General features: G+C 38.1%; 1 protein-coding gene, 1 long non-coding RNA gene and 1 pseudogene across 24 annotated transcripts; 1 reads left to right on the forward strand and 2 right to left on the reverse strand.

Annotated features, from left to right (window-relative positions):
• The first annotated feature begins 33,022 nt into the window (after nt 1-33,022).
• Nucleotides 33,023-40,594, forward strand: LOC114278881 (uncharacterized). The gene is made up of 6 exons (XR_014342402.1): nt 33,023-33,280; nt 36,307-36,471; nt 36,551-36,599; nt 36,673-36,762; nt 39,488-39,746; nt 40,179-40,594. It is a non-coding gene; the product is annotated as an uncharacterized LOC114278881 (long non-coding RNA).
• Nucleotides 36,796-38,666, reverse strand: LOC145801232 (uncharacterized; annotated as a pseudogene).
• A 14,667-nt stretch (nt 40,595-55,261) lies between the features above and the next one.
• On the reverse strand, nt 55,262-70,175 carry LOC114259290 (pentatricopeptide repeat-containing protein At3g42630). Of its 23 annotated transcripts, none has more exons than XM_082891924.1 (10): nt 69,882-70,175; nt 69,192-69,284; nt 67,470-67,616; nt 67,185-67,315; nt 62,451-63,745; nt 62,145-62,245; nt 58,544-58,598; nt 57,254-57,583; nt 56,346-56,401; nt 55,262-55,730 (listed from the first exon to the last, which is right to left on the reverse strand). In XM_082891924.1, the coding sequence occupies exons 2-5, from the start codon at nt 69,274-69,276 to the stop codon at nt 62,600-62,602; spliced, it is 1,509 nt and encodes a 502-aa protein (XP_082748050.1). In that variant the 5' UTR covers nt 69,277-69,284; nt 69,882-70,175; the 3' UTR covers nt 55,262-55,730; nt 56,346-56,401; nt 57,254-57,583; nt 58,544-58,598; nt 62,145-62,245; nt 62,451-62,599. The 23 variants fall into 23 exon arrangements, with proteins under 23 accessions (XP_082748050.1, XP_082748047.1, XP_082748053.1 ...); XM_082891921.1 differs by having other exon boundaries at nt 69,423-70,155; XM_082891927.1 differs by having other exon boundaries at nt 58,541-58,598; nt 62,145-62,250; nt 69,423-70,155.
• Nucleotides 70,176-72,089: the final 1,914 nt, after the last annotated feature.

Consider the following 72,089-nt stretch of genomic DNA (forward strand, 5'->3'; position numbering starts at 1 on the left):
ATGTATTCACCGTGAATGCAGGTGTCGTCCCGTGTTACACGGGGATACGGCTCCATCGTTGCAAGAGAGTGGTACGCGGAGCTCCCAGAGGCCGTCCGCGATTGGGTTGACCTAGCAGGATTCAGCCCCTTTTGTGCCGGGATATCTCGTCATCCAGCTAGCAGGACGTTAATGGGCGCCCTGGTGGAAAGGTGGTGGGACACCACCAACTCTTTTTATTTCTCATCCACCGGGGATATGACCATGACCCCGTTTGACTTTGCCGTATTGACTGGCCTTGACGTGGGAGGTTGGGCGATCCCATATGACGAGGACATGGGCCAGTGGGAGGCTGCTTGGATCTTCTTACTGGGAGCTCGTCCACTGGTCGACCGATCCTCGGGCCGAGTCCGGTACACTTGGTTTTCTTCCCATTCTAGGCATACTGAGCCCGAGACTCTGGAGGAGATTACACAGTACGCCCGCGAGTTTCTGATGTTCCTCTTCGGGACCACTCTGTTCTCCGACAGGGGGAACACCGTTGGGCTATATCTGCTGGGTGCCCTGGCAGACCTCACACAGGTTAGTCGGTATGATTGCGGTGGCACCAGCTTGGCTACCCTTTATTGTTATATGAGCGCGACCTCCCGCGGACGGGGGAACACCGTCGGCGGCTACTGGAGAGCCTGGGAGGTACCTTCTACCCTCTTGATTTAAATTTTTGCTTTTCAATGTATGTATATTGTACACATGGCACACTTTATACTCTGTCCTGACATCCTGCACTCAGCATTCTGTATTCTGATGGCTTCTGCGCCGTTTTCCGCAGTTATGGGTTTTTGCATATTTTCCCGTACTAGCGCCAGAGCTGGAGGTGGAGGCGCCCCTTGTGACCCTCTACTCTCTTGTTTTCGAGGGCCAGTACCGGTCGCGGCCTCGGGAGACCCTTCTCTACCTACGGCAGTACTTTGACACGATGCGGCCGTCAGAGGTAATCCAAAACTCCCAATTCCCAAGGCTCTCATCTTTCGTTTATTCCGTACATCTACAATTTCTTATCAGCCTATGCATTGGTTGTCCGCAGATTGCCTGGCAGCCCTGGTTACCTTTGGGTGGGGACCTTCGATTTCAGTTTGCCGGAGGATGGGGCTCTTCCCGGTATAGGATTTTGTTCGAGGGGCCAGTTAGTAGGGCCTGGTTCCTGGGGGAACGCTTCCTTCGTCAGACTATGGGCTTTCCTGAGTTAATTGTCTGTAATATTTAATTAACTTGATAGTTAGTTAAATTGTATTATTCTTTCGGTCCCCCCGAGCGAGGGCAAATTTGTAATAAGTGTGGGTGCGTATGTGCATGTCTTCCAACCCCCATTTCTTTCTCCCTTTTACTTACCTGGTTTGATGGTTAGTACTAGGGCATATTTAATTTAGCATCCTTATGCTATGCATGCGTGCATCATTCATCAGTATTACATGTACCGGGCTCAGCGCATCATACTAACTGCATAGTATTTGTAGACATCCCATTTTTGACCGTCCTCAAGACTTGGACGTCACCGCTTGAACACTCAGTGATCATCCATGTTTGTGTTCATCTTGAGTTCCCGAAGGTCTCGGCTACGCGCCTTGCCTCAGGATCTCTCGACTCGGCTGTTTTGTGTCTGGTTTTGTACCAAACACTTGTGCTTTGCCTTGGAGGGGCAGGGAATGGCTTGTGGGCCATCCCCACACTCCACCGGCCATGGCTTGAGGCCACCGGCTGTGTTTTGTTGCCACTGGCCAAATTGGCCGGCCGGCACTATAGACAGCCGGCCGGCTATTTTTTTTTGGTCAATTGCAATTTTGGCCGGCCGACTACTGTGCATCTGCTTTTGCAGATATTTTTGTGCAGCTGGCATACACTGTCACACCCTCCATACACGTGTATGGAGGAATTGCCTTCTTGTTAGCTTCCTTTGGAAGCTTTACAAGACTAATTGTCTATAAAGGAGAACCTCTTCTCTCTTGTTCAAGGGTTAGACAACTTAGACAATATTTTCAGAGCTTGTGCTTTAGGGTTAGGGTTTACATATATCCTCTATCTCTATATATCTCTCTCTCTCTCTCTCTCTCTCTTGTGTTTAGTGTGTGTTTAGTCTTATTTTTGTGCACAAACACCCATCATCACACCTTTTCTTAGTTGCTGAGGTACCAGACGTCTTTCCTTGAAGCTTTTGGACTGGTTTGGAACCAAAAGAACTGCTGGAACATTGTTTGTGAAGAGGGTCTACAAGGGTAAGACTTTTGTCCCTTTTTACCCCATTTTTGCAAAGCTTTTTAGCCTATCTTGAATCTATTTTTGAGCTTAGCATATAACATATAAAAGTCTTGTTTTTGTCTGCTCTAAATAGTTTGTTAAGGGCGTTTTAATCTTTGGGGTTGTTTGACCCCTCTTAAGGCTTGTTTGGCCTTTGTTTTGTGCCATTTTGGTTGAGCTCCGAGACCATTGTGTTTGGGCCTCCTCACCACTGAAATCTTGAGGGATTTCAGAGGTGAGGATGGTGCCTTGAGGTCCTAGGAAAGAGAGGGCCACCCCCCTCTCCTTGTCCTTGAAAAGGGCTATTTTTGCCTCTTGAGGGAGCATCTAGTTTAAGTGTGTGTTGACCATGCCTTGACTGATATTTATGCTTATTTTTCCATGAAATAGCATTGTGTTGAGTTGGTTTTGGTACACCATGCTTGCTTAGCATACATGCATAGCATTTAGACTACCATGCTCATGTGTTTTGGCTAAGCTTTGTGAAGCTTATATGCATATTTTGATGTGCTAAGGGACTGTTTTAGGTCATTTGAGTCATTCATGTCTTGCTTTGTATAGCTACCATGCAATCCCTCTTGAATGCCTTAAGCTTTGGCCTCTCTAGCATGCCATCCTTACTTTATTTCAGTGGTTTGACACCACTTATAGCATCATTTCAGTCCTCATGACATGCTTGCATGCTTGCCTTTGATGCCTCTTTGATGCCTTATGAGGTTGTGCCTTATGCTCCATGTTTGGTCATTGTGCATGCCCTAAGTCATTTAGATGCCATCTAAGTGGTCTTTAGGCTTTGTTTTAATATGCTAAAACTCTGTTTTTGGTCATTTAATTCATGCCATGTTTGGTTTTGCTAAGGGTAGCTCAATACCTCCCTAGCTTGCCTTGAGTTTTGGACCTCTAATTGCATGCTTATGCTTGTCTTGTTGGCTTGGTTTGGCACCATTTTAACATGATTTTCAGAGCTTATGTTGCATGTCATTAGTCCATGTTTTTGTGCTTACAAGTTGTCTTCATATGCTTAAGTGTTGGACCATATTTGCATGTATGCGTGTGTGTGTGTGTTGGACCTCACTTCCATAGTATTGGCCACTGATTTTGGCAAGCTTGCAAGCTACCCATGTTAGTTTAAGCCCACCCATTTGCATGTTGTTGCATGCCCACCTTATATGTTGTTGCATATTTGTGTGTTGTTGCATGATTGAATGAAGTCACATGCTTGCTTGCATGCTCGAACACCCACATTGCGCCTTGCATACTTGTTAGTTGCATTGTCTCATGCCCTATGTCTTGCATGACCATTGTATACCTTGTATGCTTCTTAGCATTGTCCATGTTGCATACGAGTCGACATGCTTAGGATTGCATTGCATTGGCATGCATGCTTCGCCTCTTGAATTGCTAGTGATAAAGGTTGAGTTCAATTTGCTTGATTATGTGCATTGCATTCCATATCAACATGCACACTTGATTCTTTGGGCCATCATGCATGGAAATGCGTGATTGGTGGCCTGAGAATCGAGGCCCATCCTCCTTTGAGTCATAAATATGATAAGGAGTGTGGTCGGTGCATACATTGTTTGAAATGCATTGCCATGCCAAGTTCTGTCCTCTACTACTGTCAAACCAGTTTTTGCAGGAAGATTTGGCCGGCCGGCCATCTTAAGTGCCGACCGGCCATCCATTTTTGGCTGATGGATTATTTTGTGGCCGGTGACCATCATACATGACCGGTGACCAATCCCTTCAGCCGGTGGTGTTCTACAGTACTCAGAGAAGCAACATTGGGACTTGTGCAGTCTTCAGAGGAGGATAACAGCCAAAGCAGAGGCATTTTGTGCATGGTGGTGACTTTCCGAGCGGAACCGAGCGCGCATGCATTGGACCCTCTTCCTGAGGCTGTTGTTTACTGCTTAATTAGATTAGTTAATTTGCTTAGCTAATTTAATTGGTTTGTAATATTTAATTAGCTTGTAGGTTAATTAAATTGAATTATTCTTTCGGTCCCTCCGAGCGAGGGCAAATTTGTAACAAGTGTGGATGCGTTTGTACATGTCTTCCAACCCCCACTTCTTTCTCCCTTTTACTTACCTGCTTTGGTGATTAGCATTAGGGCATATTTACTTTAGCATACCTTATGCTATGCATGCGTGCATCATTCATCAGTATTGCATGTACCAGGCTCGGCGCATCATACTAACTGCATAAGTATTTCAAATCTAACTTGAATACATGCTACTTGTGCATTTTTACATGTCATTTATAGACTAGCCGAGCCTATTCTAGTGACATACCATATGCGTTGCATTAGGCATTTAAACATGGACTTGGATCATGCGTGATTGCTAACATGTTCTTTTTTTGGCACGGAGTACTAGGTGAGCTCTTTATGCTTTAGCATACCGCATGCATGTGAGTGTTGCCATAATAGCATGATTACCATGAGGTTAGCTGCTTATGTGATATAACTACTTGAATGCCTGTGGATGGAGGTTGAATTGACTAAATTGTGATAACGCATTAAAACAGTGAGTTTTGAGCCCACTAGATAGTGGCAAAACCATCTTTTCTAAAGCCCACTTGAGGGTGGCAAAACCTGCATTTTAGCCTACTTACGAGTAGCAAACCATTTTCGAAACAAGCATGAAATGTTTTGTTCCAATTTAGGCGATTTGATCTATACTTGTTTGCTGTGCGCATAACATAGTAATTTTAGGCTAATAACCGGAATAAGAACATATAACGTTTTCAAAAACGGATATCACGGTTAGTAGAGGCCGATCTTCGGATCGGGCGAGAGGGGGTGCTCATAGCTAACCTTCCCCAATCGTACCCAAGCTCCCGAGCCGAGGCAACTTTGGTGATGACGGACACGTGGCCTTTGGCACCGAGTCAGGGTTTCCTAAATTCCCCATAAAAAATATTTAGGTGGCGACTCTGTATCTGGCAAAGCAGTCCATGTTTGGCACTTCTTTTCTACAAATCTGTTTTCCAAAACGATTTGCCAGATCTGAACTCTTTGATGATTCATCGGTCTTGCATTGCACTCTGCGAGATTAGATACAAGACCGTGACACCAATTGAGTCCGAACTGTAGCATGAGGCCCAAGGGCGCGTCTACAGTATTTCAAATCGAACTTGAATACCTGTTATCTGTCGCATCTCACATGCCATTCGTAAATTAGCCGAGCCTATTCTAGTGACATTTTGTATGAGATACATTAGCCACCTTAACATGAATTAGGATCATGCATATGATTACTAACTAGTTCACTGTTCTGGCACGGAGTACGATGTAAGTATTTATGCTTTAGCATCTCACATGAGTGTGAATGTTAACATGATAGCATGCTTACCATGTGGCTATATGCTTATGTGATATAACTTCATGAATGCCTGTGGGTAAAGGTTGGATTGTTTGAATTGGGATAATTCATCGAAATTCGTATTTTAGTCTACTCGCGAGTAGCAAAATTCAAACCAATTTCCAAACAAACGGAAATGCGATGCTTTGTTCCGACTTAGGCAATTCAGTCTATACTTGTTTTGATGTACGCATCACGTAGTAAATCTAGGCTAATAACCGGAATAAGAACGCATAATGTTTTCAAAACAAGATATCATGGTTAGTAGAGGCTGATCTTCGGATCAGGCGAGAGGGTGTGCTCATAGATGACCTTCCCCAATCGTACCCAAGTTCCCGAGCTGAGGCAACTCTGGTGATGACAGACACGTGGCCTTAGGCAAACGAGTCGGGATTTTCTAAATTTCTCCAAAATAAAATATTTAGGTGGCGACTCTGTATCTGGCAAAGCAGTCCATGTTTGGCACTTCTTTCTAAAAATCTATTTTTCTAAACGATTTACTGGATTTGGACTCTTTGGTTCAGATTAAGAACCGTGACAATTTGAGAGTCCGAACTGTAGTGAGCCCAATATAAACAGAACGGCGGGGGGAGGGGATCTCCCTCCTGGGGCGTTCGGGGACGTCTACAGTTTCTGGTGACTCTGCTGGGGATTTAGAGAACTTGACTCGAACTCATGATATCTTGTTTTGACTACACTTGGGTGTTTCTTTGCATTGCATGTGCATTGGTGCGCCTAGGACACCGTGTTGGCCATCTGCTATTCCTGAACGGTTTGCCGGAGGCTTGCCTTGTCAAGGCATGACCATAAGGCTGACCGGTTGCGGGCTCTGCCAGTATGGGAACACAAACCCCGATTGTTACCGAGGCACCCTTTTGAGCATTCGACCTAGTGCATATTCGGAATCCATAGTGACCATTCCAAAGCTAGGACAGGTTACATACCTGATTTTAGGTTGTTTAAAACTGCTATGTGCGTAGTGAAACCCTAGCTCCTGACAAAATAGGACAGGGAAACCCTACCTCAACATAGGGGTGTTTTGGCTCTTACTTACGTGTTATGTGCTATGTGCTTTTTGAGTTGACCCCCCACAGGGAACGCACATATTCATTTACAAGTTTGGGTATCAGGCCTGAGGGCAATAGTATCCGTAGTTTGGGGAATCAGTTATATCTGCGGGTATCAGACTCAGTTTTGGGACAGCAATTTTGGAGAACAGTGATCAGTAGTAGAGTACAGTTATTCAGTCATGTCTGTGTCTGTTCCGTCTGGGCTGAACTACTGCTTGTTTTCCCTTTCAGTTCAGAGATTTAGGTTCAGAGATTTAGTACAGAATAGCCAGTGTTCTCCTTCGCTGAGGCGAGATAGATATTTGATCTGTCAGTCACCGTTCAGTTTAGCGGACTTATGATAGCCCAAAGTTCAGAGGAAATTGTGGTTATGGCAGCCGCGTTAGACCAAGGGATCATCTTGCAGGATGAGATCAATGTTGATATATCGCATCCGCCCAGGTCGCCTGCTGCACACTCGATCAAGACCCTCTAGTTGTATCAGGCTCGTGAGCCCACCACATTCGAGTTAATGGGAATGATTGGTGACCTCCAAAGGTCTGTGGTTGATCTCGCCTACGGAATGTCGGCTTCGCCACCGGCCACATCATATGCTGGGAATTTTGTACCACAGGAGCCCTTGCTACTGGGGCGGATTGTGATCGAGCTCAGCCAACCAGAGGTTGCCTCCAGTCAACAACAATCGGGTTTCACTCTGATGTAGTAACCCAAACCCTCGATCAGGCTGAGGCTAGAGGTAAGAATAAAGTGGGAACAGATGCTGATCCCATTGAACAACTACTGTGGGCAGTCGAGGCTTTGAAAGCCGGGGGAATGAATAAGCGGCAAGTATTCGCAGTCATGACTAAAGCTATGGATGATGCTTTCCCCACTCCAACCGAAGGCAGTTCAAGCCAGGCAGAAAATCGGGATAGGCCCCGTCATGCCAAGACAGTTCCTTCCATTCCCAACCCTGCACCAGGAAAAGACGACCCTTTCGCTAGTGCATCTAGCAAGAACCCTCAAACTTCGAAGTACCTGCCTCGAGGGCGCAGAGTCTTTCACGCCCTCTACATGCCTTTGTCTAGGGCATTTCAAATTTTGGCTAAAAAGGGACATCTTAAACCCCTCGAACCTCGACCTCTCCTGAAGAATCTCCCTCTTACACATGATGCTGCCTTGTACTGCACGTACCACCAGCAAACCGGTCACAGCATCGACGGTTGTTTCTGCCTTCGCCACGAAGTGCAAGATTTGATCGACAATGAGGTCATCCTCCCACCCACCTCAGCAAAGTCTGTCACCATTGAATTGTTGGATTTCGAGGATACTGCAAGCATGTGATCGGGGGTTGGACCACCTGCAGGCGGCGCTCGGTGTATTTCGATATGGCATTTGGCACGCACTCTTAGGAGCATTTGCGAATGCAGTTTTGTAATTTCTGGCTTGGGTGTCGAGTCAGTTCTTTGTTTTGTTTCGGGTCTATCTCATTGTCTTAAGTTAGTCTTTTTGCTTAAAGGGTCTGTCTTGTTGTGTAGAGTCAATCCCATTGTATAGAATGTCAGGTGATTCCGGGATTGTTTGCCTCGAACACCGTTTTGTTTTGTAATTATCCTTTTGCTTTCTTTTGAGTCTGTCTCTGCTGTGGAGCCAGTTGCAACCAGGAAATCTGAATGAAACAGCTGCGGCTATCATGTTTTCTGTGCCTATTGCTACTTCGAGCTAGCTGTGCCAGAAAATTTGAATGAAGCGACGGAGCATCTCACTCACTCTTCTGCACCCCAAACTCATTGCATTGACCTAAGTTTTTAACTTTTTGAACATTGTGGTGTTGAAAACGAAGAGGAAGAAATTCCTCGGGATTTGCAAAACTTTGATCAAATTGAGAGAAAGAGAGGCATGCTAAGCCCTTAATGATTGAAATCTTGTTTGTCAACATGAGTACTGAGAAGGACCCTGGCTTGATCCAGATTGGTTCCGCACTATCTTCAGCGCGAGCGATTTGTCGCTTTCTTAAAAAAAAAAATCAAAAACAAAATGTTTTGCGCAGTCCTGCGAAGACCTGTGTGGAATCGCTCTTGAGATTGTGCAGCTTAGGATCGCTCTCAGCCTCAAGACTTGAGCTCTTGCTTTCAAACCTTGGACCTTAGTTCAGAATGCTCAACAGTCAACTACAACATAAGGCCTGCGTGGCCAAATTTGAAGCAACCCTCGAACAAGAGGCCAAGAAAGTCAGATCAAGAAGATCAGATCAGAAGAAGCTTGCAAAGCTAAATCAGAAGCGCCCCTCGAACTAGGGGCAAAAAATGTCCAATGTGCTCGAAGAGTCGAAGATGGATCTTTCTGTAAATCAATACAACAGCCACTCTCCTGAATACGGATGGCTTCAAAACCCTAAAACCATTTGGCATGGACTTGTTACACTTTTACCCTTTGAGAGGCTCGCTGGGCCGAAAACCCGGAAGGGCGACCCAGGCAAAAGTTAGAGCAAGAGAAAAATACAAAAAAGAACAAAAAGAACAAAAAAAAAAGAAAAATGCAAAGAATGAAGAAAAGAAAAAAAAAGAACAAGAAAAGAAAAAAAAAGAAATGAAAAGAAAAGAAAAGAAAAACCTAGCTCGCAAGGTTGAAAACCCAGAAAGGGCGGCATTGGCAAAAGTTAGAGCGCAAAAAGTGAGGGTTAATACATGAGTGTACCTTAACCGGAACTACGTAAGGCTTGATTCCCATATTTGGGATACGTAGGCAACTTCATCCTGAAGTCCAGCCCCCAACGCTTTCATAGCGACTAAGTCTATATAATGGTTTTAATCATCCTTGATTCCCATGTTTGGGATACGTAGGCAACTTCATCCTGAAGTCCAGCCACCAACACTTTCAAAGTGACTGTGTCCATATATTGGTTTTGACCATCTTCGTCTTCTCTGTATCCGAGAGTTCGGTTGTAATCGTCACTAAGGAGGACTGTTTACAATATGCTGCGGCGTCATCCAGACAAGGGGCAACTTTCCGTTGCCATTCAAAGCGCTGCAGTGCCATTCAAATAAGGGGCAACTTTCCGTTGCCGTGCAGTGTCCTTCAGAAAATGGGTAGTTTTCCTTCCGATCTGAGGTTGTACGTCTCGAGAGTAAGTTTTGCGCTCGTTGAGCAGTGACCATTTGCAAAAACAGTTTTTGAGAATTTTTACTGAGGTTGACCATCCTCTCAAAAATTGTTTCATTTTCCAAAACTGGACCATTTTCTTGGACCCAAAAAAGGAAAATTTTCAGTGCTCATAGCCTGACTTGCATGATTTTCAAATCAAAAATTGCACAAGTATGTTAATCTAACTCTCATATTGGTCAAAATTGTTTTCGTAGAAACCAAAACAAAAAATGGTCAAAATGATGAACTATGGGTACAGTTGAGTCAAGCTTCCTGTCTTTCCCCCATCACCAGCAAACTTGCCAAGAAGGGCATAACTGAAGCTGTCATTAAAGGGCTGAAAGCTCTCTCAACCTCTGAGCAACGAGGTATCGAACCAAGTGCGAAGCATGAATCAGAACGGATCAAGATACTTTATTCCCTTGTCTGGGGCGTCGACCAAACGCCACCAGAAGAAATAGCCGCGAGCTAACCGTATCGGGTGTGAACCCACAACTTCTTATTAATCCATCAAACACCCCGGGGAGGGATAAAAAATGAGAGAATAAAGAATAGAGAGGTGTAAGTTGAGAGAAAAAGCGAGCCAAAGGGTTTTGAGAGAAAAACCGAGCCTAAGAGCCGAGTGATGTGAGAATCACACAAATGAGAAAGGGTGGGAAACAATACCCAGAGAAACTGGCTCCTCGTGATCTGAGGTCCCCCGTCTTCGATAACACGTCTGTATGTCGTGTCTTTTGTTCTGTTTACCTCAACCTTTGTTTTGAGTCTTTTCCGAGTGTGTCTCGCTGTGTTTAGGCTGTTTACCTTTTTTGTTTCTACTGTTGAGTCGTTCTCGCTGTGTCTAGTTGTAGGCTCACTACCCCAGTTTGAAAAACCTTTAAAAAATTAATCGTTTTGTGCTCAGAGTGCTGTGCCATTCTCCACATTTGTGTAAAAACATGACTTGGTTCTTTCATACAATTGCAGGGTCCACCCCCGATAAGTGTGAACAGAAAAACATGGGCCTCTCTGAAGCTTTTGGGTTTCGGATTACATCTGAGTGTGCTTCAACTTCAGCCGATCCCACCTTTGTATTCCGTCTTTTCTGATTGGACTGTTTGTTCAGGATTCGCTGTATGCAGATTAATCCCCAGCAGAGTATGAGCCGAGTGTTCGGACTGAGCAGTGGGTTGTTTAAGTTGTTTTGTCGTTCGCTGGTTCATTACCTGGTTATTACAATACAAGTGTTTGATTTTTCAGACAGGAGATCAATCTCATTTACATTAAGGTGTAATATGATGCAATGCGATGCAGTGTATGAAATGTATCAATGTAACACTTTTTCAGATAAAAAGTTTGTGTTATTTCATCATCTTTTCAAGTACAAAGTTTTGGAGAAAACAAAAGCCTGCCTGCGGCAGTATAAGGTACTCTAGCTACCAGCAAAAAGAAAAGCAAAATAAGAAGAAGAAAAAAATAGCAAAAATCTGGATCAATGTCAAATGGTCTCAGGCCTAGAGGTCCGTCCTCATCCTCTTCCTGGACAAAGGTCCAGGAGCATCATCATCAGCGCCGTCATCTGAGCCCGAGTCAGTGCCATCTCCGGTCTCCTCCTCAGATGACTCTGCCTCCGCCTCCGCCTTGGACTCGTCGTCATCTGGAACTGGCGCCCGAGAGCTACTCCCAACATGAGTGCGCCCCGCCTTGGTGCGAGGGTATACTCTGCCATCTCCTCCTCCTCGGGTAGGAACCGAAGGTCCGGCTGGAGCACCTCCTGCAGCGGGAATCAAAAATGGAGGCTAAAAAGTACAAATTGCAGACGCATCAGTATGCTATGCAAAACAGAGTATTAGTACAGAATGCGGTGTATGAGTACAGAGTATGAATGCTATGAGCAGTATGATGGTACAGAATGCAGTGACTGAGTACAGTGTATGAATGTTGTGAGTAATGCTGTGAACAGTCTGTGGGCTACAGTGTATCAGATGCCATGAGGGCAGTGTATTGAGTGTTGTGTTAACAGGGCAATGCATCAGATTATGTGAAACAGTTTATGTATGGTTTGAGACCGTGGTCAGAAGAGCATACCGGAATACTGTACATGGCCAAAAGATCGAGGCTCTGCTGGAACATCCCCATCACCGAAGCAGTCAACTCCAAGGACTGGCGAGTGTACTCGGAGGAAGCCTGCAAAAGTGTTAGAAGTATCAATATTCTGCGGAATATCAAATGAAATGAAATGAAATGACGGTGCAAAATGCAAAATGCAGTAGTACATGCCGGAGGCAAGTCGTAGAAACCGACTAACTCATGATCAGCCGGAGAAAGAGCGATGGGGATCTGGTAAGTCGCCCCACCCCGCCTTCTGCATGTCATCATCGTGGGCAGTGCTGGCCAACTAGCCCCTCGTCCCCTCCGAGCTCCACTCCTGCCACGGACTCGAGCTATCCTCGATGTCCCTGCCCCTGCTCCAGCCTCTGGCGCCGCCGGCCTCTCTCTCTCAGCTCGACGGCCACTGCTCAAAGGCCGCATGATATACGTACGGACGTACTCTGTGTAGTCGCCTATGCCTCTATAATGTATCGAATCCCAGCCGATCGTATAATCAGCCATCTACTCGGGAGTGAACCTCTCGGTGTCCCTCATATGCTCAGGGGGCGGAGCTGGAACTATCTGCTCTGACAAACCCAGGGTCTGGTGCAAGAAGCGCTCACCTAGGTACCAGGCCCGACAGATAGGGCCCTCTAATAGAAGCCTGAAGCGGGCAGTGTCCTCCGCACCGACAAATCACTCCCGAATCCCAACTGGCAATAGAGCCCAAGGCTACCAGGTGATCTGTAAATGGCATACAGTTTGTTATCTACTGTTATCCGAAAATACAGTGCAAAGCGAAGCTTAAATGAACTGCAAGTTCTAAACATACCTCTGCGGGGGTGATAGTGTCGAAATAACGGCGGAAGAATATGAACGTCTCCCGTGGTCTCCGCACACACCTCACATCGAAGCGTCGGGAGAATGGAACGACAAGAGGGGTCTCCTCGTCAGGCACTGGCGCGAGCCTTGGAATGTAGGCGTAGACCCACAACTGCAGAGTAAGTATCAGTATGCTTATCAGATAAAGCGGAATGCAGAATAAAGCAGAAATCACAGAGCCGTGTATTGTGCAGTGTATTGTGCAGAGTGTACAGTGTGTGCAGTATACAGTCAGTGAAAAGCAGGGTATATGTGTGCCGTGTGTGCAGTATACAGTTAGTGTGAAGCAGACCGCAGTGTGTGCAGTGTACAGAGTACAGGTAATGGAAAGCAAAAATGAAAAACAAAAGAAGCAAATGTATGTGACACCCCTGTTCCGTAGTATGTTAATTAGTCCTTAACATGATGTGATTATGTATTTTGATATGATTTTGTGTTCCACTATGTGAAAATATGTGGTTTGAAATTTTATCTGTTCATCGTAGGAATATCTGTTTGAGTAGTCTGTTTTGGAAATTTAATTGAGGGCCTTATCGGCCACGGAACCCGAAATTGATTACGCCATTGTGGTTGGCATAATTTTTAGGGCCTACGGTGAAATTTAATTGAAATTTGATTCTGGTCAATTTAAACTGATTAAATTGAGAAATTAAGTACCCCATTATTTTATATTAAAATATTTGTTAGTGGGGCTTGTTGTATATTTGTATTGCACTCTCCTTTAGCTCTCTTAAAACTCAAAATCTGAGTTAGACAATTGAGAGTGAGAGAGAGGCCGGCCATGGAGAGAAAAAGGGAGAGATTTGTGTAATTTGGGCTCAAGACTTGGGAATTTGAAGATCTAGCTCAAGATTTGGCTAGGGCTTGAGTGTTGAAGCTCTCAGGTAAGTGATTTCATGAAATCTTACTTGTAATTTGTAAGTTCAAGGGTTGTTTGTGATCAAGAACATGTAATGAGTTGATTTTTGTTGAGATTGAAGTCTTAGAACTCATGCATGTAAGAAATTACTTTGAATTTGCATGTTTGAGCTTGAAACACATGATTCATGTGGAGTTTTGGGTAAAGCTCATATTGTAGTCACCATTTGTACCATCTAAGTTGAGAATGATGAGCATCTCCCACATGCATGTACAAATCATGGGAGTATAAGTCTTGAATGTTGAATTTGAGCATGTTGATGATGGGTTTGAGACAATTTGGGACATGCATGTAGATAATTCATGTAATTGAGCTTCCTAATGTTGTAATCTGCATTAGTAGCATGTTAGCATGTGTAAATGTGTAATTTGAACCATTGCATGCAAGAAATGTAGATGGAAAACTGATTTGGAGCTCAAGAACACGATCTGGGAAACCCAGATTTTTGAGGTCCGCTCGAGCGGGGTAATGGCCGCTCGAGCGGGAAAATCGTGCTCCCAGCATTTTTGCAGAGTTGGATGCCCGCTCGAGCGGGACATTTCACGCTCGAGCGTGGATTTTTGTAGACGGACCTTCAGCTCGAGCGCATCTTTTGTGCAACCAGTACCTTGCAGGCCTTAAGGGTCCGCTCGAGCGGAGAATCTTACGCTCGAGCGGGGACCCTGTTTCCTGGAATTTTGTTCATGCATTTTGTGATTCGTTTTCCGTTCTCTTTCACTTGTAAGCACTCCTAGGCATGTGTTAAGCATTGTAAATGAGTTAATGAGATAAGAACAAAGCCTAAAGAGGAATATGTGAATTAAAGAACGGATTGAACTGTTAGTGACCCTTATGTATTCATGAAATGTGTAGGGTCAAGCTCCAGGGCGCATCCACAAGCCGATCACTGTGAGTAATATCAATATTTGAAAACTTGTCAATGTCCAATTGTTATTCCCCTATAAATATTATGAGTTGTTAATTGGAATTGTGGACAAAAGTTTGACATGAATGAATGGGCCAAAGGCCGTTTGACATGAATGAATGGGCCAAAGGCCGTTTGACATGAATGAATGGGCCAAAGGCCGTTTGACATGAATGAATGGGCCAAAGGCCGTTTGACATGAATGAATGGGCCAAAGGCCGTTTGACATGAATGAATGGGCCAAAGGCCGTTTGACATGAGTGAATGGGCCAAAGGCCGTTTGACATGAACGAATGGGCCGAAGGCCGTTTTGCCATGAATGGAAACCCGGAGGGGCCAAAGGCCAGAATGTTTGGAACTACAGTTACTTGACTTGCATTTCGTATAGTTATATATATATTTTGCTGTTAAACAGAAGTATGAATTGGGCCCAAGGCCGTTTGGAGCGTGTTGATCTACATATTGTTATGTAACTGTTATATTTGATATTATTCACTGGGCTATCGCTCACGCTCATTCATGTATTTGTAGGTGAGCCAAGGGAAGTCCAAACCCAGCCCCAGTGAAGTCTGCTAGGAACAACAGGAGTTTTGGGAGAGTCAGCCTTATGCCTCGCGCATGAGACCATCCTTGCCCTTTTACTATGTACCTATGTTTTGTCTTGTTGGCAAGGACCCAGTGCATGTCTGTACATAGTCTGTTATAGGTTGACTCGTTTTGGACGATCCTGTCTGTAATGAATTTTGTGAAGCTGTACTTTTGATGTGAGTTATTAACGTATCTGAGTATGGTTTGTTTGATGTGCATATAAGCACGGCTCTATGGAAAAAGTTTTTAATTTTGCTTCCGTTTGGCCCCCATTAACTCTGTTAAAATACGTTTAGTACAGTTTGAGGCCGTAGGTAATCTCATGATTACTGGCCGGTTACGTCCTTAACCCACGGGGGCGGGTTCGGGTCGTGACAAATGAAAAACAAAAGAAGCAAATGTACCTCCCAAGCTCGCCAGTAGCCCCCGAGCAACTGTCCGCTGCCACGGGAAGCTGAGCTCATGTATCTGTACAGCGTGGCCAAACCGGTGCCACCCCAGTCGTAGCGCAAGATCCGCGTGACGTCCACAAGCGCACTCAACAAACAGAGGGGCACAGTATTTTCCCGATCAGCGAAAATGGTTGTCCCCAGCAGAAACATGAGGAAGCCGCGGGCGTACTGCTCTACCTCCTCCTGAGCCATCGGTGCCTCCTCGGCCAAGGTCAACTGAACCCTGAAGTGGCTCTTGAACCATGAATATCTAACGAATCCTGGGCGCGCAAGAGGCAGCATCTCGCCCAGCAAGTAAATCTGAGCGGCCTCCCACTCATCCATGTCTGTGTCGAAGGGGATCGAATCACCCCCTACCCCGATGCTGGTGAGCATCGAGAAGTCATAGGGAGTCATCGTCATATCTCCCGCAACCGAGAAGTGGAATGAGTCGGTGGTGTCCCACCACCTCTCCACCAGAGTGGCGAGAAGAGGCCTGCTCGCAGTAAGTCGGGAAAGTCCTCTGCAAAAGGCGCCGAAGCCGGCCTGGTCTACGATGTGGCGGACCGCATCTGGCAGCTCCATATACCAATCTCTGGCGGCAACATTCCCATACCCCGAGAAGGCATGGGAACCTCCCTGTATTCGAAAGCAAACAGTTGCGAAGCCATATAAAATGTACAGTTTTGAAAAGCATTCAGAATTGGTGACAATATAGCGTATGTGCACGTTCTCAAGTTCAAACAAACATCGGATGCCGGTGTGCTTGCAGTAAACTACAACATGTGACGTGTCAGCATGTTTGAGTGGTTCAGGGTAAATACAGTATGTGTGCACGTGTTCCAATTCAAACAGATATCAAGTGCAAGTGTGTTCACAATCAACTACAGCATACAGTGTATCGGTGTATCCGGGCTAAGCAATTAAAGAACAGAATCAACTATGGCGGTTAAGTGTTCTACATTGCAAAAAATGAAACGGGAAAGAATATACCTCAGAAGCGTCGTATGATAGATGTGACTCCGGCTCGCTCAGGAGAAGTTCTGGAGGCACTGTCCTATCAAAACTCCGGAACTGGCGAAGTCCGTCGGGAGGTAGTATGTGAATCGCCGGCCGGTAGGTCGCCGAGTCGAACGGGCGGACGCTCAGAGGCAAGAGCTCGGCCTCGGGATCCATCTCATGCTCCGGGGGAGTCCCGCCCTGTGGAAGATTGTCTACCATCTCAGAGAGAATGTGAAAATGGCCGGAAATGTGGAAACCGGGCTAGAATGTGAAAAGTCAACGGAAAGTCAACCCCGAGAGGGCAGAAAATGGCCGAAAAAGTTAGAATATGGAAAAGGCATGAAGATCAAGAGGAACTCGGGGGAAACAAACCCCAAGTGTCGGAAATCAAGAAAAAGACACCGAAACAAAGTTTCGTTCGGTTCAAAACGTCCGAAACAGCGAGGTATTCGCGAATCGAACAACGAAAAAGTGTTGAAAACACAAGAAAATGGAGAAATGAAGGAAGGAAAATGATCTAGAGAGAGAGAGAGAGGGAGTTTTCGACAAAAAACAAGTGAAGAAAATAGGGCTAGAGGCCCTATTTTAAAAGACCCGAGGCCAAAAGACCAAACTGCCCCGATTCAGGCATGTTTGGCCGGTCGGCCACACTGTTGGCCGGTCGGCCACACTGTTGGCCGGTCAGCCAAATATTTGGCCGGTAGACTTTTCTGATGGCCGGTGACCTCCCCTGATGGCCGTTGAACCTCCTACAACCTTTTTTGGGGTCAGAGGTGTGGTTTGGGGCCTTCATTGCTCAAAGACAGTGCAAGAAAATGCATTTCCGAAGCTCAGTCGATCTCCGTTTCGATCTCAAACCGTGTCTTCTGTGCGTGGCACCTGAATACGGGTGCAGTGTATCCTTTTTGTATCCTTTTGTCTCTTTCAAGATTCGAAAGTTGCCCTCACATGCATTGTCTTGCATTTGCATACCTTACTTGCATTGTTTTGCATTTTAAATCGCCTTGGTCTGGCGAGACCTTAAACACGTACGGTCTGGCGAGACCTTAAACACGCTCGGTCTAGGAGACCTTAAATCCTCTAAAGATGCAAGACCTTTGGTTTTTGCATGCATACATACGTCGTAACAAGCACAACTTGCATTGATGTGCACTGCTCACATGCATTATCATGCATCTCAAGCAACACGCGTTGTCGCGCATTCGAGTCCACATGCATTATCATGCATCTCAAGTAACACGCGTTGTCCCGCATTCGAGTCCACACGCATTACCATGCATTTCAAGCGACGCACGTTGTCGCATATTTGAGCTCACATACATTTCGAAAGTCGTGCGTTGTCGCACATTCCAAGATCATTTGCATTGTCATGCATCTCAAAAGCCGCGCGTTGTCACGCGTTTCAAAATCATGCACCATCATGCATTTGCATTTCAAAAAAAAAAGGGAAGAAAACAACAAAAACAACATGCATCATTTGCATTACAAAAACACAAAAAAAAAAACATGCATTATCATGCATTTTCCCTTCATCATGCATTGTCATGCATTCAAAAAACAAAACAAAAAACAAACATGCATATGTCATGCATTTCACTGTAAATAGTGCATATGTCATGTATTTCACTGTAAATAGGGCATATGTCATGCATTTCACTGTAAATAGTGCATATGTCATGCATTTCACTGTAAATAGTGCATATGTCATGCATCATTGTAAATAGTGCATATGTCATGCATTTCATTATATATAATGCATATGTCATGCATTTCACTATAAATATTGCATATGTCATGCATTTTACTGTAAATATTTCATCCATTGCATATTTGTAAATATTGCATTGTAGCTTGCATGCATTCACTGCATCACCCCCATCTATGGCTTGCGCATTTCCATGTTGAGCTTGGTCTGGTATGTGCCCACACTTTTCACGTCGAAGCATAGTGCTGCATGTGTACGCGCCTATTCCACTGTTGGTATTGTGGTTTGAGGGTTGCGGCACCTTTTCTGTGTTAGACGTGGCTTGTTTGTGTCCATGCTTTTCCTAGGCAAGACACGGTTTGGGCCGCAGGCCTTATCCATTGTAAATATTCCATTCCATTGCATATTTTTATATGTTGCATTGTGGCTTGCATGCATTTGCCGCATCACATCTAGCTATGGCTTGCGCCTTTCCATGTTGAGCTTGGTCCGGTATGTGCCCATACTTTTCACGTAGAAGCACGGATCTGAGACTTTTGTGTACGCGCCTATTCCACTACTAGTATTGTGGTTTGAGGGTCGCGGCACCATTTCTGTGTTAAACGCGATTTGCATGTGTACATGCCTTTCCTAGGCAAGATATGTTTCGGTCGCGCGCCATATCCACTGTATATACTGCATTGTAGTGTAGTTCGATTGCATCTAGCATTAGAGTCATAATCTTTTCTGAGCAGAGCATGCCTCACTTATGTCATTCCACCCAATTACTTGTTCCTGTGTCCGTCTACATCACTCATAGTTCTGCATGTGTACGCGCCTATTCCACTGCTAGTATTGTGGTTTGAGGGTTGCGGCACCTTTTCTATGGTAGACGGACTTTGCATCTCCATCAATCTATTTGACATTTGTGTGGTTTTGAACCTCTCATGATTGGATCATGATTCAATTGCATTGCATATCGTTTGCATTGTTTATATATAGTTTTGTATGTTTTGCATATTATTTGCATTGTTTTTACATTTGTTTTGTGATTTTGCATATCATTTGCATTATGTTAGATTCAATTGCATATCATTGCACTGTTTGTGCACCCCTTGGTCTAAGGAGACCTTAAATCCTACATTCGTGTTGTCACGCAGCTTTCGATTGCATTGTTATGCATGTTGCTAACGATATTGCACCTGTTGAGTTTTCGTTCTCTTTCAGGCACGATATTGTATGTACGGTTCATTTGAAGCTGGGGCAACCAGACGAGCCGCACAGGTATTGTATCCTCCGAGTGAGACGTATCGAGAATTGCATAATTCTCTTGCACCCTCTTTGCATTGTAGTGTAGTTTGGTTTGTGCTAGCTTAAAATTGGTGCATTGTATGTGCTTCGTTACAGCTTTCTTTGTATGATCATAAGTTATGCTCGGCTTTGTGCATTGTCAGTTGCATTCGCCCCTGCCTTCGGGCGCATATCTTTATTGTCTTGCATGCATTGTCCAAGGCTTCGGCCTTGTCAAAAATGGGCCGTCTCTAGGCTTTGACACTCACTCCCGTCATTGTTATGACTTTCGAGTTCTGTCAAAGAGGGACAACTATAAACACTCCATTTTTTACCGTCCTCAAGACTTGGACGTCACCGTTTGAACACTCGGTGATCATCCATGTTTGTGTTCGTCTTGAGTTCCCGGAGGTCTCAGCCACGCACCCTGCCTCAGGATCTCTCGACTCGACTGTTTTGTGTTTGGTTTTGCACCAAACACTTGTGTTTTGCCTTTGAGGGGCAGGGAATGGCTTGTTGGCCATTCCCACACATCACCGGCCATGGCTTGAGGCCACCGGCTGGGTTTTGTTGCCATCGGCCAAATATTTGGTCAGTCGGCACTCTGGTTGGTCGGTCGGCCATCTATTTTGGTCAAATTACATTTTTGGCCGACTGACCACTATGCATCTGCTTTTGGCAAATATTTTGTGCCAGCTGTGATAGCTGGTACCCACTTTGCTCCCCTCCATACACGTGTATGGAGGGATCTCCCTCTTGACTAGCTTACTTGAGAAGCTTTGCAAGAGTGAGCTCTATAAGAGGGAGCCTCTTCTCCCTCCATTAGGGTTACACAAAAAAAAGTCTAGAGAGAGCTCTGAACTAGGGTTAGGTCATAGTGTATCTATCCTATCTCTATATCTCCCTCTCTTTGCCTTAGTGTGTGTTTGTTCTTAGTTTTGCATTCAAACACCTAGTGTTACACCTTACCTTGGCTACTGAGGTGCTAAGGAGTCATTTTCGGAGTTTTGGAGCTGGTTTGAACCTAAGGAGGCTGCTGGTCTTCCATTTTTTAAGAGGGTCTACAAGGGTAACAACTTTCCCCCTTTATTCCCCATTTTTGCATAGCCTTTTTACCAATCTTGCACCTATTTTTAGGCTTTGTGTATAACATATAAAAGTCTTATTTTTACCTACCTAAAATAGTTGTTTAAGGTTGCTTTGAGCTTTGGGATTGTTTGACCCCTCTTAGGGCTTGTTTGGCCCCCATTTTGTGCCATTTTGGTGAGCTCCGGGACCACCTTGTTTGGGCCTCCTCACCGCTGAAATCTTGAGAGATTTCAGTGGTGAGGATGGTGGTTTAAGGTCCTAAGAAGGAGAGGGCCACCCCCTCTCCTTGTTGTCCTTGAAAATGGTCATTTTAGCCTCATGTATGAGCACCATTTTTAAGTGCATTTTGGCCATGTCTTAGTTGTTATTTGTGCTTATTTTGTCATGATATAGCACTGTTTTTACTTGATTTAGACACACCATGCTTGCCTTGCATACATGTCCTGTAATGCCATGATTTGCCTTAACATGTGCCTAGCATTTAGCCTATTATGCTTACTTGTTTTGGCCTAGCTTTGTGAAGCTTTTGTGCTTGTTTTAGCATGCTTAAGTTCTGTTTTTGGTTGTTTTGGTCGACCATGACATGCTTAGTATAGCCACCTTGCATTTTGGCTTGTTAGCCTTGGGTGTGTGAGTGTGGAGCATGCTTTACTTGCTTTGTTTCAGTGGTTTGGAACCATTTGCCATGTCATTTCAGTCCTCATGGTATGCTTGAATGCTTACATTTGATGCCCCTTTAATGTATTAAGAGGTTGGTGTTTCATGCTTCATGTTTGTGCTATTGTGTATGCCTCTAGGATTAGGTCATTTAGATGACATCTAAGTGGTTCTTAGGGCTTACTTTTGCATGATTTAAGACTTTTTTGGTTCATTTTGGTCATTTGCTTCATGCGTCATATGATCATGTTTTAGGTCCTTGGGCTTGGTTGCATGCCTAGCTTGCATTGGTAGGTTGATTTGGCACCATTTCCTACATGTTCTCAAAGCTTATTATGTATGCCATATGTCCATGGTTATTCCCTTTTAAGTGTGCTTAAAAGATGCTTCTTGATGCTTAAGTGTTTAGGCCTTAACATGTGCATGCTTGTGTGTGTTTTGCCTCTCATTTCCATAGCATTTGGCCACTGTTCTGGGCCTAATAGAGAGCTGTCCAAATTAGTGTAAGTTCCTCCTTTGCATGTTGTGGCATGCTCACCTTGTGTGTTGATTGTATACTTGACTTACCATGTATTGTTGTTGCATGTTTAACTGACACTTGCACTTGGCACGCATTTCCTTGACTAGGTTGCATAACATGTTGCATGCCTTACACACTTGCATGATTAGGTTACATCTTGCATGTTGATCATTAGCATAGTTATTACATGCTTGCATGCTTGCTAACTTAGGTTGTGTGCCTAGCATACTTGTCTTCATGTTCATATTGCATGCCTAGTTCGCATGCCTAGGTTACATTGCATTGACATGCATGCCTTGCCTCTTGATCAAGTGATAAAGGTTGGGCCATTTGTTTATTTAAGTGCATTTCATTCGACATTGAAATGGCACACTTGGTTTCTTGGGCCATCACGCATTGAAATGCGCGATTGATGGTTCGAGAATCGAGGACCATCCTCCTTCGAGTCATAAACATGATAAGGAGTGTGGTTGGTGCAAACATTGCTTGAAATGCATTGCCATGCCATGTTTTGCCCTCTGCTGCTGTCAAAACAGGTTTCTGCAAAAAGCTTTGACCGGCCGGCCATCTATACTACCGACCGATCAAATATTTGTGGCTGAGAGCTCAACAAATGGTTGATGACCATCCATACATGGTCGGTGAGGTTTCCACTTGGTCGGTGGTGATCCACAATGTCCATGGAGCATACCTTGGGAGTTGTGCAATTTTCGGAGGAGCAGGGCAGGGGAAACAGAGGCAAACTTGTGCATGGTGGTGGGTTTTCGAGCGGAACCGAGCGCGCATACATTGGGCCCTCTTCCCGAGGCTGCTTTTACTGCTTAATTAGCTTAGTTAATTTGCTTAACCAGTTAATTGTCTGTAATATTTAATTAGCTTGATAGTTAGTTAAATTGTATTATTCTTTCGGTCCCTCCGAGCGAGGGCAAATTTGTAATAAGTGTGGGTGCGTATGTGCATGTCTTCCAACCCCTATTTCTTTCTCCCTTTTACTTACCTGCTTTGATGGTTAGTACTAAGACATATTTAATTTAGCATCCTTATGCTATGCATGCGTGCATCATTCATCAGTATTGCATGTATCGGGCTCGGCGCATCATACTAACTGCATAGTATTTCAAATCGAACTTGAATACATGTTATCTGTCGCATCGCACATGCCATTCATAGATTAGTCGAGCCAATTCTAGTGACATTTTGTATGAGATACATTAGCCACCTTAACATGAATTAGGATCATGCATATGATTACTAACTAGTTCACTGTTCTGGCACGGAGAAAGATGTAAGTATTTATGCTTTAGCATCTCGCATGAGTGTGAATGTTAACATGATATCATGCTTACCATGTGGCTATATGCTTATGTGATGTAACTGCATGAATGCCTGTGGGTAAAGGTTGGATTGTTTGAATTGGGATAATTCATCGAAATCCGTATTTTAGTCTACTCGCGAGTAGCAAAATTAAAATCATTTTCCAAACAAACGGAAATGCGATGCTTTGTTCCGACTTAGGCAATTTAGTCTATACTTGTTTTACTGTCCGCATCACGTAGTAAATCTAGGCTAATAACCGGAATAAGAATGCATAATATTTTCAAAACAAGATATCATGGTTAGTAGAGGCCGATCTACGGATCGGGCGAGAGGGGGTGCTCATAGCTGACCTTTCCTAATCGTACCCAAGTTCCCGAGCCGATGCAACTCTGGTGATGACGGACACGTGGCCTTAGGCAAATGAGTCAGGGTTTCCTAAATTTTCCCGAAATAAAATATTTAGGTGGCGACTCTGCATCTGGCAAAGCAGTCCATGTTTGGCACTTCTTTCTAAAAATCTGTTTTTCAAAACGATTTGCCAGATTTGGACTTTTTGGTTCAGATTAAGAACCGTGACAATTTGAGACTCCGAACTGTAATGAGCCCAATATGAACAGAACGGCGGGGGAGGGGGGATCTCCCTCCCGAGGCGTTCGGGGACGTCTACACCAGGTCAAAGATTTTCCTTAATTCATGCAAGTTTGTCTCAAAAAGTACATGCATTGAATCTATATAGGTATTGGCCAGCCACATGATGGAGATTTGAGGGACTCATTTTATTTTTTTTCTTGTGTACAAAAGTTTGGAAATTGTAAAATATAGTGTATAAAATAGATTTTAGGGTACAAGTGTATATATATAATGGTACTTGTTTGGGGTCAATTTGTGATTTAATAAAAATGTGAGGGCTTTGGGTTTAATTTATGAAGTGGGACATTTATTTTAGTGTAGAATTAAATTAAATTAGCATTAGAGAGTCTAATTCGGTTTGGATATCTTGTTTCAAATAAAAAGGCAATCAACTGACGAACGTGATAAAGACCGAAAAAATCTAGGATTTTTAAGTGGTAATTCCATATTTAGGGATTCAATTAATCAGTATTAGGGTATTAGAAATTATTCCTAAGTTTTGGGTTCAATTAGGGTTTGTACGGGTTCATCCGTGACACATTTTCAGTTCTAGGGTTAATTTTGTGAATAAACGGAGAACTAAGGGCTTTTATTATAATAATTCAAAAGTAAGGGTCTTACTAGGATCTAAAAAAATTAGGGGTCTCACATTGACGACCCGGGACATCACAACTTGGGCAGACACAAAATCCATTATTATGTAGTGTCGTCCATATTACTTGGTGTGCTTTGGGGTTGCATATGATTGGTCTTACAATTGGTGCCAACATAGATAAGATGCATTACATTGACAATGATGCAATAGTCCCCCAAGTGTTTTTGTATCTTTCACTTTAATAAAATTTCTTTTTGATTGGCTACTCAAAAAATAAATAAATAAATAAAATTTGGGCATGTTTGAGATTTAACTTCTTTTTAGTAATAGACTTGAGGTGGTTAGATTAGACTTGATGTCTGGCCGAAGCAAGTTTAGGATGACACAAATCTTCTTACTATATAGTGCAAACTCAGCTCGAAATTTGTCCACCCCTAGTTAGTACACACTCTTTAAATGGTGTGTATTAAATGCACCTTATTACGTATTTTTTAATACATGTTACATTTTTTTTATGGAAAAATGTTACGTAATTCTTTGTTAAATTTAGAATAATTTATAATTCAAAAATAAAATTATTTATTTTTGTGATAATATTGGACATTCATCCAAGAATACCCCTTTAGATTTTGAAGGATTTTGCATGTAGGTGTCGTAGCCAACCTTTTGTTGGTGTTGGCATCGATGTATGCACATGATTTGCTTGTGAATGTGTCTCAATTCAATTGAGATGGGTTGGTGCATCTTATACATTGTATGTTTATTTATTTAATTTCTTTATTCATATATAATATTATAATAAAAATTAATGAATTATATCATAATAATAAAAATTAAACACAATACATAATTATGAGGACATAACTTTTTACTTGGCCACGTGACAGGGCCCTATGCTAAGGTGACACATGGCAGGGCATGAGTGTGAGTAGTCGAACGATCCACTATCATGTGCGAGACAACCAATGTGGAATGTGAGTCCCAGTTAAAGATTGACTCCAAGATTGGGTGAGTTAGGTGTCTTATGACAGGTCAATCCTAATCCAACTAGGGGAGATGAATCCTAGATGAAGTGATATTCCTAGAGGGAATAAGTGTTTGACATGATTACTACTTGTAGGATAAGGTAGGACACTCTATATAAAGCAAGCACCCCGTAGGTCTAAGATATGCAAATGTTGTCTAAGTTTAGTATTACTCTGTCGAATTATTTTAAGAGAGATTTGTTTATTGACTTTATCATCGGAGTGCCCCCTGGTTAATGAGCAACAGGTTTACTTATTCTACTCACTTTTTTAGTCGTGGATCTAGGTTATGTACTCTACAGTTTTGTACCTAGAATTCGAGGAGAATGATCTTTGTTGTGGTTAGATTTTGTTAGGGAATTTTCAAAATGGGTTTTCAAATTTATAGTTTATTTTTGAGTGTTTTCAAAACCTTTCATGTTTTTCTTTGGAAAGCATGAAATAAGCTTAGGGCTTTGTCCCACATCAGAAAGAGAGGAAAACAAGGAGCACTTAATAAAGTACTACATAGAATATTCCTTTGAATATAGAATTATGAGGTGAAAGCTAGTGTGCAAGCATCCACACCGCAAGGATGGTGCTTCACACCATCTGCACACGCACACTCACACGCGTGCGTACCCCTGGCGTGGGCTGTGTGGCGTTTGATAGTGCACTTTGCACTTAGCACGGACTTATCGGCGCAAGGCGCCATGATGGTGCTGTCCTACCTGTATTGGATAGGTTGGAGAGATGATGAGGATCCAACGTGGCATTGGTGACGTGGAATACAGTTAGCTCCACGTGGCAGTGACGTGTCATCCGTTGGCGATGAGTCAACCAACTGATCAAACAGTTGTGTGTTCGATCTGGAACGGGTTGATCATAGTCGTTGATTGGAGATGCACGCGATCGTACGGATGAGATGACACCCGATCGTGATCAGGTGTGATTAGTCAAGGCGTCTATTCGGTGTGAGAATTATCTGCACCGTAAATCATTGATCCAACAGTCAGATCTGATTGGATGCGATCCAGGGACATGACCATTTGATCAGGTACATCAAGGCCTATAAATAGGCTGCGAAATTAGCCATTTCATTCCATCCAAAAATTCAGTATTTATTCCTGCAATTATCTCTCTCTCTCTCTCTCCCCCCTTCTTGATTTAGAGTTTTCATTCAAGTGTTTCTTAAGCAAATTTCTGCTTTTCTTACTGGTAATCAAGTTCTACAAATTTGATTATCAGTGTCTTGGTTTTCTTGATTATATCAAGATTATTCTGATCTACTGTCGTCAATGCAGACGCCGGCAGATTTGATCTTTAGATCAGGCTTCATTGTATCCTAGAAGCAAATTTGCTGTGACCCCTTGCACACATTTTGGTGGGTGCAAATATTGTCTTTAGGAAAGTGACTTAGTAATACAACTTGAAGTACCAAATTTCTATCCTACATAGACAAGATCATCGCCAAGTTTTGAAGACCCGAAGACCACCAACTGAAGAATTCAAGACAATTTGTTCTAACAATCTAAAGAAAATATTTAGATATGGCCATGTCTATTCAGAAAATGACTTAAGATTTCATGAAGCTTGACCGGTTTGATGACGGCAATTTCCAACCCTGGCAAAAGAAGATGCACTTTTTGCTCACCACTCTCAAAGTGGTCTATGTGCTGATTGCCTCCTATCCTATGGAGCAAAAAGATGAGACTATGGAGAAAACCCATACCAAAACCAAATAGGAGAATGACGACTACATTTTCCGATAACACATTCTGAATGCGCTGTTAGACTCTCTGTTCGATGTGTATCAACATCTGGAAACGGCAAAGCAACTCTGGGACATACTACAGTCAAAGTACCTCACCGAGGATGCCACCAGTAATAAATTTCTTGTTAGTAATTTTATGCGTTTTACTATGATTGGTACAAAGCCCATTATGGAACAATTCCATGAGATCCAACATATTCTGAGTTAGTTTCGACAAAAAAATATGAACATGGATGAATTAATTGTAGTTTCGTCTATAATAAAGAAACTGCCATCTTCTTGGAAGGATTTTAAGAAACTCTAAAACACAAAAAGGAAGATCTAACTTTAGAGGAATTGGCTCAACACCTCCAAGTTGAGGAAGAGTCAAGACTTCTTGAAAGTAAAGAAAACCAATTGGCTTAGACTTCCAAGATTCATATGGTGATGATGGAAAGAGGTTCAACAAAAAGAAGCGTAAGCGTGGACCCCAACCCGAGAAAGATGCTAAGAAGCTGAAAGGCGCTTGCTGGCACTGTGGCAAGCCAGGGCACTTCAGGAATGAATAGGAGTCATACAAGAAGAAGCCAGAAGCATCAAATACCAAGAACAAGTTCGTGGCTGTTGTATCTGAGGTGAACATGCTCTAAAATGCTAGTGACTGGTGGATTGACTCAGGAGCAACAAGGCACGTCTACAACGACAAAAGCCATTTCACTACTTACAAGCAAGTGAGTGATGGAAGAGTTCTCTACATGGGCAACTCTTTAACTGCTATTATCAAAGGCAAAGGGATGGTAGATCTAGAGTTCACATCTAGAAAAGTCTTAAGTCTTAATGATGTTTATCATGTACTTGATGTCAGGAAAAACCTTGTATCTAGAAGCCTGCTTAATAAGCATTGTTTCAAGTTAGTATTTGAGTCAGACAAATTTGTCCTATCTAAGGGTGGAATTTTTGTTGGAAAGGACTACATGTATCAGGGAATGTTCAAACTTAACATTATCAATAATACATCTATTTTTGCTTATATTGTTGATTCTCTTTCTTTATGGCATGCTCGTTTAGGTCATGTCAATACTAGGAAAATGCATGATATGGTTAATTTAGATTTAATTTTTAAGTATGACATTGATATGTTTGAAAAATGTAAATTTTGTGTGCAGTAAAAAATTACTCACATTTCATTTCCTAAAGTAGATAAAACCACATCTCTGCTTGAACTTGTACATAGTGATGTATGTGACAAGCATAGTACCCCCACTATAGGTGGTAAGAAATATTTTGTAACATTCATTGATAATTTTTCTAAGTACTGTCATATCTATCTTTTGCATTCAAAAGATGAGGTGCTTGATAAATTCAAGATTTTTAAGACAGAAGTAGAAAATCAGTGTAATGTCAAAATAAAGAGACTTAGGTCTGATAGAGGCAGTGAATACCATTTTTCAGAATATTGTGAAAATGTTGGTATTATTCACGAGAAGTTTGCACCCTACACACCACAATAAAATGGAGTAGCTGAAAGAAAGAATAGGACATTAACAGAAATGATTAATGCTATGTTTTCTTACTCCAGTTTAAGTTCTGGTTTTTTTGGGTGAAGCCTTGCTCACTACCTGTCACATACTCAATAGAATTCCTCTCAAGAAATGAAATGTTACTCCTTATGAACTTTGGAAAAACAAGAAACCTAATCTTGGTTACTTGAAAACATGGGGCTGTAGAGAAATAGTTAGATTGCCTGAATCTAAAAGGAAGAAATTAGGTGAAAAGGGAATTGAAGTCCTTCGCTATGCTATACATACATGGGGCTATAGAGAAATAGTTAGATTGCCTGAACCTAAAAGGAAGAAATTAGGTGAAAAGGGAATTGAAGTCCTTCGCTATGCTATACATAACAAAGCATATAAGTTTCTGGTAGTAGAGCCCAATGGTTCAGTGGAAACAAATACCATCATTGAATCACATGATGCAGTATTTTATGAGAATCGTTTCACAACCATTCCAAGGTTGGATTCTAATCAAGAAAATGAATCAACTCCTTTGATGTCTATAGAGGAAAGTGAACGACATGAACTCATTGAGCCTAATAAACCTAATGAGCCTATTGAGCTAAGGAGGAGTAAGAAGGCTACGACTGAGAAGTCATTTAGCCCTGATTTCGTTATTTACCTTGTAGAAAGAACTTGGAAAGCTTATTGTAAGCAAACAATGATTTCTTTGAATATGGATTTAGATCCACTAACCTTTGAGGAGGCTATGAAGTCTCAAGATGTTGCTTTCTGGAAAGAAGCAATAAACGATGAGATGAATTCTATCATGGGTAACAATACCTGGATACTTGCTGATTTGCCACCTGGATCCAAACCAATTGGTTATAAATGGATTTTCAAAAGGAAAATAAAAGTTGATGGCACAATTGACAAGTTCAAAGCAAGATTAGTTGCTAAGGGTTTTACTCAAAAGGAGGGTATTAATTATTTTGATACATATGCTTTGGTGACTAGAATCGCCACCATTCGAGTGTTGATTGCCTTAGCCTCAATCTATAAGCTTGAAATCCATCAAATGGATGTTAAGACCACTTTCTTAAATGGAGAGTTAGATGAGGAAATCTACATGCAACAACCGGAAGGATTTTTTGTACAAGGTCAAGAGCACAAAGTGTGTAAACTCTTGAAGTCACTATATGGACTAAAACAAACTCCAAAACAGTGGCATGAGAAATTTGACAAAGTAATAGTGTCAAATGGTTTTAGGATACATGAATCTGATAAGTGTGTGTACAGTAAGTTTACTGGAAATAGAGGTGTAATCATATGCCTATATGTAGATGACATGCTTATTTTTGGTACTGATAATGATGTCATTGAAAGTACTAAAAGTTTGTTGTCGTCTAGCTTTAGTATGAAAGACATGGGCTTGCCTGATGTAATTCTGGGTATTAAGATCAAACGAGAGAACAATAATTTGATTCTAACCCAGTCGCACTATATTGAGAAATTTTTTAAGAAATTTAATCAATATAATTGTACACCCATGTCTACACCTTTTGATTTAAATTTGAAATTGTATCCTAATACTGGACGAGTTGTTGATCAGCTAGAATACTCAAGAGTAATAGGTAACCTGATGTATGCCATGACTTGCACTAGAGCTGATATTGCTTTTGCAGTGGGAAAACTTAGTAGATACACTAGTAATCCCAGTAGTGTACATTGGCATGCTGTTAACCGAGTACTTAGGTACTTGAGGAAAACAATAGACTATGGAACAGTCTATAATGGCTATCCAACAGTGCTAGAAGGATTCACGGATGCTAGTTGGATAACCGACCTTGAAGATCACTCGTCCACAAGTGGTTGGATTTTTACTCTTGGAGGAGGAGCTATCTCCTGGGGTTCTAAGAAGCAAACATGCATAATAGACTCAACCATGGCGTCAGAGTTTGTAGCATTGGCTTCTTGTAGCAAAGAGGCAGAGTGGCTAAGGAATCTCTTGTTAGAGATTAAGATATGGCCAAAACCTATCCCACTAATATCTTTGCATTGTGATAGTGAAGCAACTCTATCACAGGCCTATAGCCATGTCTATAATGGAAAGTCCAGGCATATAGGACTGAGACATATATAGCTGTGTTAGGCAGTTAATCATGGAAGGTGTGATTACCATTAGTTATGTAAAGTCGAGTGAAAACTTGGCTTACCCCTTAACAAAGGGACTTACAAGGGATTTGGTGTGGAAAACATCAAAGGGGATGGGTCTTAAGCCCACTTAACATAATCACTCCTGGTGGAAACTCGACTCAACGCTTGAAGAAACATCAAGTCTTGAGTTCAATGAGTCCAAGTACACCATATGTTGTGATTGCAAGCACTTAGTTTTATTTCATTTTCATCCCAAGGTTGAAGTGCTTGGTACCTGTAATGTGAAAAGAAAATGATGAGTTAGAAAACTCTTAATAAGCTTACAACTAAGTTGTTAGGGTACTATAAATTATAGGGGTACTCTTAGCAAGCTTATCTATGTGAGTGTAGGAGGTGGTGCCGCTTCCTATGAGTCTAAGGGCTTGACCCTAGAGCGCTCATGAAACAGGATATAGACACAAGGCCAATCCACGTGTCGATTTGTTTGAATACTTGAGGTAACCTGTACTATGCATGAGACATGTCCGGTTAGTCGAATAAGATCACTAGTTCAAAGACAAGTCTACTATGCCATCTTGACTAACTTTGAGATGTCTTCACTAAGTGAATGATTCAAATTGTAAGATATCTTCACCTATGCATAAGGCTACCAAGTGAACCAAGAATCATCATCTGATATTTTGAAAATGGTGGGGGAATGTTAGGGAATTTTCAAAATGGGTTTTCAAATTTGTAGTTTATTTTTGGGTGTTTTCAAAACCTTCCATGTTTTTCTTTGGAAAGCATGAAATAAGCTTGGGGCTTTGTCCTATATCGAAAAGAGAGGAAAACATGGAGCACTTAATAAAGTGTTACATGAAATATTCCTTTGAATATAGAATTGTGAGGTGAAAGCTAGTGTGCATGCATCCACATCGTAAAGATGGTGCTTTGCACCATCCGCACATGCACACGCACACGCACACGCGCGCAGTCGTGTCGTGGGCAGTGGGCTGTGTGGCGTTTGATGGCACACTTTGCACTTGCACATAGCACAGACGCATCGGCACAAGGTGCCATGAGGGTGCTTTCCCATTTACATCGGACAGGTTAGAGTGATGACGTGGATCCAACGTGCCATGGGTGACGTGGAATACAGTTAGCTCTACGTGGCAGTGACGTGTCGTTCATTGGCAATGAGTCAACCAACCAATCAAACGGTTATGTGTCTAATCTGGACCGGGTTGATCATAGCTGTTGATTGGAGATGCGCACGATCGTACTTATGAGATGGCACCCACTACAAGAAATTGCACTTTTAGCGACTACTTTTGGCGACGACGTCAATTTTTCATAGCCAAAACTATATTTTTGGCGGCGCAGTGATGAATTTCGTTGGTAAAAGTAGACCTTTACCGACGCAATTTATTACCGTTGCTAAAAAAACATAACATTCACTAGGCGGCAAAATAATTGGTAGGCGCCAAAATTTCAAAAAATTTAGCTACGAGGCTTATGTTTTAGCAACACAATATGCGTCGCTATTAGTGTGCTTACTTTTGGCGACGACAAGTTAGCGTGGGCAAAGAGTAAAACATTTGGCGACAACAACACTAATCGTTGGTAAAAGTTTTGCTAGTGAAATAAGGTGATTTAGTGATTTGTGTTTTTATTATAACTTTTTAAAAGTTTTAAATATTCTAGTTATTGAATTGTAAAATTAAAGTGATTATCAAATTAGATCACAAAATGAACCCATCAAGCCCAAACACACTCTTAAGTTGAGGTGGCTAATTTGAGATAATTTAAACTTTTCCAAAGAATGCGGTTAGATTATCAATTTCAATATGTTTGGTTTTACTTTCAGAAACTTGTTTCAGAATTTTTTTCTTCTAAAAAACTAAAAAAAAATTTGGTAAAAAAATTAAAAAAATACTTATTATTTTTGTACAATTTTATCTTTTAGGAGGCCATAAATAATTTTAAAAATTTTAAAAATATATTTTTGATTTTTATAATTTTCAAATTGGTTGTAATTTTTACAAATATATATATATATATATATATATATTTATTTATTTTATTTCAATTTTTTTTTTTTTTTTGCCTCAAAAAATTGAGGCAGTGGAAAGTTTCCCCCTCAAAATTCCCCTCCTTTTTTTCAGGATGGGTAAACCCTTGTCTTTCATTCTTGCACAGCCTTCTCACAATTTTTTTTGTTTATTAGCTAACACTACAAGATTTTATTTTATTTTATTTTTCAATCAAATACAAACTCTTTGGGTTCGTTGAAAATTGTATAAGTTGCAAAACAGAAAAAGGGAGGGTTCGAAAAGGGGACTTCGCAGCGGCGAGATTTCAACCTGGAAACTGTGCTTTCTCTTCGGTGGTGAGACTGCTTGAGCGGCGGCGATGATCGACGGTTCGAAGGGGAAGGGTTTCATTCTCTTCTCTTCGATCTGAAAAAATATTAGTTCGATTCTTGAGGTATGTTCGAATTCCACCATTCTCTCTCTCTCTCCCTCTCTCTCTCTCTCTCACACACACACACACATTCACTCCATATTTGTTCAATTATTTGGTTTTTTTAACTGCAATTTTGATTATGGGTTTGTAGAATTTTGATCGATGGATTAATGTTATGGATTGTTGGATCTATTTGAGTGTTGGGTTTGTTTGGGTGTCTACATTGAGACTCTAGTTCATCAATTGTTTGAAGGGTTATCCATCAGAGTCCATATCATACTTCCACTATTGTCGATCATACTTTCAAGAAGGTCAGACCCTCGAGGTTCTACTTGCTAATTCTTCATCTATATTCTTATGGATGGCGTGTCATGTAAACATTCAGATAATGATAAAATCACTTTCATATCCTCATCTAAATCTGCTATAACCGCCCCTGCCCACACAATGCATTCATCTTCATCTTCATCTTATTCTTCTTCTTCATTTTTTATTTTTATTTCTTCTGGGTGGGCTTTCCCTCTTATATTTTATAATCCTAAAATGCAAATGAGTAAAAATGAAATGAATGTAATATCGGTCTCTGCTTCGAGCAACCAGAGCATAGAAAAAAAAAAAGGTTCAATGAGAGTGATTTTGCGGTTAATTTAGGAAACTATGAAGACGAACAAAATTTGAATTGGATGAATTTGAGCCTTTAAAGGTGATTGGAAAGAAAAACAGTTGCCACATGTGGGTCTTTAAGTGTTCAAGCTGATAAGCAGAACTTGCCTGTCTTGAAAGAATGGAAATTGATCTAGTTAACAAATCAAAAGGGTTGCCAATTCAACAAGCAGTCAAATGATTCTAGATTTCAAATTTCAAAGCATGTCTTTTATTTATTTTTATTTGCAAACACTTCAAAACCTGTTAACTAATAATATATAAAGCTTGAACACAATTCAATTCACACAATCCTTTTAAGTGGTCAAACAAAGTGTTTCAACTGGCAGTTGAACAATTCTATTTAATTTGCCAAAAAAAAAAAAAAGGAAAAATAGCTTTGGGGTTTTCAATGAAGCTTTACTGGTTATGGTCAGGGTTGTCCAACTACTGAGTGGGTTTTGGTTTCAAATATTGCATTAAGTATTGATACCAAAGTCAGTATCAGTTTTGTTCATGATCTTCTGGATGGAAGTGAGCATGCTATGTTTTTTTTTTTGTAATTGTTATTATTGTTTCTGTCATTTTTATTATTATGATGATTTTGTTATTGGTGTTTTTATCATTACTATTAATGCTATCACTGTCATTATTTTTCTTTAAAAGAGAGTAAGTAGTTAGTCAACAATCTCATATTTATGTGATGGAAATACTAAATGTTTGTTAACAGAGTCTACTGTTTTATTAGGCTTTGAGTCAGCAAAGTTCATGTTATAATGCCATATGATAGGATCATTACGTGCAAATGTTGATATGCATGCATACATAATTGTCAAAAACTCAGATTTTATTGTATAGAAGATTAGTTGAGTTATTTATTTATTAATTCTATTAAATTTGACAAGGGATATTTATAATCTCTAAATTTACAAGAGACAATATATATTTTAAACAAATTTCATAAGGTATATTTGTAGTTTATTCTAAAAATAATATGGAGGTCATCCACTTGAATTTTATTATTGATGTTCTTATCTTCAATTTTCCTTTCTTTACTGTGTGTGTGAGAGAGAGAGAGAGAGAGAGAGAGAGAGTGAGTGAGTATTGGGATATGGTCTAGCTCAAGCATCCTGGAAGTTTGCAAGGGCCGAGTTTGGACACAACAGAGGTGAAGTTCTGTTGCACCTCAAAGAAAAGGTGAATAAATTTTCTTTGCCGCCAAACTTTAATATCAGTGACAAAGCCCCCAAAATTGTGTTTGCTTAAAGACTAATTTGAACAGATGTAGCCTTGAACCTAATCAGATCTCAATTTTTATCCCATTAGGTAGAAAGGGATATGAATTGTGAATTTTCCTTGGATGACCACTCAGTGTTCATCATAATACTCTTCTAGAGTTCCTTAAATCAAAGATTGGCCGCATAAAAACCTAGTTAAATCATAAAGCTATTCCAAGATATATAACATCCCATTTGTATGTTGATATGCTACTGTTATTCCAATTTTGTGGCAGTTTTTTTTTTTTGGTGTGCATGCCTCTGGCTATTTTTGGATGTTGGTTATGAGTTATTTCTTTATTTCTTATTTGGCATTTGTCATTACATAATTTGATGAGGTGAAAATGTTAATCATTTGATGGATTTATTTTTCAATGGACTAAAGCAAGTTATATAGAGTCTTATGTTGATGGCATAGTGTTAGACTCCACTTTCAGCTTTTTTTGGTAAAAGGTTTCGTATCGTTTTCAATAGATTTTGCTAGTTTAGTGAGCGATCCATTGTTTTCACTGTAGAATTGGTTTTATTTTTGGCATTTTAAAGTTTTTCAATTATGTGGATCGGATTTCGTTGAATCTTTTGATTGTTTCGTCTTGAAATTCGACTTTCGGGAGCAAAGTGTTTGAACCTTGTTTTGTTTTTTGCTAGAAATGTCCTGTTTAGATCTTTGCCTCATTTGAATTGTTTTCAACACTCCTTTCGGGTTAGATTTTATTTGAATTTATCAGTATTGTGAAGATTTTTATGTGTTTCAGTTGAATTTCAAATCTCACTTGATGTCATACAGTGTTTGGTTCATGAAATGCTTAGAATTTAATATCAATTTGCATATTTGATTGCCTAAGCCTATTTAGATGTAGTTTCTGCTTATTTAGAATTGTAACAGTGGTTAATGAGTTTTCACTGACTGATCCAATTTAAATTTTGTTTGTTGCTCAGACATTGGACGGAATTTTAGGTGATAATAAAGGAATTAACAGTCTCTTGCATTGAGTGATCGTTTACTGCTTTCCATTTGAAGCACTTTCCTTGTAAATAGAAGTGATAGTAAAGTCTAATTGAAGTGTGTCCCATGTGAGAGGAAACATGGATTTTTTTAGGAATTACTCTAATGAAACGGTTTCGCAGAGTGCCTTGGATGACAGAGGCCAGGGACAGACCATGACTTCACTACAACTGTTCTGTTCTTAAACGTGATTTCTATCCCAGATATATTACTTACTCAAAGGAGGAGGAAGCGGTTCGATGTATTCAATCAGTGCATGGGTTTACCTTGGATGGTAGATCATTTAGGTGGGAAATGGCTACATTCAAGATTTATATTCTATTCTGTATTCTGTTATGTAGGTGTTGTTGGGATTTCATTTTGCAGGGCATGCTTTGGAACCACAAAGTATTGTCATGCCTGGCTGAGAAATGTGGTATGATTTCTGAATTATTGATTGGAAATTAGACTATTGGTTATAGGTGAGGATTGAAATTTTTTTGGCGCAGTCTTGCAGCAATCCTGATTCTGTATTTGCATGAGATTGGCACACAAGAAGATAGTTTCACTAAAGATGAAATAATATCAGCATACACAAGGTATTTTCATATTTTGATTACCCTCTGCTTTTCCTCTCATTTAATTAAAATATGGCCCTAAGTCCATACTATAAGATTTTGAATGAACGTTGTGCATAACACTTGAGTTTGTAGTGGTAGACTTGGGATTATTTTTCTGCGAGCTAACTAAGAACGTCCCTGATGTGGATTTTATCTTTTTAAGCAACGTAATTGGTCACTGATACAACTATAATTAGCATCATTGTTGGTGGCGGTGAGGCAAATCAGAAATACAAGATGTCCTTGGAAAATTTGTCTTAAAATGAAAAGGAATATAAACCTGAGACTAGGCCCATCAATGGATTGTATTCTAAGCTGAATCTAATCCAATAATTTGTGGTTGAAATGTAATTATTCAATTACTATCAGAATCTAATAGGTCTGATTGTTAACAGATCAGACATGGATTTAGTTAATCTGATCTGTTAATGATTCTGTTCAATTATAAAGATGAATATGCTAGTTATAAAATGTTTCAGCTGTCAAATCCTAATTTATTGTATGGTGGCTTCTCCGTATACTGCAGAACAACAACACTTATTTGACTATAGGATTTTTTTTAACAACACTTGTTTAGAAACTTATATATGATATAGTTTTTGGGTAGTTTATAACTTTTTGGACAATTATAACTTAAGGATAGTTCTTTTTGGATGGTTTTGAATTAAGGCTAGTTTTTAGATGATTGGAATGTATAGACAATTCTGAATCTAGGTTGAGAGAGGAAGACAATAACTGGACCATGATTTTGTGTTCACTGGCTGCCCAACTACATAATGACAGCAACCTGTATTCAGTCAGTATTAGAGAGTAGTATAGTATAGTGTAACTTACCCAAAAACTTTTCTCCATAGTCACAGATCCATACCCACCATAGCTACCCATCTGCCCTACAGCAAGCATTCCAGGTGATGAAGATGAAGATGGCGATGGAACTGCTGCAAAAACACACACCACCAAACTAATATTAAAAAAAAAAATTAAAAATTAAATGGTATGAAAGTACATATATTTTTTTTCCCGGGTGTCAAAATTAGTTGGTTAGTTAATTAGTTAGTAGTAAGTTAAATTACTACTAATAACATTCGATGCTTCATCATAAATTCAAACTTAGAATCTCCCCCAATTTATTTCTTAGAAATTAAGGAGTATAACCACTTGAATGTTTGAAAAAAAATAAATAAATAAAACCCAAGGATCTCAACTGCTTGACCTAGACTTAAGTTCTTCATAAAACTATTAATTGATCCACATTAAAAATAAAAAAACCAGCTTAGTCTTTAGCATAATTTGAACGGAGTAACAAATGTAAAGCAATAAATATATACATATCATAAGTACATCTACAAAAGCATTGTGGAGAAATGAACAATGAAGAGAGAGAGAGAGAGAGAGAGAGAGAGAGAGGTTGCTGACTGTTGATGCTTTACCAGGGCTGATGTTAGGGTACTTGTTATAAACAGGATCTTCAGATCTCCAACCTCCTCCTCCATTTCCACCAACACCACTTCTCTGCATGGGGATATCAGTGGTGAACCTCTTCTTCTGCCTCTCTCAAGCTTTATGGTTCTGAAACCAATAAAACACATTCTTCCCTTCAATCTTTCCATACTGTCTCAACCTTGCAGATATCCTCTGAATCTGCTCAAAGACATTAGCAGTAGCAGTAGAGGATTCAATTTGCCCGACACACCTCACAAATCCCATGTGGATGATTCTCTTCAAGTGGTCCTCTTTGCTATTTGGAGAAATGTAGTGGATGCTAACAAATAATGGGCAAATCACTGGCAATGATTTGAAAGCAGTATAATTAACCATTTCATGGGACTTTGTTTGATTCTTGTTTGAGGTCCTCCCAATTATACCCATGAATGATCAACACTTTTCTGCTACATTAACTTTGAATATGATTTTTTAAATTTTTTATTTTTGCTTTATTTCTGGGGTGATTAGTCAAGGCTAAATACCAATTAAGGTCCACTTGAAATAACTATTTCCCTTTAGTAGTAAATTCTCAATCTCTTCTATTTTTTGATCGATCGCGTATATTAGTTTTTTACCTGCTGGTTCAGTCATAAACAGATCTTTACAACAAAGCATGAACCTAATAATTCCAAAGGGATCTTGCTTGATTTTGTTTGTATTGGCACTGATTTTAGACAAAGCTTCTCCCAAACCGGGGGGGGGGGGGAGGGGGGATTAGAAAAAACTCTTATTTCTTCCTAAATTACGCATGCTATTATAAATAATATTCAAGGGGGCCGATTATTTTTATTTTCTATTTTTTCAAGCTGAGGCCTTGTCCAGTCTCCATATTGGTTTGAACAAGCTCATTAATCAATAACCTAAAACAGTCTGATTGTTTAAGAAACTTATTTGATTGAATGATACCCATAGAGAAAACAATTCAGAGTGGCAAGCACCTCCTCACATAATTCACCATTAGACAGCAAATTGTATGTGCTCTGTGTTGCTAATAGAATTCAATTGAGAAAATGGACATGAAAATACCAATGCAATGATGCTTTTGCCTTTAAATGTGAGAGAATTCCATAACTGTCTAATTATAACATTCTTTCCTTCAGAGATTCTCTTGTTATTTGCTCAAAGACATTAGCAGTAGAGGATTCAATTATGTAGGCTTACGTGACAGATGCATTTCCTCATGAAGTGTTTTTTGTTTGAATCTTCACAATCTTTGCAGCCCAATCTGCTGGTTGTTGACCTAAATCTTCCAGTAGCATCCAGTTTAGTTGGCGAACATGAACTAGAATTTGCGTTGGGATTGCACGGGGACTTGCCATTCTTCATGAGGAATTGCGACCACATATTGTTCATCGAGATATCAAAGCTACCAATATTCTCCTTGACAAAGACTTGACACCCAAAATTTCAGATTTTGGCCTACCAAAACTTATCCCAGCCAACATGACTCATGTCAGTACCTGTGTGGCAGGAACAATGTAAGTTCTAACAATAATGCATCCATTTTTTTAATCCATCTAATCATAAGAGTTCATCTTCATTACGTTCTTAGAGAAATTACCAAAAACATACATTGCATTTGTACTCGAGATAGTGACTTGCACAAGATGAGTTATTGGTTTGATATCAAATAATCCCCAGTCATGCACATGATGTCTACAAAGAAATGGCAACTTAATCAGTCGTCTTTAAATCATGCTACTTTTTGGTTGTTGAATTGTCTAGATAGTAGATAGTTATTTTCTGTTGATTTTGTTGATGAAAGAGATTCATTGTGGAATCTTTTGGGTAGAATTATGGATGGCAATTAAATCCGAACCCAATGGAAACCCACCCTGCCCCGCTATTATTAGCGGATTTCCCCAAATTCCCCCTCAATGATTAACTGTTTTTCTTCTCTCATTTTTCAGAGCACTGTTGGCTGATGGTTGTTGCTTGTTGGTCCGCTGCTGCTGCTGCCGGTGTGCTGCTGCAGAATTTTGCTCTGCTGCTGCTGCTGCTGCAATGTTATTGTAAAGCGGGCTGCTACTAGATGATGGTCTGCTGCAAATTTGGGTTGTTAGTTTCATGTTTTCATTTTGTTATTTGTTGTTTTTACTATGGGTTCATAATTTGGATGAATTTGAGTATTTTAGTGAGTTTACCTGTTCAGATTTTATACACCGCTTCCAAAAGCATATTTTTCAACAGTGTTTTTTGGCCTACACATCAACTTTAGGTGATTTAATATCAATATTATTAGTTTGTAATAATAGTGCCTGAGGGATGCCTCTTGTAAATATGTACATCTTATAAAAAAATATAAATGATTTTCAATTTTTTTTGCCGCTACAAATTTGTCGTTGTCAAAAAGTAAAGCTTTCTTGACAAACAACTTGTCGGTAAATGTGTAGCCAAAAGTTTATTTTTGCCCACTCATATTGTGTTGCTAAAAGTGTATTTTTTGCCAATGTCAATTTGTCGTTGCCAAAAGTAAAGCTTTATCGACAACCAAATTGTTGGCAAATGGCAACATTTACCAACGTAAATGTGTCGTTAAAAGTTTACTTTTGCCCACTCATTGTGTTGGTAGAAGTGTATTTTTTGCCAATGCCAATTTGTCGTTGCCAAAAGTAAAGCTTTAGCGACAAACAAATCATCGGTAAATGGCAACATTTACCGACGTAAATGTGTCGCCAAAAGTTTATTTTTTCCGACGCATATTTTGTTGCTAAAAGTATATTTTTTGCCCATACAAATTTGTGTCGCGAAAAGTGCCACATAATCATCATATTTGAATGACTTTTACCGACGCAAGGTAAATTGCCAACGATGGATGAAGGCTTTTATCGACGACTATGTTCGTCGCTAAAGGCATTACTTTCACCAATGCAATGATAATTTCGTCGGTAAAAACTTTTGCCAACTCACTTTTGCCTACGGGTTGCCAACGTAGCTTTGTGTGTCGGTAAAACTCTTTGCCAACGAATTTTCCCTTTTAGCAACATATTTTGTTGCGTTGCGAAAAATGCAATTTCTTGTAGTGACCCCATCGTGATCAGGTGTGATTAGTCAAGGCGTCTGTTCGGTGTGAGAATTATCTGCACCGTAGATCGTCGATCCAACGGTCAAATATGATTTGATGCGATCAAGGGACATCACCATTCGATCAGGTGCATCAAGGCCTATAAATAGGCTACAAAATTAGTCATTTCATTCCATTCAAAAATTTAGTATTTATTCTTGCAATTCTCTCTCTTCCTCTCTCCCTCTTGATTTAGAATTTTCAATCAAGAGTTTCTTAAGCAAATTTCTGCTTTTCTTACTGCTAATCAAGTTCTGCAAATTTGATTATTAATGTCTTGGTTTTCTTGATTATATCAAGAGTATTCTGATCTACTGTTGGCAGTGCAGACGCCGATAGATTTGATCTTTAGATCAGGCTTCATTGTATCGTGGAGGCAAATTTGTTGTAACCCCTGCACACCTTTTGATGGGTGCAAATATTGTCTTTAGGAAAGCGACTTAGTAATGCAACTTGAAGCACCAAATTTTTATCCCACATAGACAAGATTATCACCAAGTTTTGAAGATCCGAAAACCACCAACTGAAAAATTCAAGATAATTTGTTCCAATAGATTTTAGCACACACAATAATAATACAAAGAAACTTTTAAAATGAGATAGAGAAATCTTAATAAATACACCAAGAATGAGACACCAAGAATGAGACACACGCAAGTAAGGTGATTCAAATCACTATCCTCCTAATGAGACATAAATTTTGGCCAAATGAACTAGCCCTGTTGATTTTGATGGGATTAGTCTTGTACATTATTCCGTTCTTCTTATTACATCAACAAATTTATTTATTTATTTACTGATTAAAAAGAAAATATATCGATTTATAGCTTTGGGAATGACTAATAGAGTATTGGTAAAATAGATTGTTAAAATTTAATCGAGGCTTTTTTTTTTTTTTTGCTTACCATTTTCAAGAACTTCATTACTAACTAGTTTTTTTACCCTTGTTATGAAGGAGTTGTGTTAGAATGTTTTTAAATAAAAGAGTAATATAAATAATTACAAATAATATTAATTAAAAATTAAGAAATTGTGGAAATATAGTAAGATAATCATACAACAAAATTATAAAAGTTCTTCCAAGTTTAAAAAAAAAAATTATCAAAACTGTAAAAAATAAAACCTATAAAAAATAGTTTAAATTACAATTTATACTCTCAGTTAAAACGAGAAAAAAAAAATTGAAGAAGAATTGTACAAAATCTAGACAAATAATTTAAAATATTCAGTATCTATTAAATATAAAAAAAAAATTGCGAATCATTTTAAATAGACATCAACCATAATTAAATTGAGTTTGCAAAAAATATTGTATTAGTAGGTTCCAAAGAATCTCTCTCTCTCTTACTATCACATATGTAAAGACTCAGACCAACATAAACTTAAAAAAGCTTTTCATCAAATTTATAAAGGAATTAGTTTCATAATACATGCGAATAGAAAATATTAGTTTATTGTTGTTACAGTTCATAGGATTGAATGCAAGTAAGAAATCAGAACAACTTAATTTAATAATGATACGAAATTACAATGATAAAAGCAGAACTTTTTTTTTTGATCGGCAAAAAACTTTATTGATGGAAAGAAAATTTACATCAATAAAGAGGAGCTTGGAGCTAAAACAAGCTCCAACCTCCTAGTTGGTGAGAAACCAACGCACAAAGAAAAGAACAAAAGCATGGAGAAAAAAAGACAGATCAGACAGCCCTTCCAAGAGTGGAGAGCAGCTGCGACTCCGAGAGGTGGATGACTGCTGGAGTTATGCACCAGATCAGGGAAGCAACCAGCAGAATGCCTCCACAACCCCAACACAGCCAGCACTCCAAAGCAGAGGTCCCAGTTCAGTACTCAAACAGAACAGCACCAGCAGACATGCACCCAAGCACTCCCCTGGCAATGCTGCAACCCACTCATCTCTGTTGAGATCTGATGGAATAGCAGCCAAAACATTACCAGCAACCAGCATCCATTCCAGCAGCCCTACAAGCAATCCACTCCCCAATTTTGTTTAATCCATCTCAATAGAACAGCAGGTCCAGATGAACTGACACACCCAAGTGATATTTGACTCCATCTCAACCAGCCCAATTACGGCATTCCAATTGTGCACACCTGATGCAACACAGCATACCTTTCAACCCAGCATGACAGCCCCTCCTAACGCAAGCACTTACTAATCTGCTGCATATTATTCACCAGATCATGGACCGTATATTTCAAATCTGGGACATAAGATTTAACCCACAGAGCAATTCGTACCTCGATGGTTTCACACAGAACACTGAAATTAGGTTCCACCCCATTGAACACAGATTCGTTCCTCTGTTTCCATATTGACCAGAAAATAGCAAATGGTATTACACTCCACAGCTTCTTTTCAATTTTCCTCATACTACAGCCATACCACCATTGAAGAGCACCCTGAACCGAACCAGGTGAAACCCACTGCATCCCCCACCTTTTGACAAAATAAGACCAAATCATCCATACATAAGGGCAATGAAGTAACACATGATTAATAGTTTCCTCCCCTTCTTTGCAAAAAACACAGCAGACATCCACATTGGCATTGAGGATACCAATCCTATGCAAATAACTAGCAGATTTGATTCTCCCCCTCCAAACCAACCAACCAAAGAATAGTGCTCTTGGTGGAGCAGGGGCCTTCCACAACCAAGTAGAGATCAAACTATTAGACCCAAAGCCCACTTCAAACCACTGGTAGACAGATGATACACTAAAGCCGCCAGATGCCGTAGCATTCCAAGTCAGACAATCAGCAACATTAACTCTGAGCACAGGGGGGCTACTTAGATGCTGTAACAATCTACTCAATTCTTCTGTCTCCCAGACAAAGAGGGGCCTCCTAAAATTCAACACCCAATTCCCATATACATCTCTATTGTTGTGAAACATGAATACAGACCCTTGCTTGTCAACTGATAGGGAGTATAATCTAGGAAATTCATCTCTAAGACATACGCCCCCTATCCAACAGTCAAACCAAAATCTAATTCTTCTGCCATCCCCAATCTTGACCACAGCATTGCTCTTAAAAAATTGCATAAGCTCTGCCTTAGACTCCACAGTATAAATAATGTCAGCCCATATCTTGGAGAAAGTTCTAGTCCTCTCACTAGAAGGAAACCATGCCCCACCTAACTCCCTATACTTTCCACAAATAACCTTCTTCCAAAGAGAGTTCTCCTCAGTACCAAACCTCCACTACCACTTCAGTAAAAGGCATACATTCATAGTTCTAATTCTCTTAACACCCAATCCTCCTATGCTTTTATTTTTAGAAACATCCTCCCATTTCACCAAGTGCACTTTCCTCCTCAAATCTGAGCCACCCCAAAGAAACCCAGACTGAATGCTTTCCATCTTTTTTGCTACCATCTCCGGCATCTTAAAAATTGAGAGATAAAAAATTGGTAAGCTGGCAAGGACAGACTTAATCAAAGTTAGCCGACCTGCAAATGATAGATATCTCCTCTTCCAAGAAGCAAGCCTTTGTTTACACTTATCAATCACTGGCGGCCACATTCTACTACTTCTTGGGCTGGCCCCTAATGGCAGCCCCAAGTATTTGATGGGCAATTTCTGGAATTTACAATTCAACCTTCTTGCAAAATCTTGACCCAGCTCATCTGGAATTCCCACCCCACAGACCACACTTTTGTTAAAATTAATTCTAAGTCCTGATAAGACTTCAAAGCACCTGAGAATTCGTTTTATATTGGCCATTTCCTCCCAATCTGTTTCACAGAACAAGATGGTATCATCCGCAAATTGAAGATGAGTAATCCGAAGACCATTGGGCCCAACAGACGCCCCTCTAATCAGGCCCACATTTTTAGCTCTACCCAACAAGATATTAAGTGCTTCAGCCACAATGATGAATAGGAAAGGTGACAGTGGGTCTCCCTGACGAAGTCCCCTCTGAGGGCAAAATTCAGGAGTTGGAGACCCATTAACCAACACTGAGGTTCTCACAGAGGCAACACACTCCTTCATCCAACTAACCCACTTAGGGCCAAAACCAAATTTAGACAACATAGTATACAAAAATTCCCAATTGACCGAATCGTAGGCTTTATGGAAATCCAGTTTAAGCACAACTCCCCTTCCTCTAGTCTTCTTCCACCCATCTATTATCTCGTTAGCAATAAGTATGCCATCTAAAATATTTCTGCCCTTCAAAAATGCTGATTGAGATTCACTTATGATCCTAGGTAGCACTAGTTTCAATCTATTTGACAGTACCTTGGCCAATATCTTGTATACGGAGCCCACTAAGCTGACGGGCCTATATTCATTAAGGCTAGCTGGGTTTTCATTTTTTGGGATTAAAGCTATGAAGGAACTATTTAACCCTCTAACCAACTTGGCATTTTGATGAAATTCCCTCATAACTTGCAAGACCTCCTCCTTCACAATGTGCCAGCATTTCTGAAAGAAACCCATATTAAAACCATCGGGCCCGGGGGCCTTGTTACCCCCACAAGATTTAATAGCACTAAAAATTTCCTCCTCAGAAAATTCTGCTTCCAAAGAACCAGACTCATGACCTTCCCCAATTGACCTAAAGGGGCCATCTAAGGTTGGCCTAACCCTCCAAGGCTCCTCGAACATGTTGGAAAAGTGTTTGAAGACCTCATCCTTAATCACTATTGGCTCTTCTACAGTATTTCCACCCACCAAAATAGAGCATAATGCATTTCTGTTACTTCTACACCTGGCCATAGCATGAAAAAAGGAGGTATTTCTGTCACCCAATAATGCCCATTTAAGTCTAGATTTTTGAAACCACATTCTCTCCAGCATTGTACTTAATTTCCACGCATCCCCTTTCAGTTCTCTTTTCCTAGCTACTTCATCCGCCGACAAAGCCCTTACTTCAGCCACCAACTCAAGTGCATGAACTTCGTTCTCTGTAGCTTTAAGCTTGTTCTCCACATTTCCAAACACCTCAATATTCCACCTCTTTAATGCTGATTTTAACCCTTTGAATTTGACTAAGCACCTGTATCCAGCCCAACCCACCACATTTACAGCAGCCCAAGTTTGTTCCACAAATGATAAGAATTTTGGGTGCATAATCCAAGCACTTATAAACCTGAATGGTCTAGGCCCCCAATCCCTCTCATCTTCCATCAAAACAATAGGGCAATGGTCAGAGATCAGTCTAGGTAAGCCCCAAAGCTTGAAATTGAATGTCTGCACCCATCAAAACACTAGTTTCTTTTTGTTTTCATTTTCAATATGTGATTTTTTTTTTCCCCATTCTTTGATATAAAAAATGAGTGAAGCTTAAAAGCATTAATGTTTTGTACCAATTTCATTTTTTAATTCAATCCTTTTTTTACAACTCTGAACATAGTTTAAAATTATTTGAAAACAATATATTTTGCTAAAATAATTCCACAAATGCATTTTAGGCATTGTTTTGATATTTTTTTGTGTCTTCAATAAAAGAAAATAATTTTTCAAATGATACCAAATGGATCCATTTTTTTTAATGTCCCTTTTTTTTTATACTCTTATTTAAAAATTTTAAGTTACAATTTCCCTATAAAACGTATAAAAATACCCAAAAAATACACTATAATTTTTATAAAATATTAAATTCTGATTTTGTGTATATATAATGAGTACTCTATAAAATATAAGAAAAATACCATTAACAACTTACAAAATAGATATGGAAGAGAACTTAGCTTTATTGACTTGAATAATAAATAAATAAAATATTAAAAATGAGTAAAGCAGCAAAATAATAATAACAATAATAATAAAGAACATATAATATATGTGCACCCCAAAAAAAAAAATTAGAGAGAGAGGACCAAATGAATAGTGTATTTTATTTGTAAAGATCAAAATTATAAATAAAATAAAATAAAAAGAAAAGAGCAGGCGATAATTACTTTACTAATGAAATTCTTTTATCTCCTACATATATTCTCGTATATTTATATTCCACTAAATGAATAAGTACATATAAATAAAAGAAAATGATTATAAATGAACATATTTAATAAACAAACTTAAAAGAAAATCAAAAGACAATAAAAATAAAATAAAATAAATAGAAAGACACATGACCATTGGTCAGGACATGGAATCCGCTGGACTAGTTGAGCCATTCTCAAAAGGGGAAATTCGGAGAGTTGTTAAGGAAAGTGATGGTAACAAGGCGCCAAGACCAGATGGATTTGGCATGTTGTGCTTTCAAAAATGTTGGAAGGTGTTTAAGAAGGATATCTTGAAGTTCTTCAATGAATTCTATGCTAATGGGTGTTTGGCTAAAGGTATTAACAACTCTTTCATAACACTGATTCCTAAGAAAGATTGTCCAGATGGTATTTTGGACTATAGACCAATTAGCCTTCTTGGTTCTATATATAAAATTCTTTCTAAGCTCCTAGCATCGCTGCTCAAAAAGGTGTTGTCTAAAATAGTAGGAGAATCCCAATCTGCGTTTATTGGTGATAGGAGCATTTTGGATGGGGTGTTAATTTCCAATGAAGTTGTGGATTGGTGGAAGAAGAAAAAGCAGAAGGGGTTAGTCCTAAAACTGGACTTTGAGAAAGCCTACAACACTGTAAACTGGGAGTGTCTTTTTTCCATGATGACAAACTTTGGTTTTCAAAATAAATGGATCAGGTAGATAAAGGAATGTTTGCAATCATCTAGAGTTTCAAACCTTGTTAATGGCTCACCCGCTATTGAGTTTAGCCGTGAAAAAGGACTAAGACAAGGGGATCCAATGTCACATTTTCTCTTTAACATTGTGGCAGAAGGGTTGAATATGTTATTTGAAAGGGCTAAAGCATTGGGGCTGATCAAAGGAGCTATTATAGGTCATGGGCAAATTATTGTCACTCATCTGCAATTTGCAGATGATACAGTGGTGTTCTGTAAGGCTAAGGAGCAGGAAGTTTTGAATGTCAAAAGAATTCTGAGGTGCTTTGAGGTGATGTTTGGCTTGAGGATCAACTTTCATAAAAGTCATGTTTGTGGGGTTGGAATACAGAAGGAGGTTTTGGCTGATTTTGCTGTGCAATTGAACTGCCAGAATCAAAAGTTGTCGTTCATGTATATGGGTTTGCCACTTGGTGCTAGCCCAAAGAAGAGGAGCACCTGGTTGCCTGTGATCAACAAATTCAAATCTAAGCTTGCTTCTTGGAAGAAAAAGTTGCTTTCTTTTGGGGGAAGGTTAACACTAATCGAAGCAGTGTTATCCTCATTACCAGTTTATTACCTCACTATATTTAAAGTACCTGTAGGTGTGGCTAAACAGCTTGATAAAATTCAAGCCAAGTTTTTGTGGGGAGGGTCAGAAATTAAAAAGAAGCTTCATATGGTAAAATGGGAGAAGGTTACCATGAAGAAAAGTTTGGCAGGGCTGGGTATTAAAAGGTTGATGGATTTTAATGAGTGTCTTCTAGTTAAATAGTGGTGGAGATATGGAATTGAAGACAGGGTATTGTGGAAAGATATTGTGATTAGTAATTATGGCAGCTTTGATGGGAGATGGAGACCATTCTTGGCAAATGGTGCCTAGTGCTCAAAAATCTGGGGAGATGTACTTAGTTTGGAACACAGCAGCCCCAATTTGTGGAATTTTTTCAAGGATAATTATGTCTATCAAGTTGGGAATGGGATGAGGGTTAGTTTTTGGAAGGATCCATGGGCATCTAATAGATGTTTAAAGGATGAGTTTCCCAGACTCTGTAACCTATCAACGGACAAAGAAGTTAATCTTAAACAAATGATTGACATGAGAAGTAAATCATTTGGGTGGTCCTTTAATTTTAGGAGAAGTTTGAGGGCTTGGGAGGATGATGAAGTGGAAAGATTAAGATCCTATCTTCCTTCACTTGGGCCCATTTTGTCAGATAGATATGATTATCTAGTTTGGAATGCCTCATCTTTAGGTATGTTCACTGTAAATTGAGCTTACTGTAGGAATGATGTGGGTCAAGGGTTGGGGTCAGCTAGGTGGATCTGGAACAATATTTCCCCACCAAAAGTGCAATTCTTTGGATGGTTCGCTTGGAAGGGTAGAATTAAAACAATAGCTTTTCTTCAAAGGATGGGATGCCTCAGTTAAGATGCTAGGACAGAGTGTGTTTTCTGTGGCTGTGATGTTGAAACAGACAGTCATGTATTGTTGCAGTGGCAGTTTGCTTGGAAGATATGGACAAATATTCTAAATTGGTGGGGTATGCAATGGGTGGTCCCTGAAAATGCTGAAGGTGTGATGGACTGGTCGAGAGGGATCAGATGGGGTAAGCTGGAAACTAAAATCTGGGATGTAATTCCCTTTGCTGTTCTCTGGTCCATTTGGACTATGAGAAATGACTGCATATTTAATGGCAAGCAACATATTTTGGAGGAGGCCTGCGATCTGATTAAGCTTAGAGTAGCACTGTGGATCAAAGCCATAATTACTGAGTTGCAGTACTCCATACCAAGGTTGTTAAAATCGGGATCCTACGTTGGATCGTTGGAGGTGTTTATAGGATCGGATCGTAGAATCGGATCGAGGATCGTAAGATCCTACCAAGAAAGATAAATTACATAATAATATAATTTAAATAAATATTTCTTATAAAGTATATACAAAATGAACCTATATTTTATTAAAAAGAAGTGAGGATATTGTGAAAAATATAATACTCCATGTAAAATGTACATATAATATTATGCAATAGAAAACTCGATGGTAAAAGTTTTGTATTTTATCAAAAAAGAAGGGGAAAAAGAAGAAGAATTCTATAACAAATACTTTATAATGTACAATAATGCATAAAAAGTGAAGAAAAAATATTTAACAAAATTGGATATGAAAATAGATTAAGAACTCAAAAGAGTAGCTTAGTCGAATGATAAGGTTTGTCGTTAGCATCCCTGGTGGAGCAGATTCGAGTCACAAAAATAATTTCTGCAGAAATTGGGATAAAGTTGCAATCATCTTACCCTTCTTAGACTCCGCTAAAGCTAAGTTTGTTTTTCTGACTATTTAATTTTCTTAAATTACCGCAATATTTGAATGTTTGTTTCCTAGTTTGTTTTTCTTAGTCTATTTGATTCAATACTACTTAATTTTTATTATTAATTTTGACAACATAAATTGGTATTTAGACAACAAACATAAAATTTTCAAAAAAATATGTCATACAATACAAAACAAGGCTTGTAAATTGGATCGGATTCGGATCAGGATTCCACGATCCTATAAGATCCCACTACCAGGATCGAAAGATCCTACCAATAAGGATTTTTTTACACGATCCGGATCGATTGTATTCAAATGGATCGTAAGATCGTAGGATCGTAAGATCCGAATCGGGATTCTGATAACCATGCTCCATACATGATGTGGTGGAAAATTTGTAACAAGTTAGGTACTCATTACATTGAAGTCTTGAAATCTTGAAGTTTGGTATTTAGGGTGCTTGCACTAAGTTGGAACATTGTTATGACTATTATGTTGCTGCTGTGTTTGTACCTCACCAACATGGAGAGATGGTGGAGCTATTGGAAAGTTAGAATTGCTTTATGGTTTTGTCAAATGCTAAGGGAGTGAATTACTCAGTGTGTGAGATTGTGGCAAACCTGAAGCAGGTATGATGTATGCTACTGTTGTTTGGCCTACGGGTGTATGCTATTATTTGGCCTGCTGCTGTAGGAGACTGTTCTAGTTGTTGCTTGGCCTGCTACTGTAGGAGACAGTTCTGGTCTTCGCTGCTGTTCGAAGCTCAATGGGTTAGAGCTGGTGAAGAATTATGTTGATGTTTGCTTTGGTTGTGTTGGTGAAGAATTATGTTGATGTTTGCTTTGGTTGCTCTTGCTTGGCTTTTCACCAATCTTGGGTCAAGTACTTGCAAATGACACTTGGCACATTTCTAAAACTTCCTATGAGAAAATTCTACTTTACTTATATGATTATATGATATGATGGGGTGAGATCTCCTAAACCTTTTGTACTCCATCTTTCTCTCCCTCATTTTTTTTTTTTTTTTGGAATTCCATTAAAAAATAGCCTTTTATAGAAATGAAGTATTTAGAACCAAAGGAAGAGAATTTCTCTGGTCTATAATTTGGATTGGACAACATTGTTTGGGTCTGTGGAGTCCATCAAGGAACCTATTTCGATAATCTCCAAACCGTTTTATTGAGCACTTTGTGTGTTTCATTCACACACACACACAAAATAAAAAATAAAAAATAAAATAAAATAAAATAAATCGATCCGATAATCATATTCTACTCACTTTATCACGTTTATCACTAAAAAATGAATAGCATATTCAAGTCACTTTAGTACTAATGTAAATCTAGCCTTTTATGGAAATGAAGGATTTAGACACAAAATTGTTATGGAGATTAAGAAAATTTATTACGAATCTTATCTTAAAAATGTCGTGTAGATTTAAAATTAATAGAATGTAGGTCACACCAATAATAAATGTAAACCATTGATTTAATTTTCTAAATATTTTTTCTGAAGTGTAATAGTGTTGATTTAGACCACATCTCAAAAAATTCTTGATGAGTTCAAAGGTTAATAAGTCCTCTGGCAAAGGTTTTTGTGTCAACACTTGACCTCTTAATGCCACCCTCATCCTTTGATCAAATTATCAACTGGTGTTTTGAAGACTATAGCTAAGCAGTTTAATGTTTGAATTGAACCATTATAATCAATGAATGGATTGATTCTGACACCATATATATTATTTCATCCTGAACACAACTATATTAATGTAAAAGACTTGTGCAACTTTACTAAAAGCAATAAGCCAATTGGCTTTTCACAACCAATTGGAATAAGATAGACTTCAAGATATAAGTATTCCAAAATACTTTATTCCATCGAACTAAAAGCCTTGTTTATTATAATCTAAAATAGTTAAAAAGTCACTATCCTATTTAAGTCACATCATCTTATTTAAATCACACCATCTCTCTGCTAATGCATACCCAATCCATATTTTATAAAAAAGTCAAAAAAGTACACTTATTTAGATTATTCCAAACCACCATGTAATCTATATGGCCATGGATATGGAGTTGTTCCCTTGAAAATGTACACCAAGGATCTTCTAGAGTGTTTTTTTCATAAAGTTTCCTAAAGTGGTGTATTGTGTGGTTGAGATTTAATGCTGAAAAATTGATGTGACTTGTCATTAAATCTCAACCACGCACCACTCTAGGAAACTTTAGGGAAAAAAAACTCTAGAGAATCCTTGCTCGAAAATGTAAATCCATTAGTCTATGTAAACCCATAAATTAAGGGCATGATGACCTTGACCTATGTGGTAGAGAGACGTACATAGAGAGAGACTAATGGACACATATTTTTAAACAAATTGAAACAAATTTGAATGTATCTTTGTTAATTAGAGCCCTTTGAATGCTCGTTGATTCTAAGCCGTGAGAGGAGAGACTTCTGAGCCTAACATGCCAAATTCAGACTCTATGACAGGCTGTAAAGTCTATGTAAAATTCTCATTGGTACAAATGTGTAACACATGCATAATCGGTTATAATATTGCATTATGCAAACTGGCCAGAAAATATAATATACAATTATAAAATAGGTCTTATGTTTTTCATATGTTAGGATGCAAAGAGCGGGCCTCTATACATAAGATTTTTAACATGTGTCCCATTGAGTTGTATCTTTTACATTAAAAATAATTTTTTTAAGGGTTGTATTATATGCATCAATTGATCAATTAAGTAATGTACCAACATATGTTATAACATTATTACTGACTCTACCCATCATACAAATTATAAATACACAAAACTTCTAAAATTATATCACATTATCTATTACTACACTAATTGATATACTAATTGATGCATATAATATTATTATTTTTTTCATGTAAATTTTAAAACTTTAAAATTATGTAGCAACAGTTGTTCAAAACAAGTCAAATAAAAAATAAACATCGACCAATTGTAATGTTGTAGGAGCATCACCCGGTGGGGCAACAACTAATAATTTTTCGAGAGTGTAATAATTTTAAATAATAATTTACCGTTATGTGTATTACTTAATAAAATTAATTCAAAATATATTTTATTGCTTAACAATAGGATTAATTGGTAAAAAGTTCATACTTATATATATTATTTGGTCTAATCTTATTTGGTAATAAAGACACGTTTAAAAGTAGTTAGAAAAGTCATCATCATTGGAAAAATTAATAAAACAAATTGACAACAAAGGTCGCCGACAGATGCTGGTCGATGGTGGCTAGTGGTGGTGGCTAGTGGCAATGAAGTGGACAGATATGTGATACTGGACAAATAATTGAATATATAGGTAACATGTGTTTAGATAGGTGACATTTGGACAAATAGTTGAATAGATCGGTGACACATGTATAGATAAGTGACATTTAGACAAATAAACATGTATGTTATATTTGGACAAATAAACAAATAGGTAAGCTTTGTTGGAAATGGTTTTGTGAAATAAAAACTTTGGCTAACTTTGAAGTAAATTAAAGGTGAATCCCATTCAATATTTTTTGATGGATTTGAGTGGTGAAATCATTTACAAAATCATTTACAAATAATTTGGAAATTGACTCTAAAGTGAGCTTCGTGAAAATGGAGTTTTGGTACGTTATACATTATTGAAATAGGCTTGTCCCACATAGAAAAGATAAGAGAACTTATGTGTATATATAAGTTTGAAGTTCGAGATTTTAGTTTGGGCCCTTAGGGTGCCTAGTTTTTATAAGGTGGAAGTTATAGACAAATGGGCTTGGACTCAAATTATCACACACCCACACAACCGAGCTCTAGCATAGGTGTGAGTTGTGGATCAGATCAATTCATATTATATTTTTGGACAAAATTCATTTTAGGACAGAATTCATTTTAATTTTTTAAGTCTTTTGCTCGAAATTCAAATTAATTTCATTTGAGTCAAAATTTTGAATTTAAATTTGAATTATGTCTCTTTCTTCCAATCAGTGTTTTTCTGACCAACTACGATTTGCAATCACATCTTTTCGACCAACTCCGAACAGCCACCAAAGAGGCTACAAATAGCCTCTCTATTCCTACAATTTCTTCATCCAATTTTTGAATTCTTTCCTTCTTCTATGCTCTCTTCTACTTCTACATTTTCTACATAAATTAGAGTTTAGGATTTGCTGAGAGAGAGAGAGAGAGTTTCAACACTGATTTGGTTTGTCAGACTTTAAATTGTAGTGTTGCAGTGTTAGTCATTGCATTTTGAAAAACTGAGGCCAATCAAAACTCAAAGTATTAGAGCGAGAGTGAAATCTATTTAAAGAGATTCTATCCACTACAAGCCTTGACTTCCAATTTTTGCATTATGGAAGAATTCTGCTAAAGCTCTGGAAGATTTAATTTATAGATTTTAATTTATAAAATTATTTTTTAAAATTTTATTTTCACTGCAGGAAAATTATTTTTAGCGGCGTTTCAGAAACGCCGCTATAGGCTTCAAAAACACTGTCATAAGTTATAGCAACGTTTAATATTTGTGTCGTTAATACGGCCGCCGTAATAACTTTACAACATTTTAAAAACGTCGCGAAAAAAACTAAGTGGCATTTTAAAAAACATCACGAAAAATTTGGCGTCCGCTTTCTTTCCATCACAAAATAACTTATGACATCATGATGACGTCATTTAGTAGCTTTTTTTCTAGAAGCTAGCATAACACAGCCAAAGAATGATGCCGTCATTTAGTGGCTTTTTTTTAAAAAACGCCACTTTTTTTTTATTTTTTATAACAGACTATTAACCAAAGAATTTAACTAATTTCTCCACAAAAAAAAAAAAAAAGAGAATTTAGTGGCAGCTTGAGAATTTAACTAAAAACACAAATGGCTCAAATTTACATATCCATATGCCAACCATGTATTAAGCTAATCACATTTTTTATATATCCAATATAATTGTACATTTCATGAGATTTGTACTGCACAAAATATATGTACTCTTCAATCCAAAAAAAAATTTAAAAAAAAACCACCAAATATATGTCAGTGCAAGGTAACATTAAATCCAAATTGCCACCCAAAACATAATCCAATCACAACATTTGAAGAACTAACTTCCAATTCTTTCTTTTCCACATGCTTCTCAGTCTTTTCAGATGACTGTTTTGAGCCATGACCTGGTTTCATCCTCAGGGGTATATTTGGGATGATTTAAATAAATGCACTTTTTGATTTTTTACGAAAAAACGTAAAATATGAATTGAGTTTGAAGTGATGTGATAGAGAGATGATGTGATTTAAATAAGATGATATGACTTAAATAGGATAGTGACTTTTTGACTTTTTAAAATTATACCAAACTAGGCCTCAGTGAAATTCCCAAATAGTACCTACAAAAGAGGGAGAAAAGTTACATATATCTCACCTTAAAAATCTACATATAGAGAAGATAAAAAAACTATAAAATGCAATCTGGTATGAGGAAGGTGTGAGGAAGATGAAGAGGAGAGAGAAGATGAAGAGAAGCCTCATATTAGGTTCAGAGGCAGCCATTAATGGAAGATTTGTTGAACTCAGAAAGTGGTGATTTTAAAGAATTCAACTGAGCTGCCACAGACACAGAGGAAGAGAGTCTTTGGATGCTTTTGATATGGGAATGGCATTGGGTTTAATTTCTTTTTTAAAATTGCTTTTGGTTTATGATTGTGTATTGATTGTGGATTCATCTTTAGCTTTATCAAGAAAAGCAAAAGCAGAGTTTATGCATAAAGATGCATCTTTAGCTTTATCAAGTTGACCACAGCACAGCCATCCAAGCCAACATTTTCACTTATAAGTTTAAAAAAAATCAGTTCCAAAACATAAGACAATAACTTGATGTTTTTGCTTAAAAAGAATGTCAATCAATGTGAAGAAGAAAATGAGACATGGTGTTACAAAACCATAATATGATTAAAGGCTGAGTATTATAGGATAACAGGAATAATATTTTAGAGAAAACATACTTATGAAAAGATTTCTGAATTTCACATTGACTTGCATTCCGTTCAACCCCAAGAACCTGAAACAACTTAGTCACAAGGAATTAAGCAATTAGTGCCCCCCCCCCCCCCCCCCCAACGCGAAAAAAAAAAAAAAAAAAACCCAAGGGAAAGAACCTCCATTTATCAACCATTTTAACGAAACACACAATATTAAATCCCTACTTAGACAACGTAGATTATTCATTGTAAAACAAAGACTTCACTTCAACTTTTGAGCAATCAATTCAAGTATGAGATAGAGATGATTTCATCAACCACACTGACATTCCCAGCACCACAGTAAAGATTACTAAACAAAATCTAAGATACCCATTCTGGGACAACTTGGCTGAATACAAGCCAAAGGTTTACTTCAAGTTTTTACATTTTAGTCTATCTGAAAATCTCAAGAATCATGGCACTCATGTAAAACCATTAAGTCCAGTTATTCCAGTAGCACACTGTTCATCACTCGATATCAAATTACTCAGATACAATCTCTATTGGAGGCATCACCGTAACATGCATATCACTATCAATTCAAAAACCTAAAAAATTGATGACTCAAAATGTGCACATCTTCTTCAAATAGCAATTTTAAAATTGAACTTTTCGACCAAGAAACATATGACTGAACTATCAGTTGAACGGAGACAAAAATGGCATGCTTTGAATGATACCTTGTGCAAATGAATCATTGGAAGTTTTTTGTTCTTCAACCATAAACTGGATATGTTTAGTAACTTCCTTTTCTCATTTTTTACATCAAAACAATTCTTACAATGATATGTAAGATTGAACATGGTGCTGTGAAACATGTAGAGTCTATGCAAAATGGAAAATGAAGCTACTACAAGTAAGATGTAAACACAAGTTACTTTTAGAAATACCTCATCCAAAAGAAATTCTCGAAAAAAGTTCCCCTTCTCCGACAATAGAAATGCCAAGGCTGCTCTTGTTTGGATTGGCTGCCCTGATTGAGATGATGAACTAAATGGAAATGGAAATACGGGGACATTGCTTCCTTGAATTTGCAGAATACCAAGCTCAGTCATATCCCCGTTCAGATCCTCACCACCTCCACTTTTGGCTGCAGTTATGAAATTCTCAAAGGCTTGCATAACATCTATGAATCTTTCAGCATCAAAAACTCTAGATTTTCCATATATTGCGTAGCGTAAAGCACTCCTTAGAAGTGGTGATTCATCAGTCAGGAGCCTCTGACATTACAATCAAAATATATAAATAAAATGAAAAGAAATAAGAAATGGTATAATAAACTTCAATCTAGACCAATATTCAGCAAAAACATAGGAACAATATATTACATCAAAAATGTTAGTGAAATAAAATAGTAATGCACAATTGGTTATTGAACAAGGCAAAGTGCATACAGTATTTTTTATGAACAAATGCATCCCATGGTTCAAGTCTCATAACAAAAACACTCTAACAAACTATATCAGCTACCAATTACCAGCCCAGATTGGCACTAAAAATGACATATTAGGTATTTGTTTTAAGGGTAGCTGATCTGGAGATTTATATATGAACCTCAAAAATGATTACACAATGAACATCATAACCATTGAGGATGATGAAATTTTTTTAAATAACTTTTTTGTGAAAAATTTTCCCCTCAAATATTAGCCAGGTTGATTAGATGATGCAGTCGGAAAAAATTAGCTACCCCATATAATAACTTCAAATTTTGTTCATTTTGGATTCCTTATGTTTGTTGAAATTTGATTATATCCACTGAAAGAACACAACTCTCTTTAAGACATCTTAAAGGCTGCCACATAAAACTTTCAATTCAAATAAATATATCCACTACACAATTTGAAACACATATACTTGATATCTGAGGTAGCTAAATCAAGAGAATTAACCAATAAAGAAATAATCAAATTTTAGTAACTAAGAAGAGTCAAAAAAGTGTTTTCAGAATATTGATTTCAAGCATACTGATTTAAATCCAAATTGAAGCCATGAATCTAAATGGCACAAACTTTACCATAAATTACCATAAGGATTAACATAAATAAAACCACATTCTTCCACCAATCTATCAAACTGGAAAACAACATTCAGTTGCACTTGCAATGTTACAGAATAGTAGTACGTCAGAAAAAATGACCAAATGGATAAAGAAGATAAAACCAAATAAAACGCACGACATTGAAGCATGTGCTAAGCATTCCAGCCAAGATGAGGATGCTCTCCCGTAATTCCCTGGGGTCAAGGGAAAAGAGGAAAAGAGGACAATAAATCAAAGGTCAAAAGTGTATAAACCAAGAAAAACCACCAAGAAAGAAAGAAACTCAAGATACATAAGTGCACTGTCATAATTAGCTGCAACAAAATCAAATGTGATTTTGTGAGTTATAATGCCTACAAAAAATAATAATTTGAATTAAGCAATGGTCCAAGAAGGTAATGGATTATCAACCATCTGCTCACACTAAAGCATAAAAATAATGGCCCATCATATTCTTTTGGAATTTATATTTTCCTATTTAGGAGAATGAAGCAATTTTCAGTAGCACCAACAACAACTTACTCTTAAATAACTTCTAAAAAGAAAAGTCAGTCATAGATCAATTTCTTTGCTGGGGGGATATTTTGGCAGACATGAAGGATCACAGGCAAGTGGTTTTGTGGTAAAATATTGTTATAGAAAAATTCAATCAAAAACTCTCAGAAAAATCATACGACAATGAAAAAGAATTAATATGAAACAAGTATTCAAACATTTCAGAGTTTAGTAGTGTCAAGATAATAAAGAAATCACCTTCCACTAAACATAAGACATTATCATAGAATAAATCCATTTTGGATGACGTAAAATGACAACTGAAGGTAAACACAGAAAAAAATAAAGGGGGAAATTCGTAGGACAAGGGTCGGAAGTCCAGAGACGGTATAATTTTTCATTCCTTTATAAACTTCTCAATTTTTATGTGTATTTACATTATTATAATTATAATTGTTATTATTTTCCTTTTTGTGTGTGTGATAGGCTCTGCATTCCCTTTATCCCAAAAATATATATATATATTCAAGAAATTCAAAAAAATGGGAACTTATGAAAGAGAAACTCTCAAGCTACCTAGACCATGTAATGGTAGCTTGAGAACACATTTACATGTTAAGGATAGTTGAATTGCCTTCATTGCATAATTGTATAATTTTGTGAACACATGCATATTTGCAAATGGGGATTACATAAAAGGAACATCAAGCCGGTTGTAAATAGGCTTTCCTTATGCTTCCGTTTGATTCAGTAGATTGGGGAAATAAATTCCAAGAAAAAGCCAGATTTTGGTTTGATTGTTTTTCTCCCAGTTAATGTTTGTTTCAATGGAATGAAGTTGAATGGAATGATCATTTCATCAAATTGTCCATTCCTATGTTTGGTTTACTAAAAAATATGAAAAATACATTATAAATGGAATCGTCATTCACCATTGTAAGAGAATGATCATTCTACAAGAGAGCCTAAGGAATAATCATTCCATCCCATTCCAATCAACCGAACAGAGCATAAGTTCCAAAAATTTAACAAGGTAAAAAATTCCAGGAAGGCAAAAAAATATCAGAAAACATCCCAGGTTTTGACCCCAAAGCTGTTTTACCTAAAAAGAATTTTGGTCAAATGTTTAACAAGGAAAGTCTCTCTCTCTCTCTCTCTCTCTCTCTCTCTCTCTCTCTCAAAAGACCCAAAACAAACACCCATTGAACCCTCTGTACTTTTTCTTACGGGTTGTTTGAATGAATGATCACTGATGAATAACAGTTACGGATATTGAATAATGATAAATATAATTATCAAAGTTTTCTTTAATTTTTTTTTTCCCTTTTCCTTATGTTCTTTTCTGTTTTAAATACTCCCGCACAATATTAAACCCACCCACAAATAATGGAAGTACTGTTCTTCGTGTTACATGTGATCTTTATTCATTTGTTCTATGTTATATAGACAACATTTTACACTTTGTGCTTATCCAAACAACAAACACAAAGAATGACCATCATCGAGTTTTGTGGAGTCATCCAAGGATGCCTCACGCTCAAGGCTTTTATCTATGATCTTTTGTCCTTTGTTTTGTCGGTCATATTTGACTTTATTTTTGTATCTACTGCATTTTCCTCCATTGAGCTTGTTATGCAATGACTCGTACTTGTGAATGACTCCAGGACATATATGTTATCTATGTGTTTGCATACGGATGTAAGTTATTAACGTATGAATATTCTATTTACTTCATATATGCACTATTCATTGGACAAAATTTGTTAGTCTGCTTCCGCTTCTGGCCCCATTACTAATTAAATATTTTGTTAATTCCAATTTTGTGGCTGGATAATCTGGGATTACTGGCCGGTCTTGGCTTAAACCTTTAGGAGCGGGTTTGGATCGTGACATGTCATGTCCTATATTTTTTTAAAATTACTGTGTTGGCATATCCGTGTCGTGTCCTTGCTATATTGTGTGTTCGTGTTTGTGCTTCTTAGTTAATTAGTATTAAGGTTGTGGTCGTTGTGTTAGGGTTGTCACCTAAGAAGGATGGATATGGATACAAGCACGGTGATTTCAAAACAAATGGGGACACTGACACGGCAGGGACATGGTAATAACAAAAAAAAATCATATATTTTTATTTGCTTTGTAGATTAATATTACATCCACAAACAATCAAAATTAACAAAATTAACACTAATTCAATATTTAAAATAAATAAATAAACATCACTTTTAAGTTAAACACTTATTTTTTATATCTTTTTTTATGAATGATCTAATAAGTATTTAATCTAAGCAAAAAGTAATAAATATCCAACATCCATCAAAAGCACTAAAATAAAATAAAAATAAAAAACTAGTTGGTGTGTTCCTAAAGTGTCATTGGCGTGTCCCCAACATGTCCCTTGAAAAAAAATAAGTAAATAAAGGGACACGTCACATGACGTGTCCCATACATGTCCGCACCGTGCCCCTGTGTCCAAAAACCCCTACGACACTTGTTTTGAAGTATCGGTGATTCATAGGTTGTTACTCTTATCTTCTCTTTCCTTGCAGTGTTTTTTGTCGTAGTGTCCATATTCGTGCTTCTTAGCTTATTCCTATTCCTTTTCCTTTTCTCCCCGTTTCTACCCACTCTCTGTTCTACCTATCAAAGCCCCAAATGCGTTCCATAACCCCAACCTGCCATAAATTCACAGGCTACAGGTACACTATACAATGTCTCCTCGTTCTCTCTTGGATAATTTTTCCTTTCCTAGCAAGACATGAAAGGGGCTTACAATTTGGTATTGTTTAAATGATAAAAATCCAATAAAGAATGTTAATAATTATTAGAATTCTGATAACTGAGATATTCCTAACCAAGAAAAATCAAAATAAAATTAATAAATAGGTTTTTAAGTTTTAGCTCATTTGGCTCACACAATTCAAAAGCAAATGACAATCAATCTTTTATGCAAGTACTAAGAATGAATGACTATCCTATCCAAGACTCTTTAAATGAGCAACGGTCAAAGAATTGTACATTCCCAACAAAACATAAATCAATTGAGAAGATCATAGAAGTGAAAAGATTCCCCCAAAAATCAACCAATCTAAACATTTATTTCCTTTTGGCTAAATGAAAAAATTGCAGCATACAACAGTGTCAAAGGTAGAAAGAAAGGAGAAAAAAGAAAAAGGAAACAAGAGGTTACAAGTTGGTAGTTAATCATTTGAGACAAAATAAATATTAATGTGATGGGAAAGACCTACCATATGGTGTGTCCATTCTACATTTCCATTGCATATCTTCTGCCCATTTGGTCCTCCTTCCATATGTTCTGGATGAATTACTACATGGAAGATCATAAGACCTGAACTATGAAACAAGTACTTGGTATAAACTTGATGATAAGTTACGTGTGAATGAGCACAGAAAATAATTTTTTTTTTTTTTTTTTTATCAGCAACAAAAATAGAATTTATAAATGAAGAAATTCAGATATATGAAATAGCAAAGCAATTGACATATGCAAACGGTAACCATATGGACGTAATTTTTAGAAGGAATTCACCTACTTGTGGTGTAGGCATAGAACTCAGTTACTGCTGCAGGCCCGTAGATCGCTTGTTGATCTAAAAGCTTAAGCAGTTAAGAGCTGACATATCATCAGTAAGCAACTGGTTAGAGTATATCTGCACACAAATCATTACCCAAAATGCACTCATCAGTAATTCCAAAACAATTGGTTACTCCGATACTTCTTCTTGAGATAGGTTGAGATCAGCTCCTTATAAGTCCAGTTCTTCCTCTTAAACTCCAAAAATGCCTCTGAGCTTGAGTGAAAGTCTCCTTTTCCCAAAACCTCAAAAACAAATGGATCCGTAAATACCTGTGGAGACGCATGTACATTCATTTTACTTAAAGCAAAGTCCAAATTCATTCCCAGTCTTTTGTCCAAGTAAGCATCAACAATGCAACCGTAAGTCACAAGATCAGGGACAACTTGTTCATGCTTCATATGTTCAAGGCTTAAATGGAGATCCCAAAACAAAGACATTTTTGAAAAAGCTAGAGCTCGAATGTTAAATGTTGTAAGATCAGGATGGAATCCGGCTTCCACCATTCTCAAAAATTCTCTCTGCAAGGTTTTCATTTTGAAATTCGCAGCATATGATAGAAGCAGAAGATTCCACAGAAGATTTCCCACGTTTCTCCTACCAAGACCCACATCCCTCAGAAACTCACCTAATCTATAAAATTTCTTTTCCTTTATGTAAGCAAATGACATTGCCCTTATTCCGTCTTTTTCTATGAGAATTCTAGACCTTTTAAGACGGCCATAAGCAGCTTCAATCTCAGTCAGAGAACCAAACAAGCTGTAATATATGATATAAGCATTTCCAATGGCAGAATCTACTGAGAAACCCCTTGAACCCATCTCTCTGAGTGTATTTTCCATCAGCTCAAGCTGTCCTTGCTTTCCAAAGCAAGAGAGAGCCACTACATAAATCTCAGGTAGCAAGTTAGAGTCTCTCAAACTTGCTTGATGCAGAATTCTGGTCACATCATCAAAACGTTCCATCCTACCATAGGCTTCAATGAGTTTTGAAATTATATGAATATTAGACCTAAAAGAACTGTTTAAAACTTCATCCCCAATTGCCTGTGCTTCATGGAAAAGACCATTATCAGCATAGCAAAGCATCAGAGCTGACAAGGCAGGGTTGTCAAGTGGAAGACTTCCAGAATTGATCTCAAGTAAAATCTCCTGAGCAACATGAGGTAAGTTTTTTCTTCTTAAGGTTTGAACCAATGCAACCAAATCCACATTAATGTTGTGATCGACACTTAGTTCCCGCTTCCAGTGTATCTATCTCAAGCACACAAGAAAAGGAGAAGGATCATTATGTGTGTGTGTGTGTGTGTGTGTGTGTGTGTGTGTGTGTGTGAGAGAGAGAGAGAGAGAGAAGCTAATTATAGTTGATGCCCATCACGAAAAGTTTACAAATTAGCATAACAGAGACAACATGAAAATACCATCAGCATTGGGCCCACCCCAGTAAAATGAATGACTGAATTTTCATTTCATACATCAAGATAAAATATGAAAGTTCTATAAGAACACATTTAGATGAGACGGTAAACATAAAACAATTTTCCATAGATCAATGGTTATCTAATTAACCAATTAGAAAGAAAAAGGGTAGACAGTTAGGCTATCCTGGAAGACTGAAACTAGAAAAATGGCTTCATTCAAATTGGACATAGCATAATAGTATTGAGTGAGAGTGCTACAGTGTAACAGTGCAAGCTGAAAAATCAGGTGCTCTGTTTTTGTTTTTGGTTTCGTTTTTTTCTTTTTCTTTTTATAAAGATGCAAGATATCAGTAGAGCTCTCCTTTAAACTGCATGAAGAAAATCTGATCACGGCTATTTCTTGACAGAATCCTAACACAGAAAAAGCAGCAGATGTTTACGATTCTATATATGTGGAACAAGAATCTAATGGCCCCAGGTTTTGCAAGGAAGTCTGTATTTGGAATGCAAGGACATCACTAGGAAGGATTCCCATTAGCCGTTTTGAAATGAAACGGAATTCTTCTCCTCCAAATGTTAACGTTCATTTAAAAGACAAAAGCGGAGGACCTCCCCCTCTCCAGAAAAGAATGCATTTATGATCAAAGCAAATCTTGGAAGCAAAGCACCAAACTCTCCTTCAATCAATTTTTGAAGGCCAATGGTTGTCAAATCGGAATACGAATCGTGCGTATCGTTTTCTATTTTTCTAAATCGCTTACCGTACCTTATCATGTATCATAAGATACTTCAACACCTTTAAAAATAGGTAGAAAAATACATATAATTATAAATAAAAAAATATATATCTTGTGAGAATGAAACACTAAACAATGTATAATTTTTTAAATTACATAAGCAAATTACCTTAAATTAAATATACACATATACATATTGTCTTCGCAAGGAATAAATTAATAACACAAGATACTTAATACCATACAATAGATATGTCAGAAAGGTCAAGAAATAAAATAAAAGAGTACTATGACATCTCAAAAATACTTTTTTTAATAAGTTAATGAAAAAAATTGACTATTAATTTACATAAAATAATTTGAATAATGTTTTTTCAAAATTGCTAAAGAAATTTAAGTATTTATGTAACATACGTATCACATTATGTATCGCGTATCCTATATCGCATCACATATTGTATATGTATCGTAAGATACATTTAATTTAAGATACGTATTGATGATAGCATTGAATTACCTCTAAAAAGTATTGAATCATAAGATACGTATCGTGAATCGTAAGATACTAACAACACTCATGACTCCAGAGCTTTTTGTCAAATGCCCTTCTTCAGATAAGATTACTTGCCACTATCCTAAACAAACTACAGGTGTTCTTGGTCAAATCAGCCTACTTAGCTGACCAGGCTAACAGGTTAACATTGACAACAGTCATTGTAGACACAAATTTTGAAATGTGCTAACAGTCATTCTTCACCATGTGGAAAAAGCTTTGGCACTTAAAAACCCATGAACATCATAAGATCTCCTATGCCAATTCTTACCAAGAGTTATTTCAACCAGATCAGTTTTTCTCATCAAGATTGGATATTGAAGAAGCCTGCTGCCCATTTTTTGGTTTTGAAGACAAAACTTCTGAACCCATTTTCTTCTTCTGCACTGCAATAAGATGATTTTTCTCCAAGTATTGGACAACACTATTAATTTCTCCTTAGAAATTGGACTTTTGGGTCTTAAAACCAAGACAATTATTCAAAGAAGACCCTGATATTAAATTTCATTTCCTATTATTCACTAGTCTGTTTGGATAAGATCTGAAAAAGTCACTACACATTGTAAGCACATTAAGACATCTCCAAAGGACATTAAATCAGATGTGCTGAAAGCGTATTCAGAATTCATGCTTCCCGCAAACTTCAATTTCAAGAAACCCTACTCCTCTCCTTCACTTACTTTCCTACCCCCAATTATGGTTTATCCCACCAGAAGGTCTGCGTAAGTTTAGTTTTGATAATTATTCAAATGGATGTCTGATCCAGATTCTGTAAAATGTTTGGCAGTTAAATTAGCAATGAAGGAAGCAGTTCATACTAACACAGCTGCAGCTTAAATTAAGGCGGACTTGCAATCATATTTGTTGACAGAAGCTAATCATCAGATTCCCCCTGACCAGCATATCTGTCCTATTTGTTGGAATTAGAATTTCATATCATTGTATTTATGGTAGTTTGTATAAAATCCGTAATTGTACAAATCACAGATTCAGTGCCTTGATTAGAATATTTCCTACTTTGTAATATTGATTCAATATATATACATAGTCTTGCCTCATTCAAAGGTAAGCCATTCCATTCTTTCCATTCAATTTGGTATCAGAGCCAAACCCTGGCGTCTCTCTCTCTCTCTCTCTGTCAGCAACTCCCACCCACCACCCGAAAGTTCTCACCTACCAGCCGACACACCTCCTTCTCCCTCACCCACCAGCCGACAGCCCCTCTTCTCTCTTCCTAGCCTCCCGACAGCCCTTCTTCCTCCTTCCTAGCCCCTCGGAAGTGCCCAGAAATTCCTGCCGAGGGTCTGTAATTGCTGACCAGACTCCTATGTGAGTGGGTATGGTTCGGTTCTCTCCCTAGGGTGATTTACACTCCTTTTTGACCCTTCCTAGGTGTTTGGTGCTTACTTTCTCGTTCTTTTTTGTGGTTGGGCTACCGGTTTGTTCAGTGGCACTTGTTGGATTACGTCGTTTTTTCCTGCTTCTTTGTTCGTCATCTGTTGCTGTGTGATATCTCGGATTTGTTCATCATACCATGACAGAGTCTCCTTCTGTTGTGTTACCAACTAAACCCGTTCCGGTTAGTTCATATGACAAAAATCAGTAACATACTGTAGTGATGAGAATATTTTGAAGGACTTGAACTTTCACAAAGATCAATCGACAAACCCACTGCACCAAAAATTCTTAATGAGACTAGTTTTCCCATAAATTCTATCTATTTTTTTTTTTTTTTGGTTATATAGAAAGAAAAACAGAGGCTATATTTTTAACTAAAAAATTTCATTTTTATAGTAGTGATATTGGGTTGGAAACTTGTTGTAAAGCTTTTCCAAAAGTAAGCCTCACCCCCCACAAATCATAAATCCTAAATCCACAACAATTAAACAACATAGATCTAAGAAAGGATACCTACCATAGATGTATTCTTTATGGACCACACATGAATAAATCTAAGGATAAACCTCAACTAAGGAACATACCTTACCTACGTCTGGATCTGGTGGTGGGAGGTTGTTTTCACCGGAATAAGACTGAATGGAGTGATCATCTGGTGGTGCCTTCTTCTTCTTGCTTGTAGCCATTGTCAAAAATTGGGATTTTTGTATGTTAGCTGCAGAGTGAAAGAACCCATATTTCAAAAATGAAAAAGAAAACCCACATTCAAAAGCAAATAAAAAAATAAACCAGATAGAAGACAAAGATTCAAATCCAGAATAAAAAACTTGATGAAAAAAAAAAAAAAAAAAAAAAAAATCAGACCATACCACGTTGCTGTCGAAACTTGGTGTAACGGAGCAAAAATTGACCACAACGGAGTATGGTATTCCTAGATGAAGCCCTCGGTAGTCTTGTGGAACCAGATTTGGGCATAGCAAAGGAAGAGAGAGATAGAGGAGAGTCGTTGGGAAAAGCTGTTGTTTAAGAAGGATTAGAGTTCTTCATATCACACAGCAAAGGAAAGTTAAGAGAAATAAAGACGGAGTGAGAGAAACGTGATTTGGTTCTATTTTTCAAAAATGTATTCCAAAACTTACAATAAAGAAGTTTAAAAACCAAAAATGTAATGTAAAACCGCAAGCAACCAGATTACATATTTCCCAATTAACTTCTCCAATCATGCACATACGCATACAAACTTACCCAACTATGATTACTCCTATATTAACTTGCTCTCTTTCTTTGACTCCACAACCACACTGACCATTAAACTGAGATTCTCTTCATACATAAATTTCCGAGTTTCTTCGTAAGTGGCCTGGCAGGCACTACGGCAGTGGGCTGCGACTTCAATTTGGAGGCAAAGCCCATGTTGAAATACACTCAGTAGAGAGTGAACAGGAGAGAGAAGAATAAAGTTATGAGAGTAGAGAAAATGTATTATTCGAGATGTTTTTTACAACTATATGAAGGGTATATATAGTACAATGGTGAGTGTTGTCCAAGAACACACAAAAGGAAAGAGAAATCAAATCCTATCACAATCATATCAAATCAAATCATACCTAAAGTAATTATGCTAGTAATGCTAGAATAGGTAGAAGTCAATCATGGTAAAAAAGGAAATGATAACTATTAACAGGTAACAGCCCAAATGGCAGTGCATATAGCAACTGTGGTTGAAATCATAGAGAAGATGCCACTATATTCAAATGCCAATTGACAGTGAAACTACAATAAAATCAAACATTATCTTCTATTTGAATCATGAACATGAATCACCCAAATAAAATCAAAGACTGATGCTTAAAGATAGATCCAATCTTCTCCAGAGCGATCTTTAACTCAACCCATTTGAGTCAATTACCATTTAACCAACTACATCACACATAAATTGAATAAACTAAACTAGTTTAGTCCTAACTAGTTGGGGGTGGTCGGCTATATCAATTTGCCTTCTCTATTCGGCTTTATGAAAGCAAACCATATCATCAGTTAAAAAACAGCATCATGCATAACGACACACCTCAAATCAAATTAAGATCAGCAATATCTCAGAACTACCCATCACTGTTATAAATCACATTTTTATGTACTGACATATAACTTAGGGCAACTATCAATAAGTCTTAATAGTTGGATTTAATTCTCAAAAAGTCCTATTGAAAATAAGTCCTAATAAAATCGTCGCTAAAAATAATTTTTTGTGACGATTTTTTGCATGTCACTAAAAATTAATAATTAGTAACTTTTTTGTCATGATTTTTATAAATTATCACTAAAATTTACAATTAGTAACGTTTTTCTGTGACAAATTTTTCAAACTATTGCTAAAAATTAAAAATTAGTGACTTTTTGTGACAGATTTTTTTAACTGTCGCTAAAACTTATAATTAGTTAGCTTCTATGATAATTAATTAAAAAAATCTCTAATCTTTAATTTTCAGTGACGTCTAAATTTTTTTATACCAAGTCTCCAACTTAATGAACACAACCTATACACACAAATGTATCTAACATGGGAATAAATAAAAGGAAAAAAGCAAAACCTTCTCCTTTGAGCTTGTTCCAGGATGATTCGAGGCCATTGTTAGGTGGCCAAACATTTCTGCCTTGGAGTTGAGCAAGCCCCATATCTCTCTCTGCCAAACAAACAAATCATATACCCAGATAAATAGATTATATATATATATATACAAAATGGTATAAAGAAATTGAAATTTACGGGAAAGATTGAAATGGGTCTAATTAATTGAAGTAAAGTGTGTTGTTGGAGTTACGGTGAAGGAATTTCTGGAAGAGAAGGCAACGGAGAGAGTTGAGGCTGCCCAGGAAGAGCTAATTGGAAGAGGAGAGGGTTTTGTGGATTGGAAGTGAAGAAGAGGAAGAAGAAGAAGAATTAAGAGAGAAACGGCGGGAAGTGAGGGTTGAGAAAGGGATGGTGGTGGCTTCCATGGTGAAGAAGACTAGTCTCTCTCTCTCTCTCTGTCGCTTGTTTTCTCTGTCTAGAAATATCATCCGACTGGTTCCGCTATGTAGCTCGAAAAGGAGCCCCCCGAAAGTAATAAAGGTGGTTTTGTAGTGTTTGCCCAGTCGCACAACACAGAGATTGACACCACGCGTTTGCAAAGAAAGAAATAGAAGAAGAGAGAGGAGAGAGAGAGAGAGAGAGGAACTAGCCGACGAAGAAGAACTGAGAGCGACCGGCTCTGACCACCGACGACCAGCGGAATACTCACTGTGCTGTTCGCCGTCCGTCAATCTCTGCCGAGAGAGAGAGAGGAACTAGTCGACGAAGAAGAAGAGTGACCTAGCGGGACTGAGAGCGACCGGCCCTGACCACCGACGACCACCGAAATACTCCCTGTGCTGTTCGCCGTCCGTTAATCTCTGTGTAAGATCCTGTCATGTTCGCCGTCCGTTAATCTCTGTGTAAGATCCTGTCAATGACATTAAGATACTGAGTGTTGGGTTACCGCTTGTGGTGTGCATATATATATACTAGCGGTGTGCAAATCGTTTAGATTTATAATATGAATTTGATATTAACTTTTCTAATAATATACATGTAAATTATATGAATAATTATGTATAATAAAAAATACAATATTAACATATTTGATAAATAAAATATATGTACATTAAAATATATACATATCTTTTAAAAAATGTAATATTTACTAATCTTAACTAAAAAAAATTATACAATAAAAATTCATATAAAATCTAAATTTAGTAACATGAGACCGGAGATCCTGCAAATTTTGTAAAATATATATATATATATATATATAAGATATATGTAAAAATTAGTTTGTTAATAATATACATTGATTAAATTAAAATTTTACGTTTTTAAAGTGAGCTATAATTATACATATGCATATTTTAACTAATAGAGTACAATAATAACATTGGTTTTATAATTGGCTTATTCGGTATAAAGACACAAAAGGTAATTATTTTATTAATTTTTGATAAACAAAATTAAAAATTTACATATTGGCATAGATTGACATAGTTCATATCAAATGTCACGTTCAATAATCTCTTCAAATTATTTCGATGCAATTTTTGCCATAGATCTATGACAACATTAAATTATAAAAAAATAAGATGGAATTGACAAAAAATGAAGTACATAACTTCTGTTATACATACAAACCTAGAAGTAGATTACCTTGTAATAACGTTGCACATATATTTGTAAGCTTTCAATTTTTGTATCATTCGTTGCCTATAAAACTAAGAAAAAATATCTCACTTCCTTGTAAGTTGATTGTTTGACAAATTTATAAAATCTAAAATTAATTTGTAAATTCACAAATATGAATATATGGAGCATAGTAGTAAAGTTCATAAGACTTGATTTTTTACCACATATATGTCCATATTGTCTTTGCAGCATATACTTGCTCTATCAAATATGATAGGATTTATGTAAAAAGATTACAATAACTATTAGCAAATGTAACATATTGAAATTATTCATATAAAATGCCACAAACACATTATCATACCGATGTTGTCGTTGCCTCAAAAGCTCTCGCACAATTAATTTTCCCAATTGTTTTTTATTAACTTTAATAGAGACCTTCCATCCAAGACTGTATATGGAGAACTGTTTGACCTACATTAATTTAAAAGGTATAGTCAAACTCAAAATATATGTGAATATTGTCAGATTAAATAGCAAAAATTTTACAAACATTATTTTTTGAACATAAGTGAAGCCAATACCTGATTTTTAACTTTCTTATCTGCAACCATATTTGCTTCCTCTTAATAATTCTCCCAAAGCTGAAGTAGCTTTATTCCTACAATCAATAATTATATGAAGATATATTATAAGTATATTAATTGTAGATTTTAAGAAATGACATAATATAAGCTCAATAAGAACATATTTAGTACATACCTCATGTATCAATAATTTGGTAACAAAACGTCTTTGTAGACTACATTGCGAGTATACACTCCTTCTTCATTATTAACTGAACCTTTTTTAACCAAGACTTTCGTTGTTTGATCTGACACCCCTCGAGATAAAGCAACATATAGTTGTCCACGACTAAATACATGATCCGGAAGGTAAATTCCCACATGTGGAATTATTTGACCTTGTGATTTATTTATCGTCAAAGCAAAACTAAGGCGAACTGGAAATTGTGTGCGAGTCATTTCAAATGGAAGTTTTAAGTTTTCCGGAGCCTTTAATGGAATGCGATGTAGGAAAACTCTCGTGTCTTTGAAATGTCCTGTTAAAATCTCTGAATCTATGAAATTATCGTTCAAAGCTCGACACAGTAGCCTTGTGCCATTGCACAAACCAGAAGAAGGGTCAAGATTCCTCAAAAGCATAATTGGGGCTCCAACTTTCAAATGCAATGCATGTGTGGGCATTCCTCCTGGTGAAATGGAATTTAAAAACTCTTGTTAATACAAAT

This window comes from Camellia sinensis, chromosome 10 (assembly GCF_055761805.1).
Source record: "Camellia sinensis isolate YWXY chromosome 10, ASM5576180v1, whole genome shotgun sequence".
Lineage (NCBI taxonomy): Eukaryota > Viridiplantae > Streptophyta > Magnoliopsida > Ericales > Theaceae > Camellia > Camellia sinensis.

Excerpts from the sequence above, each read along its gene's own strand:
- LOC114259290 (XM_082891923.1), bottom strand. The coding sequence starts at position 69,276 with ATGGGGCTTGCTCAACTCCAAGGCAGAAATGTTTGGCCACCTAACAAT. Across the intron at positions 67,617-69,191 it reads GAACAAGCTCAAAGGAGAAG|CTTTTCCCAACGACTCTCCT; the intron begins GTTTTGCTTTTT and ends CTTAAACAACAG. Across the intron at positions 63,746-67,184 it reads CAGATCCAGACGTAGGTAAG|ATACACTGGAAGCGGGAACT; the intron begins GTATGTTCCTTA and ends TGCTTGAGATAG.